We start from the raw sequence: 72,089 nt of genomic DNA on the forward strand, positions 1-72,089 counted from the left end.
GTGTGTGAGAACAGGGACATACAAAGGAATTAAGTATCTCTAATATTTTTGTGAAAAAGTGATTTAAAAAACGACAACCAGATATTCAGGTCTTTTATTCTCTGCCTAGCAGCCTCTGCACCAGACATAAATTTCCTGCATTTTAAATGTCAGTGGTGTATATTTAATTGTTGAGGTTCTTTAACCTCAACCTGTTATATGCCATTAACACTTTTGTGTTGACTGCATGTAACAACATTTTAAAGATGAAAAGCATTTTTTAAATTTTAATAGAGTTTTTATTAACTATATTGAGGGAGATGTTTTGTCATTACCATGTTTTTATTTACTAGATTTGTATTTGACTGAATGAATTCATTGAAATATTTATTAAGCGACTACTATAGGGAAGCTATAAAGACCAAAAGATCTACAGCTTTTGTTCTCGAAGAACTTAAAATCTAATGAGGAATGAGACATATACAAAAATTAGTATAATAGATAAAGAGATGCAGACAATATGCTAGGAGAAAATAAGCAAACCTTTATAAGATGATATCAATTCAACAAACATTTTTAAGGGCCTAGTTTGAGGCCCTGCAAACATATACCAGTAACAGTAAAATTAGCCTTTTGACCTGATTCAGGAGCTGTAGTTCTACCAGAGGAATATAGCTTATATATAAAGTAATGTTTTTGTATTTTGTGGTGTAATTTGCAATGTATACAAAGAAAAAATTATGTAGAAAGAGGAGAAAACATCCTCTGCCCCTTCAATAAGCTTGGTGATACTGTAAAGCCAAGTTGTTGTTTCACAGGGTGAGAAACATGAGTGCAGGAAATCGTACAACATAAGTCTGCTTTAGGTTCATAGGCAAGGGTCTAACTTTAGAAATAGGAAAGTGGAATGAAGAAAAGGGCATTGTCAGGAAGGCAAAGAATGAATAATGTTTGTGAATACTCTTTACATTTACCACCATTTTCACTATTATCATCTTAATTTGGGACCTTTGCATTCATATCTAGACCGTTGTAACAAGCTTCTAATTAGTTTTCCTACCTGTACCTTTTCTCAATTGTAATTGCTCCTACACACTACTGCCAAGTTTGTCTTCCTAATGTATAAATAGCCAGACATGCCTCTCCCCTATCGAAAAATCTTCAGTGATTTCTCATTGCCTTTCAAATAAAGTCCACATTTTTAGCCAAATCTTCACCAATTCATCTTCAACCTACTTTGCCCATGTTATTTCACAGTATTAATTTATCCGTCATTCCCTAATCAAACCCAACAGCTCACCATCCATTCCTTACCTTATTCTACCTTTCCCTGGCTCTAGGCCTTTCATGTTTCACTGCCTGTTGCTGGAATGAACTTTTCCCTTTTCACCCATCTCTAGTTATTGGAATCTTGTTTATTCTTTAAGGCCCAGTTTCAATGGTACTTTCTCCAAGATGTTCAAATACTGATATCCTGAGTTGAAACTAATGTATCATCTCTCACCTGGCACTTTGGACCTATGTGATTTACTTATCTTTTTTTTTGTTTTGCATCACAGTTACGTTTGTGTCACTTTCACTGTGAGTCAATCTCTGATCTTATCAATGAATTCTTGCCCTCTACTCGTGCAAGATGTAATCCACCTTCTTATCTTGGGCAGTTCTTCCTCATATTCTTCCACATATCCTTCCGTGGGGATCCACCCAACATGATAGAGGTTTTTTTCTTTATCTTTCTCCATTTCAGGTATAGCAAGAAAGCTGTTGAGCTATACTAGTTATCTCCTAGTTGTCTCTCTATCTCAGACCATGATCACATCACCTCCTTTCCTGGTTATACATTTCCTGAATGGCATACCTTATATCCCTTCTTGGGTTAGGTCACCAATGGAAATGTACAACAATCTATTGTCCTGTCCATGCAATCTCTCCATTGCTATTTAGATTCCATCTTTTTAAAAAAGTAAATCACCTGGAATACTCTTGTGCTATAAGAAATGACCTGCGGGATGGTTTCAGGATAACCCTGGGAAGATTTACTGATACAAAGTGAAGTGAACAGAACCAGGAGAACATTACATGCAGTAACGGCAATATCATATCAACTACGAAAGACTTAACTACTCTAATAAAGACAGCGATCCAAGATAATTCTAAAGGACCTCCAGAGAGAGAGCTGATGAACTGAGTGCAGACTGAAGCTTACTTTTTGTTTACTTTATATTTCTTTTGATTTTTTTCTTTTGCAACATGGCTTATATGCAAATATGTTTTGCAGGATTTCAGGTGTATAATTTAGAAATTGTTTACCTTCTCAACGGGTGGCACAGAGAGGCTGGAGGGAAAGAATTTGGAACCCCAAATTAAAATAAATAATTTTGGAGTGGAAAAAAAGGTGAATCACCAGGAGTAGATTCTTTAGGCATATGAGACTCTTTGTTACATCTTTTATTTGTATTCTGGGAATACAATAACCCTTTATTTATTCATGCTAGATTGAAAAATGGCCCCCTTGATGTCCCTCAGCAGAAAATTATCTTCTTTTCTACCCATCTTATTTTCCTCTCACCTTAATAGATACCTTTTTTCCTGATGCCATCTGTGGATGCATGTCATTCTTCCTTGGAGTGTAAAAAGTTGCTACCTCCCCAGAGGACTCTCACACTCTATATATTTGAGGTCTGAACCACTAATGTGCCATTTGGGGACTTTTGTATCTGCTAACTATATACAGGAAGTCAACTCAGTTGGGTAAAGATTTCTTGGCATTTACGTTACCTGTGGAAGATATTATCAAGTAATTTTCCAGCTCTTGGATCATTTGTATTTTACATCTGAGGAGCCAGAAGCACATAGCAATTAAGTGACTTGTCCACTACAGTCACATAAATTATTTAGTAATAAAGCTGAGTGAGATTAGAACCCAGATTCCCTCTCTCGTGCTTTGACAAATATTCTTTTCATGAGATCACATTGCCTTTGCTTAGTGAAAGAAATGGAGGCTAGGCCTCCGGAGCTCATGTAACTGTCATTAGAGTTTGTTGAACATAAGATCACAGGCTCTTAGATTTAGAGTTGGAAGGACCCACTTATTTTACTGATATGGAAACTGAGATCCAGAGTGGTCAGTGACATGTCCAAAGTCACATAGGAAGTAGAGAGCAGAACTGGGAATGCAGCCATGGTCTCTTGATTCCAAATGTAGTATTCTTGTCATATTAGTAAATGGAGTGGTTAAACATGTTCATATCTTCACTCTGGTGCTTGTCATTCAATGAATATTGAAAGAGGATGCATTTGTAGTCCTTGTCATTAACGTATATCTAGCTAAACATAATGTGCTTAAGAAAGTGAAATAGGTGGGCTTGTGTATTGTTATTTACTCATAATTGGCTTAAGTTATTTCTTCTAAAATATCTTTTTTGTTTTAGTTTTACAATTCATGTTTTATTAGCCACAGTGTCTACAATGAAAATTGCAAATACATATGCATGAAGCTCATTATTTATTCAATCTTTGCAAAGCAAGTTTTGTCCATATGTGGTTTTTTTTCATGGTACCTATGATTTCAAAGGGTGCCGCATGTGACCAACTTTCTCTATGGGAGAACTGGCTAGTCCCTAGTTGGCAGAAGTGACTACTATTTGATCACCAAATGACCCATTTTTGTACCAGGAAGTTCCTATGTATCCAGTAACCAGTTTAGTAAGCTATTTAGGCAAGAAATGAAAGATTCTCCTGATTATAATCATTTAGCAAGCTTCATGTAACCTCCATATACAAGATTAGCATGCTTTTCTAGTCACCATGCTCTGTGATTGATAAAGTGAAGGGGAGGTGTTATAATGCTGAGTAGCTGATTGATTCCACCTTAAAGTCTCTCTCTCTCACTCAATCCTTGTGAATATGTCCATGGGATAGAAGTCTAATAGGTGGAGGTATGCATCCCAGTCTATCTATAGCCATGCCACCACCTTCTGTGCTTGTTGATGGGACTGAGGAACCACATGCTCATATTTGTGAGTAATGAACTTCCTGACTTGTGATTCTTCAAGTACTTGTATTCCTTCTTGCAACCTCACTCAAAATCTCACATTTCCCACTGCAGTTCAGCATGGTCACCACAATTTGCTGCCTTAGAGAGTAGCATGGGACACTGAAAGGTAAATGGGTTGTGAAGATTTATATAGCTGGTTTAGGACAGAGATGGGACTCGAACTCAGGTCTTTCTTAATAGCTGCCTCTCTGAGTTTAAGATTTGTAATATTGAGTTATCTAATGGGATAGACCCCCCTTTCAATCACGCAATGGTCCCAATAGGTTCTGGTGGCTCCCAGGTTAATCACTACTAAGGGCTAAGATCTCTTCAAGCACTAAATCTGGGAAAGAACTCAAACGTCTTTTTGTGTACATTTTATCCCTTCCCAACTTTCCCTGGCCAAAGAGCATCACAGACATCTTTCTTGCTTGCTTGGAATACACAGCAGTTAAGTCAGTTCCATTAATATACCAATGTTCTCAGAAAGGTTTATGATATAGAAAATGTTGCAGGTCATGCCAACTAAATGTAAGAATACAATGTACTTGCCTTCAAGGAACTTATAGTCTTGGGGAGGAAAGATGAATATCTGTAAGAAAATAAGGAAAAATATTATCTTTGTGTTAAGAACTATTACATCATTGAAGTAGAAGATAGATAAAGACTTGTACTAGTCAGGAAAGCTTCACTGTTAATTCTGTGAGTCTTAATCAGTGAGTCTTCACCTCATTCACTTGTCCTTACCACTGTAAGGTACCAGTAACTAGCACTCTAGTTCCATATAGCCAAATAACATCAATTTGATATTTCAAAGGGATATTTACTTTGGAAATCTAGCAAGAAAAGAAGTAGAAACATTTTCCCATCAACACCTTAGAGGCATACTCTTTCCTATACCACCTTTGTCTCTGGGAAGAGTTGACTCAAACTTAACACAGTTTCCATGTGTCATTAATCCTACAAAGTTCAGATCAAATGCAGCTTTGATACCAGATGAATCTTCAACATGGATTTGATTCCCAAAGCCTGATTGACTCCCTCTTCTGACTTTTCAGAACTCACAAGGTTATAGCCTCAACTTCCTTCACCTAAAAACAAAAAGCAAACACCAGGACAGGCAAAGAACAGAGGACTATATTCCATGGACCACAACTCCTCCCACCATAGGCTCCATGTGACCCCGGTAAGTCACATGGGCCTATTAATGGATGGGAAAGATCTTCCCATTTAAATTACCATTACACAACCTCTTCTCCAGCACTTAGCACAGTGCTGAACACATAAACATTTAATAAATGTTTACTGACTAATTGCCTACCACATTACAGATGCTATATTTGATGGGTTAACCAAATCTTATCATTTTAGAATACAAATATTCTCAAACCAGACTGGCATAAGACCTATGCTATTTGAAAAGAAGCTTCTTTGAGAAGGTACCTAAAATCAATTACTCTGCTCTAAAAACTTAGAGGAATTGGTTTTAACCATGTTAAATTACTAAAGGGCCTAGTGATTAAATAAATTATAATAATCTCTTACTGGAAAAGAAATCTCTTGATGATATGACAAGGGCTTAGAACTACCATCTCCTATATTTTTTGCTAAAATATGGTAGAAACTATAGTACCTTTAGTTATACAGCTATCTTAAGCAAAAACACACTAGCTACCAATATGATGATTAACTTCATTATAATATCCTCAAGTTTCATTTTTCTTTTCTTTCTTTTTTCAAACTTCACTCCTCTGGGGGAACTATGAATTTTTAAAAAAGTGACAGGTAGTGACCCAGCTCTTAGCATAGTGCTTGACACATGATAAGCACTTAATAAATGTTCATTGACTGATGGTTGACATTTCTATTAAGTGAAACAGGTATTTTTTCCCCTTCAGTGTTTGCCGAGTAACTAAATGGTTGGTCAGTTGGCCATGATTTTAGATCTGCTATTATACCTCTATCCTACTAATATTCCTATTTTTATGCTTATTGATCTTTGTATCTCCGCCCTTCTCCCCACACTCAGTTTTTAGCAAAGTGATTTTTGAACATCAAGGATTTAGAGTTCTTCAAGCATAGTTCTTGAAATAGGATTCTAATCTAATTATATTTGGATGGAAAAAACCTCATATCCTTCTTAAATTGGAGATAGTAGAACCTAGATTAGAGTTTTATCCAACTCTTATACATAAGAATCTAATCTATAGTGGAACTAAGACAAAGGCAGATTACATTGTACATGTGTTTGCTGAATTAAAAATATTCCTCTTGTCCTGTATTCCCCCCACCCCACCCCTTAGAGTGAACTGGTGATGCTTACGTCTAGCATTATTGCAATTTCAAAAATATGTTATCCACATCTGTTCAGGTGTGACATTTGATTATTATTGGCAGCAATGATCACAGTAAGTAATAATAGTATTATTTTTCAGTACAAGAATTCATAAACAGTTAAAATTTATAGAAAAAAGAAACTTTTTAAAGTTTTTACCATAGAACTTTGAAAATAGTATTCCTAAGGCAGATTACTTCACATAGTAAATTTATTGTCATGTTTGTTAGTTATGTTCTTAAAGCTATAGCAAGGTATAACAAGTGTTGGAACTGATTTCAATTGAATAACATAAGAAATGGAATGAAAATCATTTAAAACTGGTTCACACCAGCTATCCTCCTTGTACTATTAACTGCTAAGATCAAGTCACAAAACATTATTTTAGAGAGAAAAGGTTTAGTGAACCCTAGAAATTGGGTTTGATTTATGTCAGAAAATCTGCCTTTTCACTGCTTGAGATTTCAATGGAAGAAAGCCACAGTCTTTTACCAAATGGTTTCTAAGGAAACCTCTTACAGCAGAGCATCTGAAAACAATTTGGTTGTTAATGAGAAATAGTTCTGACGATGGTGGGAAAGTGTTGCCTGAAAGGAAAGGCTTCAAGATTTGGCAGCCTCTCCGTAAAAGTGTTTAAATCACTGTTGTACAATTTAGTTTATGAAATTTTTACAGAGATAAACATTGGTAGCTGCCTTTTTGATTTGCAGGTGTGGTTGTAGGCTTCAGCTAACTTATATGTAAAAATTTAAGGCTACGGTAATGGAAAAATAAATATTTGTATTTAAAATGTAGATATGTGAATGGCTTAGTATTTTCAAGTCCAAATCTTTAAAATGTCTATTATGCTTTCCACTGTTTACATGGAATTCTTACATGCAAGCTTGCATTGTATACTATGAAATTCTTGTGGTAGCTTCATAAATATCCATAAATCTCAAATTACCTTCATCAGAATTCACACTGAAATATTCCATGAAATTTCCATTTTAAATCTAATAAGGTTGAATTTTTCTTCCCGAGGCAGAAAAGTTTACAAAATTCTTTTCCAAGCTGTGTTCCATATAAGAATGGTTGCAGTGTTAGAATTTGATATGCTTTGGTTTTGAATCCCCTATGCGTATCTATTGAAAGGAAAGTCCTAAATAAAATACTTATGTGAAAAAACAAACAAACTAGCAAGCAACTTCAAGCCCTTCTTAGACTAAAGTTGCTGAGACCAATTCTTGTAAATAAAATTCCATTCTATACAGAATTCTGACATTATTGAGGTAGGTGACACGTGATGGAGAAACATAAGTAAAAGTTCATGGCAGAAGATGCAAGAGACATTACTGATTTTGCATTAAATATTCTCTTTCCCTGGGGGCACAGTTTGGGATGGACAATTCAGTTTGAAATTTTAATTCTCAAATTGTCATGCATCACCTTTTACATTATTGCCACCCATCCCAACCACTATATTTGTTCTTCTGGAGACCTTTCCCCAGTCAGACCTGCCAGGAGTCCTCTTGAAGTTTTGGCACCAGCTGTTCTCCTTATTTGACCTCCCTTTCCTTTCTTCTTGGGTCTTTATCCTTCCTCCTAGTTGGGCAGCTGCTTCCATTTGGAACTCTGTTTTGGGCAGAAAAACACTCTGCCAATGAAAATAGGAAAATGAAGAGAACAGGAAAGGTTACCCTTGCATCGTATGTGCTGCAGCTGTGAGCACTGTGGATCTTTCTACCTCCTGGGTGGAGAAGAAGGCTAAAGAGCAACGTGGGGCTGACAGGACCAGAGATCCTTCCAGACCAAGAGACCAGTGACTGAGAGCCTCCTCTCCTCCCATCAAAAACCCAGCGAACAAAGAGAGTGTTTGTAGTATTCCAAAGGACCTGAATAGCTGACAGCGGCAATTTTATATTTGTTTACTCACTCAGTATCCTGTACTGATTCTGCTATAGACAGAGGAAATTTTTTTTTTCCTTCAGGTCAGGGGGAGAGGGACAGAGAGAGAGAGAGAAAGAGAGACAGAGAGAGACAGAGAGAGATAGAGACACAGAGGGAGATGGAGAGACAGAGAGAGAGGAAGAGGGAGAGAAATGGACAGAGAGACAAAAGAATGTGTGTGTATGTGTGTGTGTGTGTGTGTGTGTTTGTCCTTCCTTGCCTAAGAAGACCATGCCATCAGAGAAATAATGACATGACTTGCACTTGATTTTGTTTGGAGTGAGGGAGGGCTGGTGCAGGTCACCAGCCTCACTTCTCCTCCAGAGCCATATGAATCTAGAGACCTGATATTCCTCAGGATGACTGGAGATGAGCCAGGATGAGGCAATTGGAGTTAAGTGACTTGCCCAGGGTCACACAGCTAGTGAGTGTCAAATGTCTGAGGTGAGATTTGAACTTGGGTCCTCCTGACTCCTGCACTGTGCTCTATCCACTGCACCACTCAGCTACCCCATGTATATGTGTATGTGTGTGTGGGGACAGAATCAAAGAGAAATAGAGACAGACAGATAAGACAGAGAGAATATGATGGGCTTTCTCTTCCTGTTCCTTCTCTTCCCTCTTTAAAAAAAAAAACAAACTATAAGTCACCATGACACAGGTTGAACATGGCAGCTTGTTTACAAATATATCCATCAAGATAAATGCCACTGTAACACTTAGCAAGAAGGCATTTATGGCACTGGGATACTAGCCCAGAGAAGTATTAACATAAAAATCACAAAATTATTTTATCCTATTCAATGTAAATTAAACTCCTACAAAAACATTTTCTAATTTGATGCTCTTTAGAGGTTATGAGGAATATTGTAGTACATTTAGAGAAGAGAGACGCTATATTTATTAAACTTGTGTATATGGTATATGCAGTGAATCTGGTGGGTGAGGTCATTCAGTATGATTTGAGGAAGTTGCTAATTTTTTTTTTAGAAGTTTTAGTTTGTTTCACCTTTTAGTACTAAGTACAGATTCCTGAAAGAGCATGTTGAATTTGGAATTCGAGCAAATAAGTCCCAGCTTTCCTACTTCCCTGATTTGAGTTATCAGCACTCCCTTGATGGCCTAAGAAAAAGGAAAGGATGTCATTCTTTTACACTTTTGGTAGTCCTGTTTTCTTTGGTTCCTACATGACATAATAAAAATAAAAATAATTATCCTGTCTCAGCAAAATTAACATGCCTCTTCTTTTCTTCCTCTTTTTTTCACTGTCTCCATAGTACCACAAGCTGGCTCTCCAGTCAACTCAGCAACTTAATTAGATGGCTCCAGATTCCTGAATATAAATTACCTAAGACTGTTTGTCTTTACATGTGCTATCTCCTTAGCACCTTATACTAACAAATACTGTAATATAGAAACTAAGTGAATACATTACTATGCTTGCTTCTGTTACTTAAATGATGCTTTTCTCTATTACCAGGATCAGATTTTCAAGGACAGAAATTAAACCAGATTTGTCAACTATCATACTTGAAAAGGGGGTTTGGAGGAAGAGATCAGGGAACCAGATTTGACTCCCAGATATTATCTTATCTAAAAATCAGATATGGTTTCCATCTCCAGAAAACTTTTGACTAAGATACAATTTGAGAAATTAATGCAAAATAAAATTTGATGGGGGGAATTTTGAGTTTATTTCCCTGTATGGTATTATTCTGTGTCTTCTTCCTTTGTGCTTAGGAATTTATAGCCACAATTTCTATGGTCTAGCAAGTAGTATACTTTTTTTGGTGCTCATAATGTTTAAACTGATTTATTCTTTCTAGTTTTTCTTGCCCCGCTTTCCCCCCCCCACCCCATTTTGAATAAGATCTTTGCTCAGCCAACCACCATTTAAAAAACTCATCTTTTTAGCATTCATGTGGCATGTATTGAGCTGGAGAAGACAATCCTTTCAAGACTAGACTGGGTTTTCTCCTTGATTGACTTGGGTATATTTGCATGCAAGCATCAGTTTCTTTGTAAAATGTGGAGGTTTGTATTATCTATCTCACAGAATTGTTGTAAGGGAAATACTTTTTAATTGTTAAGTTTTGTGTAAATGTGAGCTCTCCCCTGCCCTTCCTTACTTATTGTTCCAATTAAAGTAGTAACTGTTGGAAGGTTTTCTCCTTTGTTATAACTATTCCTGATAGTACCTTAAAATCTTTTCCGACTTCATTTTTAGGAGTCGGGCTAGGATGACTGATCATAAGCCTGTGGAATTGTAAAGTTCAATCACAGTATTCATCTCTTCCAGGACAGACTTTTAACCCTTCTTCTTCCTATGTGATACCAAGACTTTGACCATCAGCTTGAAAATGAAACAGAATTCTTATTGTATTGGATACTTAGGAGTGTGAACCTTTAGATAATAAAGATATTTGCAGAGGATTTTAATTTTAATTCAGAGAGACATTTTAAAAGTGCTTACAGTAGTGTAGCACACAAGGTATCATGGTACAATAGAAATGGTCCATTCTACTGGCCAGCAAGTCCTGGATTCAACTCCCTTGTTTGATACTTACTGGCTGTATGACCATAGGCAAGTTACTTAACCTCATCTTCAAAATGGATATAATGATATCTGTTGTATCTATGGGACTTTGTGAGATGCAAATGGAATAATATACACACACACATCTCTGTCTCTCTACATATATATGTATATATGTATGTATGTATGTATACACACATATCTTTACAAACTTGTTGTTTTGTTTTGCAGGGTCCAGATATGGGGATTTCTGCCAACTCCCTTCCCCCCACTCCCCCCATAGCGATGATTCAGTCTGAACTCCACCTCAACCCGCAGTGATTCTGTCCAAACATAGGGAATAAAGGGGGAATAGAGGACATTGGTATGGACACCACAGTTGGAGGATAGTACAAGGCAGAGGGAGCTAGAGGGGAAAAGAGCATCTGGCAGAAGATAGGACTGAAACCAAACTAAGGACAGTCTTCTTTCCCAAGAGTTTACTTAGGCTAAAGATCCAAATCTCTATAACTACCATATCCTTCCAGGTGGCAGAGGATTAGTGAGAGGGTGGCAATGGAAGGGGGAAGGACCAAAGAGTGAGGATGAAAAGATGGGGAAAAAAAGATTAAGCAAAGACAGAAGCCAGTCTAACCACTCTGAAACAATCTTAGGTTAAGCGTGTTGCAAACAGTTGTTAATCGTTGAAAACAATTTCATGGATTTATAGGCGTATAAGGGCAGCTAGGTGGCATAGTGGACAGAGAGCTAGGTCGGAAGTCAGGGACATTCATCTTCCTGAGTTCAAATCTGACACTTATTAGCTGTGTGACCCTGGGCAAGTCACATACCTGTTTGCTTTATCTGGAAAATGAGCTGGAGAAGAAGGAAAAGGCAAATCACTCCAATATTTTTGCCAAGAAAACCCCAAATGGGGTCAGGATATGACCAAAATAACTGAACAACAAAGGTGATCAAGGATTACTTCAGTATAAACTTTAGGGAAAATTTTAAAAAATTGTTTTGTACCATTATTTGGGCAGATATGATTTGATATTAATTTTAATTTTAATGAATAATGAATAAAATAATGAATAAAACTAGGAGTACAGTTTATACAATGACATCAATATAGTAAAGACAAAGAACTTTGAAAGAATTAGGAACTTGGCTCAGTCTAATTACTAATGTTGATAGTGATAATGATGAAACATACTATCTATGTCCTAATAGAGAGGTGAAAAACTCAGTGTAGAATGAGACATCTATTTTTTGGACATGTTCAATATGGAAAGTTGTTTTCGTTAACTATAGGTTTTTAGCAGGGATTGTATTTTTCTTTCATTCTCTCTGTGTGTTCATCCTTAGTTGCCGAAGAAGACCATGCCATCAGAGAAATAATGACATGACTTGCATTTGACTTTGTTTTGAGTGAGGGAGGGCTGTGCAAGTCACCAGCCTCACTTCTCCTCCAGAGTCTTCTGAATCCAGTGACCAAATATTCATCAGGAAGTCTGGAGATGAACCAGAATGAGGCAATTGGGGTTAAGTGATTTGCCCAAGGTCACACAGCTAGTGAGTGTCAAGTGTCTGAGGTGAGATTTAAACTCAGGTCCTCCTAACTCCTGTACTGGTGCTCTATCCACTGCACCACCTAGCTTCATTCTCTCTACTGGGGGTGTGAAAGATGGTAGACTTCTGGTGATTTAAAAAAATAAAATTTTTTAAAATCCTGAATTTATCACATTGCTTACACATGCAAAACTTACAAAGGACTTAACATGCAGTTAGAAGGATAATCTACAGTGTGTGTGTGCGTCTGTCTGTGCGTGTGCTTATGTGGATGTGTAAGAAGGACAGGCACTGTAAATGTATGAGTTAGATCTAAAATTAATCAGAAGAAAGACAGTGACTGCCTTTATGAAATCATTCCTCCAAAGACCCCAAATTTCTTCTGGAAACAAAGGGCCAACTTTCTAACAACAGAATTTGACTAGTAGTGTTTTATGATTACTCAGACGAATTAAAAAATGACTATCATACAAAGTACAAGAGAGAGAGGTGCATGGTGATTGGGAGCAGGCTGTAACACAAAGAACCTCAGAGAACTGCTGGAGTTGAAGGATGCCATTATAGAATGCATTCCAGGTAAGAAATGTAATTTGTGCAAAGGTATGGGGACAGAAGATGCTTCATTGAGTTTAAGGTATTTTGTCTGGAACTTACAAAGGGAAGGGCAGTGAAATATCTGAAAAAGTAAGTGGGAGCTAGATAATATGGGTCTTGAAAAGCCATATTGAAGGATTTTTTAATTTTTGAATTTTATCCTTGAGGCATTTGGGATTTGCCAAAGGTTTTTAAGAAGGGGGATGCCATGGTCAGATCTATGATTTCAAAGATTCTTTTGGCAGTTGTGTGGAATTGAGGCTGAACAGGGGAGTGTCTGGAATCAGGAACACCAATAGTCAGACTATTGTAACAGTCCAGATGAAAGATAATGAGGGTGGTAAGCAGACATATACTAGTCATGTTTTGTAGCTAGAATTGATAAGACTTGATACATGGTTGCATATGAGTGGTGAGGGAATGCGTGTGTTCGTCCTTCGCTGCCAAAGAAGACCATGCCATCAGAGAAATGAGGACATGACTTGCACTTGACTTTGTTCTGAGTGAGGGAGGGCTGGGCAGGCCACCAGCCTCACTTCTCCTCCAGAGCCATCTGAATCCAGTGACCAGATATTCATCAGGATGACTGGAGGTGACTCAGGATGGGGCAGTTAAGGTTAAGTGACTTGCGTAAGGTCACATAGCTAGTGAATGTCAAGTGTCTGAGCTGAGATTTGAACTCAGGTCCTCCTGACTCCTGCATTGGTGCCACTGTACCACCTAGCTGCCAAGGCGTGAGGGAAAGGGAAGAGTTAGAATTAATAAGACTTGTTACATGGTTGCATATGAGTGGTGAGGGAAAGGGAAGAGTCAAGGATGATTTTGAAGTTGTAACAAACGTGAATGGATTTAATAAATGTAATTTTAATAAATGTAAGTTGTGTACATGGGTGAATTAACTTAATAAACGCTCACTGAATTGAACTGAGTTCAGTGACTTCATTAGAAATAGGAAAGTTTGAAGGAGGGCTAGGTTTTAAGTGAAATATTGAGTTCTTTTTGAATGTGTTGAGTTTGAAATGCCTATGGGACATGTAGGTAGAGCTGTCCAACACACAAGTAGCAATACAGGACTATAATATAGAAATACAGATCTTAGGAAAGAGATCAAGACTGGATATATAAATTTGGAATTCATCTTCATAGATATAATAATTAAATACATGGGAGCTGATGAAATCAACATGAGAGTAGTATGTAAAGAGAGGAGAAGAACTTAGATTAAGGGGTAGAATATAGCTGAATCAGCAAAGAAGACTGACGCTTGATCAAAGAAGTACGAAGACAACCAGGACAGAGAAGAGAGAAGAGAATACTCCAGAAGAGAGAAAACTGAGAGTGAAATCAAGTGAAATGGAGGCTGAGTAGTTTAGCAAGTTGGGAACAGCATTCAGCTTGTTTTTACTTGCTGAACTAAAATGATGACAATGGAATTGCTATTACTTGATAAACTGATCATTTAACATGTGTCATAAAATCTGGGACTGAATTTGTTAGTGGAAAAAAAGAAATAAATGTTCTATTTATGTAGCTAGATTAACTCTTTTAATGTACTGAAGGAAGAACAAGTAAGCTTTGATACATAATGGTCCTGAGTACAAAAATGAGAACCTAAAAATAAGAGATTTGGTTGTTTCTTTTGTATGAAAAAATCTTTCAGTTTTAAACTGTTGAAATCTGTGAATGGGGGAGGATGGTAGGATTTTAGTTATTTTTCCTGCTTTAGATATTTCTCAGTATCTGATACAGCGACCCCACTTGCTATGCCATCAAGATATGTAACAAATATTTGAATTAGTTCCTCACAATGGAATATATACTACAGAAATTGCATCAGGTATTCAAAAGTACACCTCAGAGAACACGTACTATAGAGGCAGAGACTTATAAATAAAAGGTTTAGAGTTTCAAGAGAACTTAGAAATAGCCTAGTCCAACTCTTTCATTTTAAAGATGAAAAACAAGTAACTGAAGCCTAAGGAAGCTAAAAAAACTTGAGTAAAGTCATATAGATAGTAAGGAAACACTGAACTGAGATTCAAACTCAGATCCTTTGAGTCCAAATCCATGGTCTTCCCTCTACATCATGATCCTGACATGACTCCTGGATTTGAGGTGGCAACTCTGTACAAAAGAATTTGTCATCAAGAATCATGTGCTATAATGCCAAAGGTCATGAGGTTTGGAAATGGAGGACCTGGTTGGGAATCCAGGTTTTGATACTCACTGCCTGTGTGGGACTTTGGCAAAATTACCTCACTTCTCTGGGCTTCAGTTTCCATCTGCAAACTGAGATATTTTTGTCTGATGACCATTTAGGTCTCTTCCCAGCTCTAAATCTATGATCCTTCCTTTAAGTGGAAGTGAATATGGAGTCCAATTTGTTTACAATCCATTTACAACTAAAAGCATTTTGGTAACAAAATATTTATTGAATATCACTTATCCTTTTGGTATGTTTAGTATTATAAAGGCTGCTGGAAGAATACCATATTTGGTTTAGGATTTCACAGCAAGAAGGAGATGGAACACATAGAATCATTTTAGCATTAATTGTAACTTTTCATGTTGAGAACTTAGAAAGGGAGAAGAGGTCAGAGGACATTGTATGGTAATAGCAGAGAATTCTGGAAACCCAGGAGGTGGGGAGAGAAACTATTTGATTTGTTTCTAACACTTTACCATAATTAGGATATTCCTCTATTCCACCCTTTTTCTTTCCTTCAGTAGTCATGGATGACAGACACCAGGTTTGATTTTCACAGCAGATTGGTACAATGTAAAGAGTGAGGGATATGGAGTCAGGGGACCTGGGTTAAAGTATCGAGTCATTTAAGCTTTCTAGGCTTCAGCTTTATCTGTAAAATGAGGAGTGTTCGGGCCAGATGGCCTCTAAGGTTCCCTGGAGCTCTGAATTTGTAATTTTATGATCTTCTCAATGACAATGGCAAATAAAAAGGTGTGTCTTCATTTTTTTTCTCTTAGCCCCCCTCTTCCTCTCATCTCATAGGGATTGTAGTTTGGCTTTTAAAGCACTTGTTAACCTGTTTCCCATCCTTCTGATTTTATTGCATTTTACACTGCTCTCCATGTACTTTGTGATCTAGTGGTATTGATTTCCTAGCTGTTCCCACGACACTGTCCACCTCCCAACTCCATGAATTTTCACTGGGTGTCCTGAAGGCCTGGATTTTGTCTTCTTTGACTCTGCCTTCCTGGTGTCCTTCAAATTGTCCTTTGCTGGTTTCCTTCAGATCTCAGCTTAAATCCCACCTTCTGCAAAAATCCTTTCCTTGTTCCCCCTATAGTTAGTACCTTCCCTTTGAAACTATCTTCTATTTGCTTTAGGGACAGCTAGGTGGTGCAGTGGATAGAGTACCAATATAGGAGTCAGGAGGACCTGAGTTCAAATCTCACCTCAGACACTTGACACTCACTAGCTGTGTGACCTTGGGCAAGTCATTTAACCCCAATCACCTCATCCCGGGTCATCTCCAGTCATCCTGATGAATATCTGGTCACTGGATTCAGATGGCTCTGGAGAAGAAGTGAGGCTGGTGACCTGCACAGCCCTCCCTCACTCAAAACAAAGTCAAATGCAAGTCATGTCATCATTTCTCTGATGGCATGGTCTTCTTCAGCATCGAAGGACAAACACACACGTCTTCTATTTGCTCTATATAGTTTCTTTCCATGTCATCACCCTCATTAAGATTGTGAACTCCTGGAGGGCAAGACCTGTTTTTGTCTCTCTTTTTGTACCCCTAGGATTTAGCATGATCATTGGCATATATAAGTGCTTACCAAATGCTTGTTAACTAGACTTAAGTTACTATTGTATCAGAAAAATAACAACAATGAAAAAATAGAGCATCTTTCTTTACTTTGTGGCCTAGTCCTGTGGCACCATAAGAGAACTACAGGAATTTCTCTAACCCAAATAATTATCAGTTTGGGGTACCCTGAATTTGGTGACAGCAGATTAGACAGTCCTGAAAACAAAGTTGAAAGTAGCTTAATATGCCTCATGGTTACAGAAGTATTATATGAGTAAAATCGGTTCATTTAACATCCTGTCAAGTGGAAATTTCTATTAATGGACAACTTTATACTTCCTTAATATGATAATAATTTGTGTTCACAATAATACTACTAAAGTGTTGTGGGATCGCCAAATGCCAGCAAAGATTAAATTGTAACTATAAGTTGAATTTCAAGTATATTTTGTTTTAATTATTTAAAATTGATAATTCATATTTCTTGATGAAGTGAAATTCTGGTTTAAATAGAACACTCCTATTCTCTGATTGTCTTAGATGATAAGAGTTTACTAAACATGTAGAAAGATCAACAAGTTTTCTCACTGTTCTTTTTGCATTAACAATGGAAGAAAGATCAGGGTATAAACTGCAACAAGGCTTCCAATTAGTTATTAGCTATTGGTCACAAGGGTCTTTATTAGGATAGCTTACAGAAGTGGTTTCCAGTCCTGAGAATCTATAAACTCATTGTTTAGGTACTTTCTTAATTTAATCATAGTTGGAAAGATGAAGTAGATTACAGATTAAAGATCACTTTATGATCTATTCATTCTCACAACATCCAAGTGAAAGAAAGGTCAATATTGCCTTTTTCTTATATGAAAAAACCCAAAGGTGAAGAAACTAGCCACACAGTGAGTCAGCATTGCTAATAAGAATTTAATTTCTGATATTCTTTCAAAAGTCGTACTGCTGTCTTGGTAATTGTTAACAAAGGAAGACTACTTACTGCTTCTTGCTAGGATGGGTGGAAATTCCTTAAAATTTCTGCTTAGTCTTTGGTTCTTCAATGAGACTTATTTAGAATGTAGTCATTCAATTCACTCCATCTTCTGCCCTGAGATGGCATGTGGATAAAAAAATCCATATATCTTCAAAGCAAAACTTCAGGGAGGCTAATTGAGGTTAGAAGGCCCTACCTTCTTCTGTAAATTGTTCTTTAGGCTTTACTAACTTCATTAAAAAGGAGTTCTATCATATCAAAATGATGTAGTAAGAAATAACATGAAAGGCACATTTTGACAGAGTAGGTAGATCATGGTTTGCTTTGTTCTCTAGTGTTCTATAAGCAGAGTATGAAGCCCTAAACTGATGCCTCACTCTGGTCTTGGAGATGCACCTGGGTTCTGGAGGACTGTGCTAGTAGAATTGACTATATGTTCTGGTAGATTCTCCTTAACTAGAAAAGTTCTGAGGACAAGCTCCACAATGGGCCCAAACCAAGCTGAGGGTGTTAGAAGGATGCTTACCTCAAGCATCTGAAGACTTCTCCTGGCAGAATGGGTGGAGAAGAACAATTTGTTCCCTTGGCCATGAAGGTGTCTGAAGCAAGCGCTGTGGAGTGCTTAGAGCTTGGTAAGACACCAAAGTTGTCAAGGTCATCTACAGCAACACCCGGTCATTGATAATCCTCCTGATTTTTGTTTTGTCACTGGACTTTGATGACTCTGGAAGAGAGAGTGAGGCTGATGATTTGCTCGACTCCACCTCATTTAAATTCAATTCATGCCCAAATCAAGACATCACTTATTTGTGATGTCATTGGTCTTTGAAAATGAAGGACGAACAACAAGCTGGCTAAGGACAGGAAGTCTTGCTAGATGATGAGATTATTGGCTCCAACAACCCATCTACTAAGTCATTAATGGGTCTAGGTCTGTGTTAGTAGAGTAAATGTTCTCATTGATAAAGTCCTAGGGTATGTGTTCCAATTTCAATTTTGATAAATATTTATCAAGCACTTACTATGTGCCAATGGGCAACTAGGTGGCACAGTGGATAGCGTGCCAAGCTTGGAGTCAGGCAGACCTGAGTTCAAATCTGGTCTTAGACACTTATTAGCTACGTGACCTTGGGTGAGTCATTTAATTCTGCTTGCCTCGGTTTCCTCAACTGCAAAGTGAGCTGGAGAAGGAAATGTCAAACTACTCCAGCATCTTTGTCAAGAAAGCCATAAAATGGGGTCATGAAGAGGTGGACATGACTGACAAAAAGATTGAACATGTTCCAGGCACTGTGCTAAGTGCTAGGGATACACAAAGGGCAAAATATAGTCCTTATCCTCAAGGAACTTACAAGAAGGAAAAAGAACATGGAGAGTTTTTGATCTTCTAGTAGACATGCTACCATTTACTCACATTGTATTGTGCATCCCTCTCTTTGAGTTGTTATTTGCAAAAATACAGTTAGATGCTAAAGTCTTTTTGTGTGTGTGCAGGTTAGAGGAGCAATTTCTGTCTTTTATCACTAGTTTCTTGAAGACATTACTTCTTATTAGGCAACCTTTACAATTTGATTTGAAGATCCATGATAATCTTAAGTATAGACAAAACATTATATCAGTACCTTGTTTTTTGTCAAGGTTGAGACCCTTGAATCAAATATATTTTAATTTTAAAAACCTTTTCTTCTTTTGCATAGGAATATAACCTGAGTCAGGAGACTTGCCTTTTAATTCTGTTTCTGTTTTAACAATATGTGACTTTGGGCAAGTCATTTCACTTCAGGGGCAGCTAGGTGGCACAGCAGATAGAGCTTAGAATCAGGAAGACTCATTTTCATGAATTCAAATCAGTCCTCAGACACTAGCTATGTGATCCTGAGCAAGTCACTAACCCTGCTTGCATCAGTTCCTTATCTATAAAATGAGCTAGAGAAGGGAATGTCAAATTTTCCCAGTCTTTGCCAAGAAAACTCTGAATAGGGTCATGAAAAGTCAGATACAACTAATAAGACTAAGCTCCAACCACAAAATTCACCTCTATTTGTCTCAGTTTCCTCATTTGTAATATGAGTCATTTGGCTAGTTGACTTTTTAGGCCTCTAATAGCACAATCTACCTCCACTGGGCAAAGATTATAGAACTGAAACGTTTGTTCACTGCTTTAACCAGTTCATCAACTGTGAAATCAACCACTTTTGCAGTGTTACTAATGCATTAAAAGAAACTAAGGGGGTGAGAAGGGAAAATGAAATAGGCATATTTTATAAAATAAAATGTATTCACTGATAATGTGCTAATGGCAGTTACCTTCCTCTTGATAGTCTAGTCATAATGAACCAGGCTATTGAGAGATTAAAAGACCACAAACACCAGAGTCAGGGCAAGAGGGTGTGGGGGAAGTGGTTGACACATCTTTTTTTTTTTTTACCCTAACCGTAGAAATCTTGCCTTAACAAAAAAGAAAGAGCACACCAGTGTATGTGTTCAAATAATATAAAAAAATAAAAAGCAGATTTACGGAAATGTCCCACCAGCATTTTCCCACTGCTCCATTTCTAAAATGTCTGTCTGGTAGTACTCAGCATCATTATATAGATTATCCTTTGTCCAAATCCTGTGATTTAGGCTTCATATAATAAATTAGATACCTTACTAATAATATATGCATCAAGACTGACCTTTCTAGATATATGGAAGTTGGATGCAAGGAAAGAGGAGAAATAAATTTAGAGGTAATTCTAGTTCATAGCTCTTTTGTTATTAAACAAACAAACAAAAAGTTAAAGGCTGTCACCACCAGTTCGTTAAAAGGGTTAAAAAAAAGAAAGTGAAACTTGCTGTCGCCCTAAATATTGTTACTGGAATCATTATGCATGAAAAAGGGACCATGGTCCATTCGCAAGACCTCTGAATGAACTTCATTCATTCTGTACTTGGAAATGTCTATTCAGCCTCAAAGTGCAACAAAAGTCACAACCTAATTTCTTTTGGCGTCATTACCAGCAGAGGAAAAGCTAAATGGTTGTTATGAAAAACCATAGTAACTTTAGCCTAATGATTACATAATTCTCCATTTTTATTATTTCAGTCATATCAACACAAAATGATTGAAGAACATTTTAGATGAACGTAACGCACTTCAGTGATTTAGCAGTGTTTTATATATCTGTGTGTATATGTATGGATGTAAAGTTTGAACACTTTCATAGAATTCTTTTGAAAATGACTCAAAGTAGTTTTTTCCCTCATTATATAGTTCTTAAAATGTACCAATTTATGTGAATAGAATTCTTAGGAAGTTATTTGTATTATAACCATGTAAATTATTGCATTTTTTATAATTTATGTAAATTTAAGACCATATGAACCTTGAAATACAGTATGAAATAGTAATCAGCCAATAGATATTGACAGAATCCATTTAGTCTGGTTTGTTCCTGAACCTCTTCTAAAATACTCCTGGTCACAGGAATATTAATTTAGAGCTGGAAGAACACTGAGAAGTCTTCTAGTCCAACTCCCTCATTTACACATGAGGACACCAAGGCCCAGGGAAGTTAAGTGATTTGCCTAATACCATAGAGGTAATAAATAGCAGGGAGCTTTAGGGGCTGAAGTGGCTTGAGCTCCGGGCCTGAAGGCAGGAAGATGCATCTTCCTGAGTTCAAATCTAGCCTCAGACAGTTACTAACTGTGTGACCTTGGGTAAGTTACTTACCCCGGTTTGCCCGGTTTGTAAAATGAGCTGGAGAAGAAAAGTGGCAAACCACTTCAGTATCTTTGTCAAGAAAACCCCAAATGGAGTCATAAAAGGTCAGACATGGCTGAAAACAACAACAAGAACCGTTTGACTCTAGGTCCTCTGACACTTTATATTCTTTACTAAAAAACTCTAGTGAGGAGATTTTACTAAGACTTTTTATTATGCTTAATACGTAATAATGCTGAGATCATGGAACTCAGAGTTAGAAATTTCAGTCCTGGCTCTGCCAGTTACCAGCAGTGTGACCCTGGACAAGTTATTTAACCTCTGAGGCCAAGAAAATCATCTGAAAAATGTGCGTTGTATTACTTTTACAGTCTACCTCTTAGAAATGTTGTGAGGTCCAAATGAGATTTTATACACACACACACACACACACACATTACTTTTATTTAAAATATACCGTATAAATGAGTTACAATTATTATTAATGGAGTTAAATATTATAATTGCTAAATTGTAACTGATGTGCTTCCCAACAAAAGGCTTTTGTACTTTGTTTGAAGTATAAAATTAATTTTTTACAAAATTGAGAAATAAGTATCACCTGTTTTTGACATATTGGCATAATGGTCTAATTCCTAGATGACTAAACTAATAGGGGGACCAGTGTTCTAATGACTTTCATCTGATTGACACTGTTGTAAAACTTCTATGTAAATGAGCAGCTAGAAAATTATTCTTGTTTTGATTTTTTCACATAAGGTACTTATGGTATCTCAGAATACGCACTCAAGAATTTAAGGAATTTCATGATCTGTGTCTTCTCAAAATGAAAGCTCACAGGCTTCATCTATGTGTCTCCATTTTTTTCCTGGGTAGCCAGATACAATTAGTTCAAAGCAATGGCATACAATGAAGTAGCGTAGTAAGAAGATTTACTATACAACGTTCCTCCAACAAAGGTGGGCCCAGAATATATATTTATAAATTTACTTATTAAGACACATACAAATTATACAGAATACTTTCCTCATGGTCACTCATGCTAATATATTAAAAAGGACCTAACTCAACTTATAGATTCACCAAAAAATATTTTATAGAACTTGACAAATAACAATAACATTCATCTAGAAAGAACAAAAGATTACAATTCTCAACAGAAATAACAAAAAAAAAAAAAGAAAGGAAACCTGGCAGTGCCATATCCTCAACTGCTACAAAACAGTAAGTATCACAGGTATTGGATTTGATTAAAAATCAGAAGAGTTGATCAACACAATATTTCATAAACCTAAAAGTATCAATTGCTGGGTTAAGGATTCACTATTTGGCCAAAAGTTTCCAGGAAAATTGAGAAACACTCTAGGGAGAAATTCAGCCTTTAACCAACATCTCACATCATATAACAGTAAGTTCCATAAAGAACTTAAAGGAATAGAGGAAGAACACCTTTCACAGCTGAGGATGAAGGAAAGTTTTTAAACAAGAGATCTAAATGACCAGAAAAGTTTAAATGGAAAATTCTGATTACATAACAATAAAAAAATTTGCACAAATAAATTAGAGTAATTAGAATTCAAAGTAAACAGTGATTGTTCCCAAAAATTTTTGTAGAAAATATGTCTTATCTTATAGAAGTATTGTATTTAGGATATGGAAGGAATTAGTACAAATATCTAAGAAGAGCAGCCATTCCCCAGTAGATAAATGGTCAAAGGATATGAACAGGCAGTTTTCAACAGAAAAAAATGTAAGTTATAAATAACCATATAACATGTTCCAAATTAGTAATAGTAAGACAAATGTCAATTAAAACAACTCTGAAGTTCCACCTCACAGCTATCAGAATGGCGAAGATGACAAAAATGGACAGTTATTGTAGTATTCTCTGTTACCTTCAGGATCAAATACAAAATCCTCTGTTTGGCTCTTAAAAACCTTGATAACCTGGCCCCTTCCTACCTTTCCTGCCTTCCTGTATTGTTTGATTTGGTGACCCTGGCCTCCTTTCTGTTCTTCACACAAGACACTCCATCTCCTGATTTCAGGCATTTTCACTGACTGACACCTATGCTGAGAACGTGCTTCCTTTTCATCTCTGTATCCTAGCTTGCCTGGGATTCCTTTAAGTCATCTTAATGGACGTTCTGTCTTTAATAGAAAAGTGTTTTGCTTAATCTTAGGTGCTTTCTTTCAGAGATTCTTTTTAGTTTACTATATATATATATATACATGTACAAATATACATATATACACACACATACATACACGTCTCTCTCTCTCTCTCTCTCTCTACACACACACACACACACACATATATACATATATATATATATATATATACTCTATTTGTACATAGCTTTATACATGCTGTCTCCTCCATTAGCCTATGAGCTCCTTGAAGGCAGAGAGTTTTTTTAACCTTTTTTGTATTCCTAATGCTTAATACAGTGCCTAGCACGCAGTAGGTGCTTGAAAAATGCTTGTTTACTCGATGAGCATACCAATGCACCGTTGATAGAGTCATGAATTTGTCCAGTCATTCTGTAAAGAAATTTGGAACTATACCTAAGAAGTCTTCAGATTGTGTATGTCCTTTGACTCAGTGATACCATTACCAGGCATTTACCACAAAAGCAGAAGGAAAGACCCTATAAAATCTTAATAGCAGTATTTACCATTCACAAGAAATGTAAACAAAAAGGTTGCCCATTCAAATTATAGTTTATTAATCTAATGGTATATTTTCATTTCTTAAAAAATTATGAAAGGAATGCATTCAGGAAAACAAGTAAAGAATTGTATGCACTGACGTAGAGTGAAGCGAGAAGAAACATGAGAGCAATTTGTACAATGTCTTGCAGTATTATAAAGAGAAATAACTTTGAAAGACATAAGAACTCTCATCCGTGCAGTGATTAATCAGGATTCCAGAAGACTGGGGGTGATGAAACATGCTTTCACCCCTTGCAGGAAAAATGGTAGACAATAGATACAGGATGAGACATATACTTTCTGACATGGGCAATGTGTGAATTTGTTTTGACTGTACTTATTTGTGGTCAGGTGTCAATAATAACGCAAAAAAAAAAGAAGAAAAAGCAATGGCAATGAATATTTAGCAAATACATAGAAGAGAGCAGAAAGAAATTCAGAAGGGGGCAGACATAAACAGGGCAGTATTAGTGAGTTAAATTTCAGGCTTAACCAGCTCTCTAACAGATTTCATCACTTTGGGAGTTCTTTCCAGCAATAAAAATCATATTTTATCCATGCCTGTTCATCCTCTCTGACTCTAACCCACAGTCTTCTAAAATTTCATTGCAGAAGATTTACCTAATAGCTAGGGTCTTTCTTGCTTTCTCCCCTTACCCTAGGGAGGGTACCGATTGCATACTCTGTCTGTTCACCCGTTATCCCTTGCTTTTACCATGTGACCAGGCCATCTTCACTGGCATTCAATTCCTTGGTAATATTAACCTTCATTCTTTATAGGAGTTTCTCTTTAGTTGTATATTGCAACCTGCTCATACCTGTCACTATCTTGCCATTGCCCTCTATGTGGTACTCATCTTTCATTCTTCAGAGGCAGTCATATTCCAAGTCTTGCTTCCATATATCAATAATGGTAAAATGTTAACATATAAAAGATACGTCTGTTTTTGGGGATGCTTGGGGTCAATAAAAGAACTTAGTAAATTCCTCAAAGCAATACTCTTCTTTATTATTTTTTATTCTTTTTTGCAAATCTTTTCCATTTTTCTACTTTTTGTAGACCTTCTTCTGTTCTTATTATTGAATGCCTTTGGAATGATTTTACCTAGGAGAATATATTGCCAAGATTTTTTAAAACTGCTTTTATCCTCCTATGATTCTCCTTTATTAGATAATACCACACATGATCATTGCATTTAATATAAATTTTTAAATAAGCTAATTATTAATAGAGATTGAGGGTCAGTCAACCTCAACTTAGTCAGATCTAACTCCTTTTATGGTAGGATATAGTAGAGTCCTTGATAAATACACTATTTTTTATATTGAAATGTTTATGTTTAGGATACTGGAGGATATGAAATCATACACAATCTTTTTTCTGTTCTTGGTATAAGGATGTATTCATGTCCAGTTTATCCAGCATAATAATATTTTTTTAAAAAATCAGTATATAATGTTTATGACTTTATATTTAAACTTCTATGCATATAGAAATGTTCATGTTTATTGATTTTGTCAAGTTCATAGTTAAAAAGTTTGAAAATGGCTGCTCTAAGATACCAAAGTTCAGTATTCTAATTAGTACCCCATGTTAAGGAAACTAGACAGTCCCCAGATTACTATTATCCTATAGACAGGCTCCACATTTGTAATTCTAGTCCCTAGTATGTATGATGCTTGGTGTACAGTAAAAGTATGATGAATGCTTTTTTCATTCATCTATTTAAAAAGAGAAACAGATTTGCTGATTAGTGTTTTTCCTGGTTTCCTAATTTGTTGTAAAATTACAAGATATTTAAATACATTATAATTTTGGTCTGAGTATTAATCAACATGCATTCATATACTGGTGCTCTTTGAGATGCTGAGACTACAAATTCAAAAGGGAAGCAGCCCCTACTCTTAAGCAACTTAGATTTAGCTATGGCAAAACAACATGGTCCTGTGATATGTATCAAATAGGGAATACTAAGTTATTGGAGAGGGGAGGGCTAGGGAGCTGGGGGGTGGGGGTGGTATGGAGGGAACACTAGGGGAAATCAGGAAAGGCCTTTTGAAAGAAGTGGTTCTTGAGTTGAGCCATAAAAGGGAGCTAGGGCTTCCAGGAAGCAGAGATGAGGGAGAAGGATGTTCCTTAATCAGGGAATGAACTGGTGCAAAAGCATGGAAATAGGGAGTAAAATATTCCCTAAAATTAGATCCCTTTAAAGATGTATGTGTGTATGTGCTAACATGTGCAAACATACCTATCTGTGTACACATATGAATGCAAAGTATATGTATATATTTGCAATTTATACACATATCTACCTATCATGTGTATATACATATACACTGGAAAATCATCCCAACTATAGGCTACACGCATCTTTTGTGCAAGTCAACATTTTTGATGAAAGAATGGCCTGTACTGAGACTGATATGGAAGTTTGAATCTACTTATGTCATCATGGAACAGTGTCCAAAGTATTATAGAAAATGACCTCATGGTGAGAGCATAAGCATAAAAACTCTTATGCAGTTTTATAAAGAAGGCATTAATTTGACCCACAGGATCCCCAAAACAACAGGAAAATTATATAAATATCTCTTGGAGAAAAAATTGGTAGTCAGCCTTTTTCTTTTCTTTTTTCCTTCTTAATTGCAGGCACCTCGCATATTGGTGGTTATTCCCATAATGCTGTGGTATATGCTCTAAAAGAATGTGATATTCATCACATTGACACAGCCAGATGGTGTGGTTATGAATCTCTTTTGGGAGAAGTCATCAAGGGGTGGGGAGTATGAGATTCTACAGAAGGCTTGGTTTAGAAAACCTAGGTATGATTTATAGATGTCCTTCAGCTATTAATATTTTGCTACATTCAGCTATCCTTTTGTATTTTTTAAACCGATGGAAATATATCTGTAATACTGTATAAAGTTGAGTTTGGGAGATGAATTATCAAGCAAGTGTTTCAGTACCTTTACAGAGTAAAACTCTTATTTCCTCTATGTATTGAATTGCTTTTTTGCCTCAGATCGGTCAGGTCCATCTCCTGTTGTGGTGGGATATAGTAGAGTCTTTTAGAAGTATAATATATTTTATATTGAAATGTCCAGGATATTTACGAGTTGTTTTTCTTTCTTGGATGCCTTCTTAGAATCTATATGCCAATTGTCTGACAGGATGCTGACAATGCCAATAATTTGTGTACCTTTCGATTTGTTGTTTATTGTTCAATTATTTTTCAGTTGTGTCTGTGATGCCATTTGGGGTTTTCTTGGCACCATTTTCTTCTCTAGCTCATTTTACAGATGAGAAACTGAGACAAACACGGTTAAATAAATTTCTCAGGGTCACATAGCTAGTAAGTATCTGAAACCAGATTTGAACTCATGAAGATGAGTCTTCCTGATTCCAAGCCCGGTGCTCTATCCACTGTGCCACCTAGCTGCACTCTAGCCACTGTGCCAATCACCTGCAGAAGATCCTTGTAGTGAGTCTGTAATATCAACCATCTTATATATACATGTTGAAACATGAGTAGGCCATAAAAGAATTAGGACCGTCTCATCTCTAAACTAGGTTATGATACTGCAGGAAAAATGGTCTTTCCATTAGCTATGTAGAATTCAGTATTGAATCATATAATGTTGTCTTGTACTTCTCAATGTTATAAACTTATTATTCCATTTGTTACTATTAGTGTTATTGTCTATTCTATTATTATCCTACTATCAACTATATAGTATTATTATGCTATTTAACCATTATTATTTTTGCTAGTGTTATATTATTTTTTTCTCTACTTAAAGGATGATTCTTTGTATTTTGCTTTGAAATGACATCATCCTAGCATTTATCGGACACTTTAAAGTTTGCTAAGCACTTTTAGAATATTATCTAATTTTACAATCATAACAACCTTGAGAGAAAGGTGTTTCTTGCTTTACAAATGAGGAAACTGAGAAGGATAGAAATTAAGTGATTTGTCCAGGGTCACACACCTGAGGCAGAATTTTAACTCAGGTCTTCCTGACTCTAGGTCCAGAACTTTATCCCCTGAATCACATAGCTGCCTCAATGGCATGTATTATATATGCTATTAATATGGACTTGGTGTACCTTTAAATGATTTATAGGGTGTTGAAAATTTTTGGCCAAGGGAGAAATGTAGCATGTTTTACTTGTTACTGTCTCAGATAGGATAGATATTCTAGCTTTATCTTTAATAGTCAAATGGAATATTGCTGAAGAATACAGCTGGTGCTGGCATTTGGAAGTCAACTGAAAAATGACTTACTATGAAGTGCTTCTCCTGATGGAATCAGAGAAAAAGAGTGTCTGTTTTATCTGGAAAATAGAAGTAATCTGTGGAGAAGACAGAAGTTGACTTTTTCCTCTTTAGAACTTTAAAGAAATAGTACAGAGACAATGCGATGATGAGACTGAGAAGCTGGCAAATGTATATTTTGGAAAGAATATTTTTCATGATTACTGAAGAGATAAGTAAAAAGGACTAATCTAGCTTATTTCCTGAGAGACTGAATCTAACTCTTATCTTGAGAAATTTGAAGGTCTTTAAGAAACTTTAGTAACTATCTGGAATTAACTTATGGATGAGGAATGATATTTCTAGACAAATGAAGAGATATCATATGTCATATTAAAGGTTGGAGATGACTGTGAATTTTATTGTCAAAGTATTATGGATGGTTATATTTGTCTTACTTTGTTATTTCATTTGTTAATAAATAATATAAAAGTAACTTAGGAAAAGAAATTTCTCTAATTCATTCAGAAACCAATATTGAATGAACTGGGGTGGGGTTTAGGGTAATCAATGAATAAGAAAGATTGCAAGCTTAATTAATGAGAACTATATCCTCATATCCCAGGATTCCTATAGCATTCGTGATGATTAAGTTAAATATGTAGCAATGAGTCAAGTGGCAAGCTGAAGGGTGACCTACAAGAGAATAATTAACCTGACCTCATAAATCTGACTATATAAGTAATCAGACCATGAAAGGACTATGCAGTGTTATTTCAACAATGGAAAGAAAGAAATTTCTGTTATTTTATTTTTGTCATGTCGTGGTCCTATAACTTCTAACTATAAGATCCCAATAAGAACCTTAACAATGAAACTGAGCTTTCTCCTCTTACTCCTTTTCCTATTGCACGCATTTTTTGGTTCTTTCATTTTGTCCTTAGGGTAGTAGGTGGGAGCTGACCTTTGGAGAAATTAAGCTGCTTAAACAGGGTTTCTGAGTAGACATAGTTAGGGAGATAAAAATCAAATCAATCTCTCTTCTGTTTTTTTTTTTTTTGAGAAACTTTTCTACTCAAGCTATTGTTTTGAATTTTCATCACTAGATGAATGTATCTATAAAATTTGTTCACATTATAGCCTTTTTTGGACATTCTTGTCATTTCTCTCTTCTCAGTTGGGAGTATTTTCCTTGGAAGGATGTGACGTAACAAATATAGAACTCAAGCTACTGGTACTTAATACTTTCCTTGATAATCACTTTTTTAGTTAATTTATTTATTTTTAGTTTTCAACATTCACTTCCATAAGTTTTAAATTTTCTTCCCCTTCCTTCCCTCCCCCATTCCCAAGACAGCATACAATCTGATATAGGTTCTACATATACATTTTTATTAAACATATTTTCACATTGGTCATGTTGTATAGAAGAATTAGAATGAATGACAAGAACCATGATAAAGAAAAAAATAAAACAAAAAAGAAAATAGTCTTCTTCTCTCTGTATTCAGACTCTTTCTCTGGATATGGATGGCATTTTCTATTTGATAATCACTTTTAAGGAGTTTAGTATACTTATAGATGTTATATAGATTTAATATGTTATAGATGTTTTTCTACAGCCTTAAATTCCTTTTTACATTTGGTTGTCTAAATTTTATCATTGTCTAATTTATGGATGTATTATGTTGCCAAGGTAATTTGAGTATGGTAAAGCTCTGGAATGAGTTAGAAGTGCTGGTTTCCATTACTGACTATATTACCAATCCACTTAGCAACACTGGGAAAGTCAGACAGCATGCTTTCCCATCTATAAAAATTATATATATGTATATATATGTTCAAATGAGAACTATGACAGAAGATATCAAGAGGTTATTGAATGGTACTCAGGGATGGGGAACCTGTGGCCTTTAGGCCACATGTAACCCTCCAGGTCCTCAATCAAAAGGTCCCGAAGACCTAAAAGGTCACATGTGACCTCAAGGCCTCAGGTTCCCCAGCCCTGGTACAAGTGAACAGAATTCTCATAATTCATAAAATCTGAAGTTAAATAAAACAAAGGATCCACCTCCTCCTCCTCATTCTGTAACTATTACAACAAGTTCAAAGCTAGTATTATTTTTATGTTTATTTGATGCTTTTTCCTGTAACTAGTATAAGGTGTTTTTCAGAGTGTAATTTCCAATACCTTTGTGAGGTAGATGGAATAGAGTATTATTATAGTATCAAGTTCTTAGTCAATGTCTCTGATTGCCAAATGATGCACTAATATGAGTAATAGGTCAAGGGTTTGTGATACTGTAGAGTGTGTGAGTCTTGTCATCAATGTAAATCTGAACCTGTCTATAACTATCTTAGAAAGTTTCCTGAAAGGCAGAGGTTCTGAAATTTGTATTCTGACCTAATTATTCACTAAAATGGCTCTCTCCAAAGTGAGCAGCGATCTTTTAATCATCAAATCTAATCAACTTTATTTCACTCTCCATCCTTCTTGACCTCTCTGAAGCATTCAGCACTCTCTCACCTCCATGTTTTAGCCTAAGTGGCCAAGTGAATCTTTGTCAAAGTCAAAATTCTATCTCCCAACTCCATGTATCAACACAGGCCTATAAAGAAAGCCCTTTCTTTTCCCTTAGAATGCTTGACTTCTGTAAAGGTTTAGCCCAGAGGTGGGGAGCCTGCTATCTGAAGGTCACATATGGCCTTATAGAGCCTTGAGTGCAATCTTTTGACTGAGTTCAAGTTTTACAGAACCAATCTTTTACTTAAGGGGATTTATTCTGTGAAGTTTGGATTCAGTCAAAGGACCACACTTGAGGACCTAGAGGGCCACCTATGGCCTTGAGGCTGCAGATTCCCCACTCCTGGTTAGCTCAAGTGTTATTATCTTTTACATCACACCTTTTCTTGTCTCTACTCAGTGCTCTCTACCTCTGCTCAAATAATCCTGTATTTTTCTGTCTACATGTTGCAACCTCAGTAGAGTGTAAATTCTTTGAAGGCAGGGATTATTTTATTTTATTTTTTTTTTACATTCTCAGAACCTCGCACAGAGATGCATGTTCCCTAAATTGAACTGACTTGAATTGTGAACAAAGGCGTGAGAGAGGGCCAGAACAGGGTATGTTTAGGTTAAGTGAGTATTAGAGGGAATAATGGAAAATAAAATTGGAAACAGCAGTTATGGCCAATTAGCAAAGGGCCTTGAATATTAAGCTAAGAATTATTCAGTTTACTTAGTAAGTAATATATTGCATGGTGCAGTGGGAAAAGCAATAGATTTGGACCTGAGTTTGAAGTTGTCTTCAACTTTGGACAAGTTACTTTCCCTCTTTGGACTTAGTTTCTTAATCTACAAAATGGAGGGTCAAGCCTCTTTCTGCTGCCGTCTTGCTACCCTGCAAATGTGTACTTGTTGTCAGCTTTTTCTCCAGCTCCAATTTATCTATGTCAAGATAAAAGATAATGATGAGTCAAGAGAAACTTACCAAGCTGCAGGTACAAGTGTGCATTGGTAGAAAAGGAACTTCCCCAAAAAGAAGGTGTTTCTTAGGAAAGACTCCATAGTAGATGATAAGAAACTTCACTTTTTCTTAGAGAAACTGGAGTAGGGCCAGCTATGTGGAATTGTAGATAGAGCACCAGCCCTGGAGTAAGGAGGACCTGAGTTCTAATCTAGCCTCAGACCCTTACTAGCTGTGTGACCCTGAGAAAATCATTTAACCCTCATTACTTCAAAGAAAGAAAGAAAGAAAATGGAGTAAAAATAATACCTCTGATATTTAATTTATATTTGCCAACCTGGGAACACAGATTCATTTTTTAAAATACTATTTTATTTTTCCCCAATTACATGTTAAAACAAATTTTTAAACATTAAAAAAAGTTCTGAGTTCCAAATTCTATCTCTCCCTCCAAATTCTATCTTTCTCCCTCCCTGAGATGGTAAGCAAGCCAATGTAGTTTATACGTGTATAATCACATAAAACGTTTCCATATGAACTGTTTTGTATTAAAGACAAATGAAAAGACAAAGAAAGAAAGACAAAAATAGCATGCTTCCCTCTGGATTCTCACAGTATCAGTTCCTTCTCTGGAGGCAGATAGCAGGCTTCATCATGAGACCTTTGATACTGTCTTGGATCACTGTCTTGCTGAGAACAGCTAAATCATTCACATTGCTATTACTGTGCACAATGTTCTCCTGGTTCTGATCACTTCACTTTGTATCAGTTCATGTAAGTCTTCGTAGGTTTTTTTCTGAAATCCTCCTGCTTGTCGTTTCTTATAGCACAATAATATTCCTTCACAATCATATTCCTTCACAATCATATAATACAGTTTGTTTATCCATTCCTCAACTGATGGGCATCCTCTAGAGCTCCAGTTTGTAGCCACTACAAAAAAGAGCTGCTATAAATATTTTTGTATAACGAGGTCCTTTTCCCTTTTGTTTGATATCTTTGGGATATAGATCTAGCTGTGGTACTGTTAGATCAAAAGGGTATGTACCATTTTATGGCTCTTTGGGCATAGTTATAAATTACTCTCCAGAATGGCTAGATCAGTTCACAACTCCACCAAAAGTGCATTATTGTCCCAGTTTTCTCATATCCCTTTCAACATTTATCATTTTCGTTTTTTGTGATATCAGTTGATCTGATAACTCTGATCCATTTTAACAGTTCTAATGCTCAGGCACTGTTGGATGAAAATTTTTTCATTATTATAAATCATAATGAGATAAATCAGCCTACTCTCTCTGGCATCTTAAATTGGATGGGAGCTGACAGTCTGACTAGCTTTAAAAGACCGGCAGAACTCTGCCCAAGTAGCCTGTTTATGGAAAAGCACCACTTGCCATGGGAAGGATGACTAGGATGAAGCTCCATGTTTCATGGAGAATTTTTACGAGACCTCATAAAGATACCAACTAAATTATCAACTTTTCAAAGTTAAGAATTGAAAAGTTATATGGAGATACTATTTTCTATTGTGTGACTACTTTTTTCTTTTGTTCATGTATCTCAAGAGCTATAAATCTAATATTTTTAAGCTCTTTGACTGTTGAGGCTTTTTTATTTGTTGCTAATACACAATTCATTCTCTGTAGTTTGACAATACTGAATAAGCCTGTAGATTAATACAATTTTTATGAGTAAAAATGTAAATAAATAAAATCAAGGGACTGCCTTAATCTTCACTCCTTTCCAACTCTAAATCCTATAATGCTATGAATCAAAGAAGGCATGCATAAGATAGATTGTATTATAGGCTTTTTGCAAATGGATTTTTTTCCTTCCTAGTTTCCTCAAAACTTTGCATACTTAAGTGATTATTGAACTGAATTGAATTGCATTGTAGGACAAGAACAATTAGTCTGTGGTAAGTGTAATAAGAAACCATAGGAGAAATGTGAAAGATACTACCAAGATAAAATAATAAAATTTAACAACCAGTTATAAAGAAAAAAGGAAAGGGTATAGTTATCAGGGTGACAGATATTATGGTAGTCATTCAGTTGAACAGATATTTGTCAAACACCTACTGCATATAGCCATAGTGATAAGTATCAGTGCTTGGCACACAGTAGGTGACTATTATTTGGTTGGTATGAAGGCAAAACTAAACAGTTCCTAGTCTCATGGACCTTATATTCTATTAAAAGAAGATGGGAGATGTAGGTAGAGTGGTGGGGCAGAGGGACAATAAGTATAATGAAGGGAGCAGTAGAGACAAAGGAGGGATCTAGACTAAGTATTTTAGGAATAAGTGAGAATAGAGGCTATATGACTGAGTTCAGCTATGAAGGAGGATAAGGATTCTGAAAGGTGAAAAAAAGCAGATAGTATAATCCAAACGCTGAAACAATCTGTGGGGATAAAGTCAAAAAAATCAGGAAAATCAGGAAACAGTTAATAGTCCAGATTAGGCTATGTGAAGTGGAATAGTGTAAAATAAAGCTGGAAAAGAGACTCCTGATTATTTTAGAGTTGAGACAGTGGCTATCTATTCCAACCCATACCTGAAAGACTTCCTCCTATAATAGTGGTGTCAAACTGGGCTCCATGGAACTGGCAAAACTCCTGAGTAAGTCCTGAACCAGATTAAAATGGAATTGGTAAGTGGTTAACAAAACAAAAATGTAATATGACATAGATAATGCTATTTTGTGGTTTTCTAAGACAAGAAGCTGCCTACAGGGATTTGTTTCCATTTGAATTTGACACCACTGCTGTACAACATAGCTTTCAAGGTCATCTGATCTTTGCTTGGTGAACTCTAATGAGGGGAACCCACTACTTCCCAAAGCAGCTCATTCCACTTTGGGGTACCTCTGTTAGTTAGGAAGTGTAAGCCCTAAATTTGCCACTTTAGAACTTCTACCCATTGTTTTTATCTATGCTTTTTGAGGACAGTTAGGAGGCACAGTGGAGAGAGAACTGGGCCTGGAGGAAGAAGACCTGAATTCAAATCCATCCTCAGACACTTAGCAGCTGTGTGACCCTTAGCCCTGTTTGCCTCAGCTTCCTCATCTGTAAAATAAGCTGGAGAGGAAATGGCAAACCACTTTAGTGTCTTTGCCAAGAAAACCTCAGATGGGGTCACAAAGAGTTAGATACAACTAAAACAACTAAACAATAAAAATGCCCTCTGAGGCCAGAGTAAAAACAATCCTTCTTTCACATATATTCTTTTAAATACTTGAAAACAGCTATCATGTTTCCTCTAAATTTCCTGTTATAAACGAAATACACCAGCTCATTCAATCCTCACGTAATCTGGCCTCCATTCTTTTTCAGCAGCATTCTAATTGCGCTCCTCTGGGACATGCTTAATGTTATTAATGTCCTTTCCAAAATGGGGTCCCTAGAATTCATTTTTATAGTTTATTGTTGTTTTTTCAATTAACAAACATCTTAATCTCTCTTCCAGTCAGCAAATAAAAACAAAATAAAACCAAAAAATAAAGTGTTCAATACATAACTGCACCAAATTCACACACTAGCTATGTCTGAAAATGTTTCTTCCTGCCTTTTAGGTTCATCATCCCTCTGCTAGGAGATGAATGTGCAATTCACAGAGCAGAATATTAGATCTGGAATAAAATAGAATAAAATCATGGAATTGTCATCTCCTTTGTCCTGGGCAGCATGCCTTTCATAATGGTCTCTAATTTTGCATTAGCTATCTTGGCTTCCATTTTATATTGTTGAAAACTCCAAATCTCATTCAGAGAAAGGCTATCAACCACATTTCCTCTATTTTGAAGTTGCTTTTTTGAAACCAAGTACAAAATGTTATGTATATCCTTGTAAATTCCATCTTATTAAATTTGGCCTAGTGTTCTAAACTGTAAAGATTGGTTTGAATCCTGACTCGATCATTCAGTATGTTGGCTAAAACTTTATGCCATCTGTAAATGCATAAATAAGCATGCCATTTATGCCTTTACCCAAGTTAATGATAAAGCTATGAAATAGCACAGATCCAAGTAGACTGCTAGAATTTTCTATTGTAGATATCATTCCAAATTAACATTGAACTATTAATGATTATCCTTATTTCATTCAGCGGGTTCGGGATCCCTCTAACTATAATATTTTGTAGATCATATCTCTCCGATCTATTTATAAAATAGCTTTAGGTAAATTCTCTAAAGCATTTCCTTGTTGAGGATATGAGTGCAGTAACCCCATCAAAAGAAGAAATAAAGTTAGTCTGGCATGACTTGTTCTTAATGAAGCTATCCTGGCTCTTCTGATCACTTTTTTCCTTTTCTGTATATTTATTAATGATCCCTACAATAATGCATTCTAGAAATTTGTCAGAAAACAAAGTCAAGCTCATAAGCCTGTAGTCTTCACATTCTTTGTCTTTTTCAAAATCAGGACAAGAGCTATGGTACTTCTCCATTTTACATGAACTTTAAGAGAACATTGACAGTGACTTAGTAATCATACCTGCCCATGTAGTTCATCTAAGACAGGCAACTTGAATTCTTTAAAAGCAGTTAGGTTCTCTCTTACTATGTCCTTACTTAACCTGGGTATCAACTCTCTATTGGTCATGTTTATTCTGGCCTTTACAGCTCAGAGATTATTCTCATTGGCAGAGAAAACAGGAGCAAGATAAGAAGCAGTTTTGCTTTCCATATTAATTAACATCATCCCACCTATCTGTAGCAACCAATCTTATTTCTCTTTTGGCAATTCACTTTTCCCCAATGTAGCTAAAAAAATATATTTTATTTGTTCTTTGCTCTTACCATGTCAATAGCCTGTGCTTTAGTCCCATGAGACAATTTATGGCAAAGGGGAGCTAAAGATGATGATACAGTGTGAACTTCGAAGGAAGACAGAGTGCTGAGTAATTAGGACAAAGGGAGGGTCATGAAATAAAAGAAAGCAAGAATTTTGCTTCCTTTTCCTCCTTTCCTGGGCATCAAAGGGCAGGAGAGAAGGAATAAGCAAATAAGCAGCACTTAAGAGGGCAGTGATCAATGAGGTAACTTCAAAAAAAAGCCAGTTTCTTGGTTAGTCAGAAGTTGGAGATTATTTTTAGGAATAGTCTGCATAAAGCTTATAATCAGACTTTTACTTCTGACACCCATACTATGAATTTATTCATACTTTACCTAGAATGCCCTTCTCTACACTGCCATGATTTCTATATATTCCTATCTAGAAAATCCCAACTCATTCATAAAGCCTTTCTTTACTCTCATAGACCATAATTATCTTATTCTTTTCTGAATATCTATAGATGAAAGGAAGAAGCCCAGAATAAAGCGTTGGGAGACACCCACAATTAAGGGAGCTACTTGTATGACCATTCAGCAAAGGTTAAGAAGGAACAGTCGCATAGTAAGAGGATAATAATAGTAAGAGAACCAGGAGAAAGCAATGTCATGAAAACCTGGAGAGGAGATGATTTCCAGGGGACGTGGACTAACAGTGTCAAAGAATTAAAAAAAAAAAATTAAGAAGGATGAGGATTGAGAAAAGACAATTGGATTTGGCATTGGTGACTTTGGAGAGAGCAGTTTCAATTAAATGATGAAGTCAATGGGTTTGTAAATGATCAGAGGAAACCTATATTAATGTTTTTCTCAACATTTTTAGCTTAGAAGAGAAGAGATAAAGCTATGAAAGATGGTAGAGTCAAGTGAGTGTTTTAAGGATGCGGTGCATGGGATACTTGTTAGTCGCAGGCAAGGAGTATGTAGATAGGGAGAGACTAATGAGTAGAAAAAGTGGTGATGACAGAGTGACAATCTAGAGAAGACAAGATAGGACCGAGGATACACACATATATACAGACACACAAGGCCAAAATATAGCTTCCTATTGCTGCAAAAGTAAGTTACTGGGAAGCATTTTTTTTTTTATTTTGTAATGTTTAACAATCACTGCCATACAATTGTGATTTTATCCCCCCTCCTACCCCCCACTCCCCCCCTCCCTCCCCACGACTGCATACAATTCTGTATAGATTCTACATATACTTTCCTATTGAGTATATTTTCACTATAGTCATGCTATGTAGTCAGACTAAGATAAATGAAAGAAATCGTATAACAAATCAGAACATGATACACAAACACATACACATACACAAACATGATCTGCTACAATATGTGAGTGACTTCCATATTTCTCTCTCTGAGTGTGGCAAGCATTTTGCCTTGAGATCCTCCATTGGGTTTTTTTTTTTTTTTGGTAAGAAGTTCTTGTGTTATTACAAAAATCTAAGTCTACTAGAAAAAACTCTCACACACTGTGGTTGTTGCTGTGCATAAAGTTCTCCTGGTTCTGCTCCTTTCACTCAGCATCAGGTCATATAAGTCCTTCCAGGCCTCTCTGAAGTCTTCTTGTTCATCATTTCTTATGGCACAATAGTACTCCATTACATTCATATACCATAATTTATTCAGCCATTCCCCAATTGATGGACATCCCCTTGACTTCCAGTTTTTGGCAACTACATAGAGTGCTGCTATAAATATTTTTGTACATGTGGGACCCTTTCCCATTTTTATGATCTCTTGGGGATATAGTCCTAGTAGCGATATTGCTGGGTCAAAGGGTATGCACATTTTTGTAGCCCTTTGGGCATAGTTCCAAATTGCTCTCCAGAATGGTTGGATGCGCTCGCAGCTCCACCAACAATGAATTAGTGTTCCAACTTTCCCACATCCTCTCCAGCATTTATCATTTTCTTGTTCTGTCATGTTTGCCAATCTTATAGGTGTGATGTGGTACCTCAGAGTTGTTTTGATTTGCATCTCTCTAACCAATAGTGATTTAGAGCATTTTTTCATATGATTATAGATAGCCTTAACCTCTTACTGGGAAGCATTTTTGAAAAATATAGTTCAGGATCAATAAATGTAAGAGATCAAAGGTTTGTAGGCTTCTCAGAAGCCTCCCATCTATATATCAAGAATAAGGCACTGTATGTAATGACACTTGATGTTACTATACACACACACACACACACACACACACACACACACACACACACACACACTGGTTATATCTTAAAGGAAAGGAAATAGCTGATTATTCATGTGGTAGTCATTTCAGGATCAACTGTCTTCCATATACATGATTGACTGGTTAGAGCAAAGGTCAAAGTCAATACCAAAGTGGGAGAAAACATATGTAGTCCATTTTAACTCTGAGGCATAATTACCTTAACTCCCGTTCCCGTTGTTGAGTCCTTAGAATCCAGTCAGCTAGTTTCATCTGTCCTTTAGAGTTTTAGGGGTAACCCTGTGGGGTAATTCAATAATGCAGCTGGCTCAACCTTTGCCAGTGTAGTTGCTTCCAAGATTATTGGTTGAGAATCATTTAGTCAGATAACCTTAAATATTTTTTAGAAAGATGCATATCCCAAGTTGGTATAAAACATCTCAACACAAGTTTGTGACACAGTCTCCCCCTGTACATACTGAATCCCACAGAAAATGGACTCAAGCTTAGAGATCATATGTGATAAGGGAATAATTGACCACAAATCCTTGTTGCTATAAGTCCTTTTCTTCCATTCATGGAATGCTCAGAAAGTTTCCCTTTAGTCATGGTGAAATGTGTTTATTGGGCTCCAGTCTGTTGTTGAATGCTGATGATACAGATACTGCTAACAGCTGTGGGGGTGGCAAAGATGGGAAATCAAGCATCCTTTAGATCCATTTAAAGCTGAAAGTCCTCCTCTGGTCAAAAAGTTAGGTAGGAGGAAACACACTTGATCAAGACTGATACCAAGTCCTCTTCTCCCTTTTAAATAGTTCCTTCTCCGTGCTTACACCAATTTCTCAGATTTAGTCCCTTTTCAGCTTGCTTGATAATTTACAGATGATTCCTGGAGTGTGACCCAATTTTCTCAGGTTCATTCTTTCACAATTCTTCTGAAAAGTTAAAAGTCTTTTAACACTTGGTCCAAAACCTATGCAAGATTGCTTAATTGAGATATGTTCTCACCTAGTTAAGATATCAAGGCCAAAATAGAATGCGGTGGTTTTGAGCCTACCCTTACACATAAAGATGAGAAGAAAGCATAATGTGTGAGTACAACAGTTTTAACTTTACCAACAAACTGTCGATTTGAAAACTAAGACATAGGAAACTGAGATGTGAATCTAAATGTGGTGGTTTTATTACTATTAATGATGAAAACTGCTTGCTATATATCACATCAACAAATCATTCAATGTCTATTGCCTTGAAAAATTTGTTCCATTTTTCATCTGTTTACTGACCTACTGCTAGCTTCATTTTGAATATTGTTGGGATAATGTTGCTTAATTGGGTCTCCTGCCAAGTCTCCCATAGATTTGGTTTTTGTCTCTACTGATTTTCACTGTCTTATGAGACAGTGGTGTTCATGATCTTTTGTCATCTTCTTCTCTAATGTTTTGTAGATGAATTTGGATTCTAAAGTGCTATTGATCCCTCTCTGCTTGATAAGGAGCTTGTTTTCTGACTAAAGGGATTTCTGGTCACGTTCAGTTGGTTTTTTTTTTTTTTTAATTTTTTTGGTAGCAACTACCTTACTTTGGTTCAACTTTGTAAGAGATGGTGATGAAGAATATCTTGACTTTTTTCCATTTCCTAATTTTCCACATTGGCAGCTGGTTTAAGTGGCAAGGTTGCATTTATTAAAATTGTTCAGTGTCTTCTTGTCGTTAACTTTTCTAATCTCATGTTGGTTTTATCCTTCTAGTCACAAAAAAGTTGATTATTTATTTCCTCTAATTAACATGTGAAAGTACAGATACCCTCATTAAGCAAGCTAATCGAAGTCTTCAACAAACACTGTGGATAAATAATGAACTTGGTAAAAAAAAAAAACGGGATGAGGATATTTAGATGGATCACATTTAAATGATTTCATTATGCTTTTAGTGATCCTAAGCTGTTAACTACCATAGTAGCTCATGTTTTTAATACCAATATTTACAGTTACATGGCCTTGACTCATGGAATTCAATGAAATCTCATAAATCAGAATTGTAACTGATCAAAAGGATAATACAGACTTGAATGATGTGTTTTCAGAAGGCTATAACATTACTAAAAATGGTCCACAATGAGAAGCATAAAAAATAATCAAAAACATGTTGAGTGTAGCACTGGCACCTATAAAATAGTAAAAGAAGCAGAAGAGGGTGTTAGATGAATATTTTATAGAGGATTTGAATTAAAAAGTAGAAAAATTGTATAGACTGAGAAACTGTGGATGGTTTGAGTATGATGTAGAGCAGAATATATGTTTGGAGAGAAAATTAAGAATGCATGCCTTTTTTGTTTGTTTTTGTAATGGAGGGATATAAAAAGTAGGTAGGAGATGGTAGATGGAAAGGTACTGAAGATGAGAGGGAATGATCAATGAAGCAAGATCCTGGAGAATGTAGGAGTGAGTAGGATCAAAGGCACGAGTGGAGGAGTTTTGACAATGAAGACTACTTCATCTTCTAAGATATAAGGGAATGAGAGAATATATAAGACAAGAGAAATGTTGAAGTATAGAAGAGTGAAGTTGAAGGAGAGCACCATAAATGATCTCATTCTTTTCAGTAAAGTAGGAGTCTTGATGACTCCTGAGGGAAAGCGAAGGAATGGGTTTAGAATAACCGCAGTGGGGAGTACGATAGTCAGTCAAAGGTGAAAAACAGGATTCTGTGAGAAGTGAGTTGATGTTTCCTATCACGAATTTGTCATGTACCCAAGAAATATATTTTTGTGACGTCCTCTGGTAGTATTCTGCAGGAGGCAAGATGGCAGATGGTGAGATTTGCCAGTTTCATAATGGATATTTATCAAAATGCATTTTTTTTCACACTTGAAGGTTCTCACGCTGCTTTTAGCCACTCTGAAAGGTTATTTCAAGAGTCTTGGTTGTCAAATCTAAAATTAGACATGTGAAATTGGTTTCAGTTCGTGGATATGCACCTGCATTTTATGCCATTTGCACTCCATTTTACTGTTCCATTCTGTTGGGTAGGGTATATTTAAATGAATTAAGAACACTGTAGACAATGGGGAAAGTGCTGTAAGGTTGTATTTATCCAGTTTGTTTAGATTGGTGACTTATCATTTTTAAATGAGTAACTTGGAAGTTCTATAATTCCTCTATAATTCTGATTAATTTGGTTTTGGATGTATTTACAAGGTCTCAGATCATCTTTTTATGCAAATTTTGTTCTTTATAACAAGAAACTGGCCATTGTTTTCCAGAATTTTTATGTCATGAGGGTAGTTAGGTGTTAATAAAGGACATGATGGAAAAGATGCTTTAAAACAATCCTAGATATTCTGTAAGGATGGACTAAACAATTCACATATTGCTAACATTAACCAGTGACAACTACTTAAAAAAAAAGAAAATGTGATTGATTTTTAAAAACTTAATAAAAGACACATGTTGGCAAATGTTATTAAATTACACCAGTATCCATTTATTTATTTTTCCCTTTCAAGTCAGTGCATTACATATCCCTGAGAAGAAGGAAATATAGATGTTATTTGTGGGCAGTGGTTAAAAAAAAGATACTCTAGCAATTGGATTTTAAAAATTGAATCCCTTTTTATTTCTAGCTAAGATTCTTTTCCTATGTCCTTTCTATAGAAAAAGGAAAAAAAGAAAGGGGTATAAAAAGTTTTATACCAGTTCTGCTAATAATATAGATTTGACTGTAGAAGAAAATTCTACTCTTATTCTTAACATTATTATGAAAACCAAAATATTTTGAAAGTATATCTTATGAGTTTTAGAAGAGGATTTTTTCTCTTTTTAAGAAAAGTTCTGGGGGGGCAGAGCCAAGATGGTGGAGTAGAAAGACACACATATGCAGGCTCTCCCCACACAGCCCATAAAATACCTGTAGAGAGGGACTCTCAACAAATTTTGGAGCAGCAGAAGTGGAGATTTCCAGGCTAGAGTGATCTGAAAGGCCCACGGGAAACATCTGTTGCACCACACGTGGAGCAGAGCCCAGTCCATCCTTGGCCATGCTGCCTGGTTTGGCTCTGAGAGGAGGATACCTCGGGGGTGGAATCTCCAGTGGCAGCAGCAGCAGCGAATCCCCAGTCTCAGTAGCAGAGGTCCACAGATTCCTCAACCCACAGGTGCCAAAGGTCAGTGACAGGGTTTTTTCAGCTGGCCAGGAAGGGAGAAGGGCCTTCCCATAGCTCTGGCCTCAGGCAGCGGCTGCAGAGGCCACATTGGCAGGTGGCAGCAGTTCCCATGGCAGCCCCTACAGCAGCCTGCATCTGTTGTTGGATGGTAAAAACCCTGGGGGCACTGAGGAGTTGATTATTACCTCAGACCTGTGTGGAGGCCCTGAGGGAGCTGATCTTTATCTCACACTAAATGGAGGCCCTGACCATGCAGCTTATCTGAAAATCAGCACTCCCCTCCCCCCCACCCCCCCTGCCCCACTGCTGGCTTGGCAGAACTGGAGGCCAGGTGACTGTGGAGAGGAAACTGCTAAGATTCTGGGCACAAAAATCTCTTTCTCTTAGATCAGTGTACACGCTTGATTGTGCCACCTTGGAGGAACTGAGATCTTACAGATTCCCAGAGTATACCCTACTCTTGACAAAGGACCCAAAAGTCAAGTAACTGGTTGGGAAAATGCCCAAAACAGGGGGAAAAAATAAGACTATAGAAGGTTACTTTCTTGGTGAACAGATATCTTCTCCCATCCTTTCAGATGAGGAAGAACAATGCTTACCATCAGGGAAAGACATAAAAGTCAAGGCTTCTGTATCCCAAACATCCAAAATAAATATTCAATGGTCTTAGGCCATGGAAGAGCTCAAAAAGGATTTTGAAAATCAAGTTAGAGAGGTGGAGGAAAAACTGGGAAGAGAAATGAGAAAGATGCAAGAAAAGCATGAAAAGTGGGTCAACAGCTTGCTAAAGGAGACTCAAAAAATGCTGAAGAAAATAACACCTTTAAAAATAGGCTAATTTAATTGGCAAAAGAGGTTCAAAAAGCCAATGAGGAGAAGAATGCTTTAAAAAGAAAAGTTCTGCTAGCTGTAATGTTTTTAGAGATTAGTTGATATTAATGAAATAACTAAACTTTTATACCATTTAAAAGCTCAATTTTTGCTTTTAAGAAGCTAATCAATCAATCAATAAACTTTTATCAAGTGCTTATTGTTTGCCAAGCACTGTGTTGAGCTCTCAACAAAGGGTTTTGAATTAAGATGAGCTTTTTTCAGGCTAAGGCCTCTGGCCACAGCAGCCATTTAGACATAATGGACTGCCCACTGACATATAATTCATGGTCAACAAAATTCAATTTAAGCAACATTTCTAAGGTACTTACCATATGGCATTATGCCAGGAACTATGCCAAGTGACAAAAATAGATATGGCCCAGGTCATATTCTCAGATAATTTACAATTTAATGAGAGGAAGGACAAGTAAATGAAAAACCACGATAAACAGTGAAAACAATGAAACCATAGTTTTTCAAACAATGAAAAATAATAGCCAGTATTTATACAATGCTTTAAGTTTTGCAGAACATTTTATATATGTTATCTAATTTGATACAAAGAAGAGTGAGGTAAGTGAAAAGATGAAATTCAGGCACAAGTCTATGAGAAATTAGGGAAGAGAGTAAAAAACACTCTGCTTGAAGGAAGTAACACTGGAGTAAGGTAACCTTGAAGGAAAAGGGTTATCAACAACTGAAGATGTTAAGAGTAAGGGAAGTCCATTTAAGGCATGAGCAAAAGCAGAGCCAAGAGACCTAGATTAGACCAATTTGGCTGGCATGTAGAATACATGAAAAGGAATGTGAAATAAGGTTAGTTAGACTTGAGTTAGATTTTATAGGGCCCTAAATACCAAGAGGAGTTTTTTATTTTATTGATTCTTGTATAAGGAAGCTACTGAAGATTGCTGTAGTAGCTGTGGTTGTTGTTTATAAAAGAGTTATATGAACATAGTGGTATATTGAGAAGATTGTCAGACATTAGTGTGGAGTAAAGTACAGATAATAAAATCATTATTAGTTATTAATTAATTAGGAAAATAATTACAAGACTATAGTTAATTGACTTCTTTTTTTTAAAAAGAAAAAGATAAGTCAGTTGATAGTGATCCTAGACTGGTCATATCATTCTGTGGCAGGAAGGTGTGGAGTGGGTTAGAAATATGAACACATGAGTGATGATTTTGAGTACAGTGTGGTGATAACATTCCAGGATTCCATGGGTGCCTATTGTTCTATATCCATTTAACTCTTACTTTATCCCTTGGTTAGAAGAAATGCTGAGACAGTAGCCTTATTTGTGTTCTTTAATCCACTTCTCTCTGTCTGTGCTGATGGTGACAAAGAGCTCAGGAGGTCAGGTACCAGTAGGAATTTGGCTGATATTTAAGCTGATTGATGAAACACAACTGATGGTTGCTTGTCTGATTTTTTTCTTTCAAGGTCAATTTTAATTTTTAAAAGCAGACTTGCAAAAGAAGTCATTGCCCTTGACACATACTCCTTAAAAATGAGTGTATCCCCAAACTCAATTCTCCTTTCTCCTCTTTCTATACTCTTTATTGAGATCTTATCCACTTAGAACCATAATATCTCAGAAATGAAAAATGACATCAGAAACCAATTCTGTCAAGTATCAGAACAGTAATTACCACCACATCACCAAGAACTCATCCAGTCTTTTGTAGAAGGTAGATGGGACAATCCAGTAAGCACCATAACCATGCAAATTATGTTTCTGAACAGACCTAATTGTTAAGACATTTTCCCTTAGATCAAGCCAAAACTGTTTCTCTCAATTTTCTAGCCATCATTTTATACTTGTATTACCAGCATCTAGCACAGTGCCTAACACATAATAGGTGCTTCCTAAATGCATGTTAGTGAATGAATTGTCCTTGATTATTACGGCTTCTGAGCCAAAAGAGAATGAGTATTAATCCTTCTTTCACCCAACTGACCTTTCTTAAAATACTTGTATATATCGATTATATGTTTTCTACTTTAAAGTCTAAATGTTCCCAGTTATTTTAGTCTATCTTTTAAAAAATATTTATTTTTAACATTCCTTTTTTAAATTCTCAGTTTCAAATTCTCTCCCTCTTTCCAACCTCTTCCCCACCCACTGGGAAGGCAAGCAATCTGATATCAATTATACATGTTAAGTCATGAAACCATATATCCATATTAGCTGTATTGTACAAAACCAAAAAGCCAAAAAGAAAGGAAAAAAAGTGAAAGTATGGGTCCATCTGTACTCAGAGTTCATCAGAGTTCATCTCTGGAAGTAGACAGTATTTTTCATCATGGGTCCTTTGGAATTTTCTTAGAACATTGGCTTGTTCAGAGTAGCACCATTACAATGTTCCTGTTATTGTATATAATATTTCCTTACTCTGCTCATTTCACTTTACATCAATTCATATAAGTCTTCCTAGGTTTTCCTGAAACTATAATGCTTATCATTTCTTGCTGTATAATCATATCCCATTACAACCCTATATCACAACTTGTTTACCCATTCCTCCATTGATGACCATTCCCTCAATTATAATCCCTTGCCATCACAAAAAGATATGCTATAAGTACTTTTTGTATATATAAGTCCTTTTCTCTTATGGGGAGGTCTCTTTGGGATACAGACTTAGTAGTGTTTTTGCTGGTTCCAAGAGTAAGCATAGTTTGCTAGTCCTTTGGGTATAGTTCCAAATTGTTCTTCAGAATGGTTGATCACCTCAAACTCTAACAATAGTACATTAGTCTGCTTATTTTTCTATATCCCCTTTAGCTTTTATCATTTTTATTTTCTGTCATGTTAGCCAATCTGATGGGTATGAGGTGGTACCTCAGGTTTATTTGAATTTGTATTTCTGTAATTAATAAGTGATTTAGAGCATCTTTTAATATAACTGTTGATAGCCTTGCTTTCTTTGTCTTTCAGTCTGTCTTAAAAGTGCTTTTGCTTCAGTCATCTCATGATCTTGGTGGACCTGGAAATCACAGAATTGTAAGGGACATCAAAGAATATCTGGTTCATTGCATATATAAGATCTTATAGTTAGAGCTGAAAGGTACTTTAGAATTTATCTATTCTGACCTCCTCATTTTAAAAACTGAGACCTAGAGAGGTTAATTGAATTGCACAAGGTCACATAATAAATGGCAAAAATGTGATTTTAATCTAAGTTCTTGGTTTCCAAATCTAGCATTCTATCCCATGCCTTTTAGGATATTCTTCAGCTTTTCAATGTCCTTCCTAAAAATGTGGTACCTATAGCCAAAGACAACATTCCAAATGTGGTTTGAGCAGGACAGAGTATAGTTGGAGTACCTCTTTTAATTTCTGGATACTAGGCCTCTGTAAATGCAGCCTAAGGTTACGTTAATTTTTTGAGATGACAACCAACAATATTGACTTTATGGAGCTGGACGCAATTCATCAAAATCTTCGTATTTTTTTTTCTGCAAAAACCATTGTCTAGCTCCATCTTGTATTTGTGACTTTTTTTAACCTAAGTGCAATATTTTACATTTATTTCTATTAAATTTTATTTTTTTCCTTTACAAAACCCCTGCTCTGTGATGCCTCACCATGGCTTTTGGGTGGTCCTGAGTTCTCGGTCTCTATCCCAATGAAGCACAAGCTATTGCAACTCAGGGTAAATAACAAGGTTTCAAGTATTGTCTTCATGATAGACTATATCTGCTTTCTGAGGGTGAATCAAATCAGTCAGTCAATAAATCTTTATATGCCTACTATGTGTTAGGAACTGTGCTACCTGCTGGTGATGAAAAAAAAGGCAAAAGACTGAGATAGTACTTATCCTTGATGAACTCCCAATCTAATGGGGAGATAATACACAAGAAGAAACTGAAAAGCAGGCAGAGGAGAGAGGTGTCTGTTATGGGATCATGATGAAGACCTGCAGGAGGGAAATGATGAGATAGTGCCCTAGGTCCCATCCTTAAATGGAGGATCTGGGAGGAGCTCTCTGATGTCTGCTGGAGCTTCTCCAATTAGAGGGAGGGAATTAGAGGCTCCTAGACCAGGAGATATTGATAAGGTGTGAATTTCAGAGCTGATGCCATCTTGGAGGAAGATGACAGAAGATCAGAGACAATAACAAAGTTAAAGAGATCATCTGAGTGCGAAATGATGAGATGGATGTACTGGACTCCTTCTTTAAGTAGAGGATTTGTGAAGAGTTCTCCAGTGTCTATCTTTCATCCTCTCCAATTGAAAGGAAGGAAGGGGTCCCAGGACCAGGAGATATAGGGGAGATGTAAATTTCAGAGCTGATGCCACCTTATTAAAATGTAGGTTACTAGAGACAATAGGGGAATCCAAGAGATCAGCTGAGTGGGAAATGAAGTCTCATGAGTAAAACAGGGACATTACCAGCAGAGTGGCACTTGTGATTCATTAGTTTTCATGAGAGCAAGCCCTAAAGAAAAAAGGTAGAATGGCACTGAGTCCTGTGAGGTCTTTATCTGTTTCTGAAGTTACAGTGTCAGGATGATGAGAGCAGAGAATGCTAAAAATAACAGATTTATAACACCATCTACAAACTTTCACTTAACTGTTGGTGTTTTAGTGTGAGCTCCTTGTCCATTGATAAATGAATGTCTGAGATACTTCTAGAGAAGCCAAAGGAGGTTAAAATGATACTCTTACTGTAACTGAAACCAAGTTATCAGGAAGTTGCATCTATTGACTAGATTTTCCATAGACTTGTGGAAGTTTAATCAATGTAAAGCAGTTGCCAGGACAAGGACAAAAAGTTCCAGAAACTGCCTCATCCAGCAAAGACTTAAGTTTCTTGTCAGGTGAAGAGATATTACAGCCAGGGGCAAAGCTGGTCTAGAATATTCATATGCAAAGTCAAGTTGAAAAGCATGATGGCAAATTATGAACAATTCTGCCTAGAGAGGGAAAAACAGGGAGAAGCAATGGAAGGAGGTGAGAATGGGAAACAGTGTACAGAAAGATCAGCAGGAATGAATAAGTGAATGGATGCATGAAATGAATTTTTTATAAGCTTGTTATGTCTCAGGCCCTAAGCTAAACTCTAGGGATATAGAGACAAAAACGAGGCAATCCTTGATCTCAAGGAGCTTATATCCTAAGGGGAGTGACGATGTATATAGGAGTGGGAGCCAAGGAAGGTATTGTCTGGGGAGTCCCAGGCATGGTGAGTTGATCCATAAGGCAGTCAGTTAAGATGCTTTTTCCAGGGACAATGGTAATATAGTGGTATTGATATATTTATTTAGTCTATAGCAAGAGATAGAAACAGGGTTGGATTATGCATGTAGAGCATATAGCAATATGGTCAGGGTAGATTGCTAGGTACAATGTGAAACATATTCTTTCCTGGTGATCTGGAATTTGCTCTGTATAGTAATCTGGTTGAGTCAAGAGCACCAGCTTCAAAGCAGGGAGTCCAAGAATGAGTTCCTCTTTCAGGAACTGTGGACATTTTTCCTGGTGGTATAATGTGGATCACTGGTCCAAGAAGGGAAAAGCAAGAGCGTCAGCAACAAAGGAGATGGCAAGTTGACTAGACTGAATGGCTAGATGCCAGTGTGGAATGTGATCTAAGGCTCAAATTAAGCCAGATTATCCCAAGAGCATTTGAGAATAAAAATATGTGTACAACAAACAGATGAAAGATGAAGAAAGATCTGGCAACATTTCAGTAACCAGCTGTTTTCTCCATCACTCACACTGGAATAACCAGATTTTTACTCTGGTATCATAGTGTGTTAAATAAGGGAGTAGAAATGCCACTAAAGAAAATAAAGATGGGAGTAGGAGCTTGACCAGACCAAGTATACAATGAAGAGATTCATGCTGGAGATGAAATAGTTTTCAGATTATTGTGAGATATCTGGGACCAACTGGTGCCAGAGCTGAAACAAGGAATCTAGGCATATGTGATAAATTCGATTAGAGGAGGGAGACTATCCCTAGAAAATCTATCTATCTATCTATCTATCTATCTATCTATCTATCTATCTATCTATCTATCTATCTATCTATCTATCTATCTATGTCTCTGTCTGTCTGTCTGTCTGTCTATCTATCTATCATCTATCTATCTATCTATCTACACACACACATGTATGTTGTGTGTGATCATTGGACACCTACTTGTATTCATGAGATCTATTTCCACTTTACCAGCTGCTATGAGTGTCTCATAGATATCTCTATCTCATATGTTCCCTCCTAAACCCACTCTTCTTCAAACTTCCTTATTTCTATTGAGAACACCACCTGCCTTCCAGTCAGCCAGGTTTGCCACCTCAGAGTCGTTAGTGACTCTTTAGTCATATCTACTAGTTCCAGCTTTTTATCATTTCTTAAGTGATTTATTACAATAGCCTCTCAATTGGTCTTCTGGCTTTTAGTCTCCCTCCTTTCCAGTGATCCTCCACACAATTACCAAGATAGTCTTCCTAAAGCACAGGTCTGCTCAAGAAATTTAGATCTTTACCTTTATTATTCTTAATATTCTTCTTAAAGACTGGGCCATGCTTTTCTGTTGCTCTTTTGATATCAGTTCTTGCTTTCATTTTCTATAACTGTGATACCCTGGTAAAAGTTACTTGGTCTTCTCTTCCATCCTATCTTGTCTAGCAAATTGACTCCTCTATCTTCCCCACTCTCACCGATTGCCAATCTCTGGTCTACTGGTTGCTTCTGTACTGCTTATCTCTATGCCTATGTCTTCCCCATCATCAAAAAACCCTCACACGCATGATCCATCCACCAAACTCCTTGAAAAGGTCTTCCACAAGTAGTGCCTCCATTTCCTTTCTTTGCATTTTCTCCTTAACTTTCTGTCTGGCTTTTGACTTCATTATTTAACTGAAATTGTTATCTAAAGTAACCAATGACTTCTTTATTGTCACATCTAATGGCCTTTTCCAGTACTTGTTGTTCTTGACTTTTCTGGAGACACTATGGGTCACCCTCTTCTGAGTTTTTGTGACACTAGTCTTTTTGGTTCTCTTTCTTTGTTTATTTTCCTGAATTTCCACCTGGGCCATTCCTACTAACCATGGGTATCCCCCAAAATTCTGTCCTGGGACCATTTCTTATATCCCACTGTACTACTTCACTTGGTGATCTCATCTGTAACCATGGATTCATTTATCATCTCTATAAAGATGATTTTCAAATCTACTTATTTAGCCCTAACTTCTCTTCTGATTTGAAGTCTTGCTTCTCCAAACTGCTTATTGGACAGCTTGAATTGAATGTCCTGCAGACATGTTAATAAAAGATGCAGACATCTTTTTCACATGTGCAAAAATTAATTTCTAGTGTTGTTACATTTTGTCCCTCAAATCATAATATGGCTGCTGTGGGTTTCTACTAGATTTGTAGTTCTGGGCACAATGGTTAGCAGGACCTGATACATAGGTGATTAACAAGTATTTGTTTATTGATTGGAGCAGTGGCTTATGAATAAGATTCCCTCTCCTAATCCTAACCTTCCATAGACTCTTTTCATAGATGGATTATGAGTCACTATTTAGCTCTAATTACATTAATTCTCTTCCACCAAACTCACTTTTCTTTTGAATTTTCCTATTTTCCTCAAAATGCCACTATTCTTCCTGTTTCCCAGGTTCTCATCCCCCTCATCTTTGACTCTTCACTCAACTGCAATTGGTACCAAAGTTACCAATGATCTCTTCATTATTAAATCTTATGGCCTGTGCAGCATCTGACACTGATCACCTTCTCCAAGATACTTACTTGTTCTCTCTGTATTTCTAAAGACAATATGGAGTCACCTTTAAAATAAAAATTTTATATCTACACACTCAAAAAACTGGGAAATATTATTTTGTAACCCATTTGAAAATCTTAGAAACAAAACATTTCTGTGTGTCTTCAGTCTCATTTGTTAAAAATATTAAAATGCATCATCTAATTAGTTTGCAAAGATAATTGATTGACATCAAGGATATATGTAAATTGATTAGTTGAATTTCAACAAAAACCTTTGTATAATTCATGGATTGTCTTGAAAAAATGAGTGTTATGATTTCATAAGCACAGTCAATAATGTACTTCTTCCATCTAGATCTATATATCTTTGTGGGTTATGTTTTTCAGCTCTGACAACCATTAAGACCAAATATCAAAATAAACTGAACTTAGAACCAAAACTTTGAAGATCTATATCACAAAGTATTAAAATATTTTTCTGGCATTGATATCGTTTGTCCAAAAATGTTTAAAATTCTATATAATCAAAATTGCCCATTTTCTCTTCTGAGATTCTCTGACTTGTGTTTGCTCATGAGCTTTTCCCCTTTCCATATATCTGAAAAGTATGTTTTTCCTTGCTCTTTTAATTCTATTTTATGATGTTACCCTTTATATCTAAGCCATTTATCCATTTGGAATTTATCTTGAGGCATATTGTGAGATATTGTCTTCCATCTAGTAGGTGAGATATCGGTCTGTATCAGCCTGCTTTTTCAGTTTTCTCACTAGTTTTTGTCAAGTAGTCCTTACCTTAGTAGTTAGGGTTTGGGGGTTTATCAAACATAAAGCTACTGCGTTTTCTTCTGTATGTCATGTGATTGTTAGATAGCATGTTTATGAAATTTTAAATGACATGAAACTGGAAGAGATAACTAGTATGGGAAATAATAGAATCATGCTAGAATAGTAAATAAAGACATTAAGAGGAAGGAATAAATTTTACTGGGTAAAACCTATTAGGGATGTAAAAAATAATAATGATGAGCATTTATATAGAGCTTTACGGTTTGCTAAATAATTTCCATACATTAACCCACTGGATAACTACACATTTCTGCACTTAGGTTAAAAAAACTTAACTTCATAAGTGTGGAGATGAAGAGATATGATTAGCTAGCAGTTCTTGTGAAAAAGACCTAGGGACTTTGGTTCATTCCGAGCTCAAAATGGGTTTTGTGTGTGATGTGCTGCCCAATAAGTTACTGAATCTTATGTTGTATTAGTAGACAGTAGTGTCCACAACAGGGATGATGATAATACTTGCTATAGTGAGATGGTGACGTATTGTATTCAGTTCTAAGTATCCAATTTTAAGAGGGTCACCTACAGAGGAAGTTAACCAAGATGTCTAGGGAAAACTCAAATTCATGTTCTATAAGGACTGGTAAAAGGAACTGGGAATGGATAACCCAGAGAAAAGAAGACCTGTTGGAGTTGGCAGGGTTAGCATGATTTCTGTCTTCTCGAATTTGAAGGGCTATCACATGGAAGAATGATCAGAGGTTTATACTGCTTGAATCTTAAAGGCAGAATTCAACCAGTGGTTAGGAGGCACAGAAGAACAAATTTTAGATCAATATAAAGATGTGTTTAAAATGTCAAACTTTCTAAAAATGGGATAGATGTGAGCAGAAAAAAAGAGAACAATTTATATATAACAACATTGCTAAAATAACTTTGAGAAACTTAAGAATTCTGATCAATGTAGTGACTAATCATGATTCTGAAGGACTGGTGATGAAACTTGGTACCTATCTCCTGACAGCAAGGTAACAGACTCAAAGGGAACAGTGAGATATTCTTTAGACATGACTGATGTGGAAATTTGTTTTGCTTGATTATGTGCAAAGAGCTTTGTTTGTTTCTCCCCACCCCCACCTGCCCCAGTGATGGAATTGGGAGAGTGGAAGGGAAAGGAAATGAATTCGTTAACTGGAAAAAATGAATTAAAAATAAAAATGGAATAGAAGTTCAGAAGGGCAGAATTGGGACTACCATGTTATGTTGAAATATACTGAAACAAACTATGCATGATAGCTTCATGGTTTCATATGCCGTTCTCTTTCTGCTTTGCTTTGTATGTTTGTTGATACCTGTCAAGTTAAAAACTTCAAAAAAATATTATTTTTGAAAAGATGGAATGGCATGCCACTAGAGGCAACTGGTGTTTTCAATATGGGGGAATATTCAAATAGTAGTTCAATGACCACTCATCAGTCATCTTATGTATTGGATAATGGTTGTACTAAGTGACATCAGAGGTCCCTCCTAACTCTAGAATTCTGTAAGATAAAATGTGAATATATTGTTGTTTTTCATTTGTTCAGCTGTATCTGCTTCCTCATGATCCCATGGACCATTGCATACCAGGACCTTCTACCCTCTGCTACTCATATTCATTGTTTCTGTGACATTATTCATCTCATCCTCTGCGATCCTCTTCTCCTTTTGCCTTCAATATTTTCCAACATCAGGGTCTTTTCCAATGAATTCTGCCTTCTCATTATGTGGCCAAAGTATTTAAGCTTCAACTTCAATGTGTCTTTCCAATGAGTAGACTGAATTAATTACTTTATGTGTTGACTGATTTGATCTCCTTGCTATCTCTCAAAATTCTCAAAAATCTTTTCCAGCACCACAATTCAAAAGCTTCATTTTTGTGGCTCTCAGCTTTCATTATAGTCCAACTCTCACACTGAAAAAGAAAACATAGCTTTGACCATATGGACCTTTCTTGGCAAGGTGATGTCTTTTTAGTATGCTATTCAGAATTTTTAAGTATTCTGTCCAGATTTGCTGTACCTTTCCTTCCAAGAAGCAAGCATTTTTGAATTTCATGGCTGTAGTCACAGTGCACAGTGATCTTTGAATCTAAGAAAATGAAATTTGACAATGTTTCCATTTCTTCTCCCTCTATTTGCCAGGAAATGATGGGACAAATTGCCATGATCTTAGGGTTTTTTAAAAATATTAAGCTTCAAGCCAACTTTTACACTCTCTTCTTTATTAATTCTATCATTAAAAAGCTTCTCAATTCTTCTTTGCTTTTTGCCACTGGAATGGTATGGTCTGTAGATCTGAGATTGTTGATATTTCTCCCTGCAACCTTAATTCTAGCTTTTGATTCATCTAACCTGGCATTTTGCATGATGTGCTCTGCATATAAGTTAAATAAATAAGGTAATATACAGTTTTGTTGTACTCTTTTCCCAGTCTTAAACCCTACATGTTTCATTTTCATGTGGACAGTTCTAATCTTATATGGAAGCTTCTTGAAAATTTAAATGAACATTACACATAAGAAAACTTTCATGTTTTATTTCATGGTCAAACATGTTGGACACTAACCTCCACACTGAAATTCTTTTATGCTTCCACAATGAAGAATCATATTTTCAGGCCTTTGTAAGTCATTTTAAAATTCCATACCTGTGCCACTTTTTAAGACAAAAACAGGAACCGGAAACAAATGATTGGGCAAGCTGTTTGTGGTTGAGTGACGCAAAACTGCATTTCCAGAAAGCTGTTTTTTATTCTCATGCAGCAGGCTGCTCTTTTGGATCAAAAAATGTTAATGGTTCAAAAAGAAAGGGTGCTTTAGAATAAACCACAACTAAACCTGTTGGGAGAGCCAGGGCTCCACTGAAAGGTAAATTTTAAAATGCTAAAGTTTAAAGGTATTAACCTGTATAGACCTTTTGTGGTAAGTACTGCATAATGGGACAGCAATTTACACCATCTTCTGAAAAACAGCTCCCCTCTGATTGGCATATATATCACCAGTGAAACTCAAGAGAATATAACAAATCTGAATATTTGCAAATTATTTTTTGAGAACTAATCTCTAGCTCAGGGGTAGGGAATCTGCAGCCTTGAGGCTACATGTGGCCTTCTAGATCCTTAAAAGGCTGTACTTAAGTATCTAGAAGGCCTCATGTGGCTTCAAAGCTGCAGGTTCCCCACCCTTGCTCTAGTCAGTGCTCTAAATTGCAGAGAAGGAGCTGACCTGCATTAGTGGAGAAAGTTTCCTCATCTGACAGCTTTCAATATCAATGAGATCACAGGCACTGTACTTATCCTTTGGAATATAGATTGAGGAGAAATGAAGGCTGGGTGGAAAAAGAAATAATGTTATTACTACCAATAATATTCCAAAATAGAATAATAGAATAAGGGTTTGCAGTATTAGATCTTCTGGATAAAAAGAAGAATGATTTAAATGGAACTGGAACAAAGAGTAGGCAGTGGGGAGTGAGAAAGAATAAGATGATTAAGTGACTGAGACACTGATTTGTTATAATAATGTTAATAAATGACAGAGCCTTTTAAAATCTGCAAAGCGTTTCACTTATGTGATTTCATTTATCACCACAACTCTGAAATAGGTGCTTACTTTTTACACATAAGAAAACTGAGGTTCTAAGCAGGCAAATGCCTTGCCCATGGGGGTGACACTAGTAGTACTAAGCTTAGAAAATGAGGGTTGAACCCTGGTTCTCTCACTCCAAATCCAGAGCTTTTACCCCTGCCTTCCTTTGTTGTTGTTTAGTTCTTTCAGTTGTGTTTGACTCTTTGTGACCCCATGTAGGCTTTTCTTGGCAAAGACACTGGAGTGGTTTGCATTTCCTTCTCCAGATCATTTCAGAGATGAGAAAACTGAGGCAAACAGGATTAAGTGACTTGCCCAGGGTCACACAGCTGGTAAGTGCTTGAATCTGGATTGAATTTAGGTCTTCCTGAAGGCCCAGTGCTCTATCTACAATGCTACCTACTTGCCCCTAACTGCATCCCTCTGCTGATTACCAGCTGATTGAAGGATTAAAAGGTGAAACACTAAATAACCTTTGTGTATCATGTGGTTGTACTTTCCGTTGCCTTTGACATTGCTGATACCCCTGTGTCAGTTCTGTGGGTCATGGGATAATAGATCTGGGGCTGGAGGGAATTTCAGAGGTCAATTAATCCTACCGATTTATTTTAGGGAAGAGGCCTAGGGAAGCTAAGTGATTTGTCCAAACTTAGACAAGAAGCAGGCATCAGAGACATATTTGAACTGGAGTTTTTTGAGTTCTGGAGCAATGACTACTCTTTCCACTGAGTCAAGAAGCACATGCTACCAAAGCAACTCTGCACCTTTGAACATTACCTGGAGAACCAAGAGATTAATTGATCTGACCAGAGTGGCGCAACTAACAGATGTCTGGTAGGATTTGAATGCAGCTCTTTTAGTCTCCGAAGCTGGATCTCTAGCCACTCTATGCTATACTGCTCTCATAATTTTTAATTACTGTATCATATTAATAACAATATTATATTATTGGATTATGTATATTATATTACTATATATTTTTTATAATTTATGTGAAATTATCTTTCACAGATTTTGCTTGTTCATTTGAGATGTGATCTCACTGCAAGTCAAGTCAAAAATCATTTAGTAAGTGCCTGTTACGAGCTAGGCACTTTGCTAAATGCTGGATATTGAACAGAACGATAGCATGATTGCATATTACCAGTGCAATTAATTTAAAAATTTAATTGCTAGTCATATTGACTGCCAAAAGTAATAAAAATTGCATTTACCAAATGTAATATTACTGTACATTGCATTTACTCTGTGAGGTTATTGCATAGTACATTTTCTTAAGTGATTAAGCACAGATTACTTTTTCAGTTGAAAGACTGATGAATTTTTATCATGTTTCTGCACGTTCTAATCCACAGAATTCTGTAATGATCAATAACAAGTCTTTACAACACTTATGTAAATATCCAGAAACTTGCAGTAAATGAAGATTAGCTCTCATGAAGGAATGAAAGGGTAAACATGTAATCTTTTTGCATACAGAGTGGTTTAATTACATTTCTTCCTTTTTTGAATGAAGCATCTTTGTTGATATATTAAGTGTATTTTATTCCTTTTAGATCCCTATTTGATTCATTGACCTGGAGTGCAGATTACTGGTAAAGCTGAAGCAGAAACCTGGGGGGCTTTGGGATTGTATATGAGAAAGGTCAAGTCTGCTTTAATGGTTAGAATCTAACATTGTTCGTTTGGATACGCTATATCTAAAAAGTTCAGGAAGTATATTTAATTACAAGAAAGCAAAGATTATTTTCAGGTCATCATTATTGATAAGAATCCTTTCCTTTTATTTCTATATTCTTTTCCTGAGAAGAGAATATTCTTTGAATCTTTGGCTGGTGTTGCTAATGAGGAATTTATCATCCAATTTTCACCACCTTAGCCTCTGAGTTTCATATATTAGTGTTTTGGTAACCATGTCTGTTTAATATGAGTAGTCCATTCTTGTCTCTACCTAACAAGATTAATCTAGATAGATAGATAATTTACTATAATGTCAGACACTATGCTGAGTACTGAAGTTAGAGAAACAAGAAAACAAGAGAGTTTCTGCTCTCACAGAGCTTCTGTTCTAATAAAGAAAGACAACGCAAAAAAAGAAGGAAACCACCAATGGGTAGGTAGAACAGAACATAGAGTCAACTGGAAAAGACGTGAGTAGCATATCTGAGGATTCTGATGGCATGATAATCCCAAGTAGAGATTCACCAGTCTTTGAGCAAACCTCAGGACAGAGTCATCCTTAGGTAAGCAAGGAAGTGGTAGGGAGGTGGAACATATAAGAGAGTGAGCTGGAGGTAGAAATAATTTAAAGTTTATAAATACACCTAACCCCTTGTAAAAAGATAGCTGACAAAAATGTACATAAGGTATTGTTAAGATTGACCTTCTCAGGGTTGCAGAGCCAAGATGATGGAGTAGAAGCAGAGGCTTGCTAGAGGATTCTCTCCAAGCCCAGCCAAATACCTGTAAAAAATGACTTTAAACAAATTCTGGAGCTGCAGAACCCACAGAATGATGGAGTAAAGCAAATCTCCAGCCCAAGACCTCCTGAAAGGTCACCAGGAAGTGTCTATCATGCCAGGCTGGAAGCAGAGCTCAGTACAGTGTGAGCCACACCAGCACAGGTGAGATCTGAGCAGGTCTTGGGGAGACTGAATCTTGGGCACCTATGGCAGTTTTCAGACTTCACAACCTCAAAATACTAAGGACAAATTGGAAAGTCACTGGAAAAAACCTATCAGACCTGTGAGAGAGAGTAGAGTGGTCTGGCCCCAGCCCCAGGGTGGAAGAGGGGGTGGAGGCGTGGAGGAGTCCAGGGCAGCTGCAGCAGAAGCAGAGGCAGCAGCTGTTTCTGGAGCTTTAGGTCCACAGATTGTGGGGAGAATCGAGCAGCTGACAGTATACCCCACCCCCACTGGAAGCAGAGAACTACCTTGACAAAGAGTTCAAAAGTCAAGTAAATGGCTGGGAAAATGAGCAAAAAACAGAAAAAGAATCAGACTATAGAATCTTAGTTTGGTAAGAAGGAAGACCAAAATATACAAACAGAAGAAGACAAGAAAGTCAAAGCTCCTACATCCAAAGCCTCCAAGAAAAATATGAATTGGTCTTAGACCATGGAAGAACTCAAAAGAATGTTTTGAAAATCAAGTAAGAGAAGTAGAGAAAAATTTGAGAAGAGAAATGAGAGTGATGATGCAAGAAAATCATGAAAAATGAGTCAACTGCTTGCTAAAGGGGACCCCAAAAATACTGAAGAAAATAACATCTTAAAAAATAGACTAACCCAGATAACAAAAGAGATCCAAAAAGCCAATGACTAGAAGAATGTACTAAAAAGCAGAGTTGGCCAGATGGAAAAGGAGATCCAAAAGCTCACTGAAGATAATAATTCCTTAAAGATTAGAATGGAGCAGATGGAAGCTAATGACTTTATGAAAAGTCAAGAAATTATAAGACAAAAACCAAAAGAATGAAAACATAGCAGACGATATTAACTACCTCAATGGAAAAACAACTGACCTGGGTAATAGATCCAGGAGAGACAATTTAAAAATTATTGGACTACCTGAAAACCTTGATCAAAAAAAGAACCTAGACATCATCTTCCAAGAAATTGTCAAGGAAAACTGCCCTGATATTCTAGAACTAGAGAGTAAAATAGATATTGAAAGAATCCACTGATTGCCTCTTGAAAGAGATACCAAAAGAAAAATTCCTAGGAATATTGTAGCCAATTCCAGAGCTCCCAGGTCAAGGAGAAAATATTGCTAGCAGCCAGAAAGAAACAATTTGAGTATTGTGGAAACACAATCAGGACAACACAAGATCTAGCAGCTTCTATATTAAGGAATCATAGGTCCTGGAATATGATATTGCAAAGGTCAAAGGAGTTAGAAATGAAACAAGGAATTACCTACCCAGCAAAACTGAGTATAATAATTCAGGGGGAAAATGATCATTCAATGAAATAGAGGCCTTTCAAGCATTCTTGATGGAAAGATCAGAGTTGAATAGATTGCCTCCAGCTGTTTCCAATCCTTGACCAGTCACCCCAGTCCCATTAAGGTCCTCCTTGGCCTCAAGACTACCCTAAACCCCTCCTCCCATCACCCTAGACTATCAGACAACCCCCAGATCCCTTCTACAGTCTTTTCTGTATTTAAGTTCCATCTTGCCTCCATGAAGGTGTTCAGATTCAATCCAGTTCTGTCTCTGTCTAGCTGAGACTGTATCTGGCCCACTTGTTAATACAAGCATTATAAATGCTTAGGCTCCTTGAGAGTCAACCCAATGTGGCAAATCTTTAATAAACTTTGTTTTCTTTGGCTTTCAAAAAGGCTTATGTTGAATTCATTCGAGCATGACCTGGCGTGTTGGTATTTGGGGATCCCCAGCACCCTGAACCTCAACAAAAGAATAAAAAAAATTAGAAGAGAATGAGATCAAAGACCTTTCATAGCTCAAGCTATGAGAATTCTTAACCAAATAAAACCTAGAGGTAATCACAAAATAGAAAATAGATAATTTAAATTACAGGAAATTTAAAAACTTTTTGTAGAAACAAAATCAATATAACAAGATAAGGTTAGTTGTCAATTGGAAAAAAAAACCCTTTACATTAAATATTTCTGATAAAGATCTGGTAATTAAGATATGTAGGGGAAAAACACAAAATATATAGGACCAGAATTTGTTTCCCATTGCATAAATAGTCAAAGCATATGAAAAAACAATCCTAAAAAGTTGAATTTGTAAAGTATTAACCATACAAAAGTTTATTTCAAATAGCTAATAAGAGAAATACAATTCAAAACAATTCTAAGGTTTCACTTCATTTTCAGAAAATTGATAAAGATCTCAAAAAATGGGATGCTGAAGGGGTTTTGAAAAAATAGGAACACTGTTGATAGAACTATCAATTGGTACAACTGTTCTAAATAGTTTATGCTTTAAAAAAAAGTAATCAAAATTACCCTACCCTTTGGCTATGTATTCACTTAGGAGACTCTCTGGTTCCTCCCACCCCGAGATCCCTAGTCATGTATCCTAGGGAAATAAAAACCTCAAAGGTGTCAAACACACCAAAATATTAAAATCAGCACTTTTCTGCTAGGAAACCTAAAACCAAAGTAGATGACTACTGATTGAAAGATACATCAGCAAGTTAATATAATGAAATATTACTGCACTATAAGAAACAATGAATAGTAAGAATTCAGGGAAGCATGGAAATTTTTTTATAAATTTGTGTAAACTGTGGTTAGCATAACCAAGAAACCAATATCCAAAATGACTAGCACAATCTAAACGAAAAGAATAATAAAATGAAAATATTGAAAATGAAAGAAAATGAATAAAGACTAAGTTTGGTCCCTAAAAGAAAATGCTCTTCCATGTGGGTGAAATCAGGTTAAGTGAAGACCCCTCAGACAGGAATTCCCCAAACCTCCACCTTTCCTGCCAAAGCTAAAATAACTAAGTATCCCCTCTAGGCAAATAAAATGCTCCAGGATGGAGGAGAGCCACCATCATGTGACCTGGTGTACCTTTCCCCTTCACCACCCCTTATGACAGCCACATCAGCATTCTTCCCTTAAGTTCCATATTTGGTAACAAAAACCCTCATTGGTGAGCAACGATCCTTTCCATGTTCTTTGTCTCTGGGGTAAATTCCTTAGTTTAGACTGTACGCCTGGATTCCCAGCCAATGGGAAGAGAGGCTAGAGGGCTTCTGCGTTAGGGACTATATAATACTCTACTCCCTCAGCTCAGGTGCACTCCCTTGCTGACACCACCCATGGTCTTGCGGGAAGTGCCCCTTCTCTTGTGATTGTAATAAATTCCTTTTTTGCCTTCTACCTTGAGAAGCCTATGAGTTTAATTAGAGTAAGGGTCGCTGTGTCCCACACACATGCCTTTATTGAAAAGTTGGGGTAGGGGAGGACCATGGGCATGGAATATTGCCTATAATGGATATGACTGATGTATTAGTTTTGTGGAATTCTTTTTTTCCTTTTTTTACATTTTTATATTTTTACATTTATTACAAAAATGATTTGCTGGGTAGGTGAGGAGAAAAGATTACATTACAAAGATAAATATGATCTAAAATATAAATAAAAATAAGGTAAATATTTAAAGACAATTGATGGATACAAACAAGTTATGGAATATCACCAATAAGTTATTTGTATGTTGAATGTGGCATATAAGATATCATCTAAGAAACCTATGGTCAGAAAAGAATGTGACGTCTCCTTAAAGCAAGAGTAAGGGCGGATAGAAAGCCAACGGGTTACATTGATATATACTATAAATGATTTGCAGAGGGGAGGTAAATAAGAATTGAACAAATTGAGAAATCATTAATGGGTTCTTGTCTAAAATATTGTAAATAATACCCACTCTGGTGAGATAACAAATCTTACTAACTATTGTAATAAATGTTTGCAGTAAAACATTCATCTGTGCTAGATTGCTGTGTTCGTAATTTTTGCTTTCTTTGCCATCATATTTTGATCTCATTGTTAGGCCACAGAGATTTTGTTGTAATTGTCCTTTGTGCTTAAAGGTACTACTATCCTTACCATTTCCATATGACAGGCATTTCCTCTTTCCCAAGGCTAACCATTTCACCTTTACCAAAGTCTCATTTTCACAGACAGATGCTACTTCTTCCCCTCAAGGTTCTAGGGATAGCCTTAGAGAATCAGTGAGGGCATCTCTTCTCTAATAGAATTCATTGGTGTCTCTATTCTGATGTTTTTTCCCTCTTTCTCTTATCTCCTCTGTTAACTGCCAACAATTAACACAATGGTTCCATCCAACCAATTAACAGCAATTAGCTTTTACAAAAGAATACTTACTATGAATATATAGCAAGAACAGAAGTACAAACATTTTCCCCCTAACACTTGGGGACAAGTTCTCTCCCCAGGGAGAGTAGGCTCAGATTTAGCACAGTTTCTACATAGCACTCACCCCATCAAATTTACTTCCAAATGGAGCATGGCCAATGGATTGTTAAATCTACATCTCTATTGCTGATGTGCTAGGTCAAACAGAACACACAAGACTTTACTCTTCACCACCTGATTTTCAGCAAGTTCCACAAGGATTCCATCTCCTGGACTTCTGACGTCTTGTTCTCTTAAATTTTTGAAGCTCACAAGTTCATTGACATCTCCAGTTTCCATCAGAAAGCAGGAAAGAGTAAATAAAACAGAGACTGAAACAATAGGAAGTCCAAGTACTTGACTCCATGCTAGATCTGGGTGTGAGAGGGCCCCTCTGAGGCCTTTCCTCTAACTTTCCTCCAATAAGGCCCATCATAATTCACCCTTCTTTTCCAATGCCAGCTATACTGGGAAAGAAAATACTTTGACTGATTCATGTCTTTTGAATGCATTCTCAGTTTCAATTCAGCAACCAATTTAAAAACTCCTCTTCTTCACATGGTAATGAGACCAGAAATAGTCAAAATTACCTCCCTGAGTACTATGAATTGGGAAGCAGAGCTTTTGAGTTACCTACAACCATGCTTTTCCTGAAATAGTCTCTCCTGGCCTCTCCCCTAAGGGGAATGCCTTATCCAGGCCTACTGTGTATGCTGACCAACCCCCTATTATGTTTAAATGCCAAGTCTGAATCATTTAGTATCAAGAGAAATAAGAAAATGACTTCTTTTCTTAATATATGTATACATTTATAAAATTGATTTTTTTTTCAGTTTTCAACATTCACTTCCACAAGAATTTGAATTCCAAATTTTCTCTCCGTACCCCCAATCCCAAGACAGTGTGTATACCATCCACTCCTTCCCCAAGTCTGTCTTCCCTTCTCTCACTCTCCCTTCTTTCATCTCCTTCCCTTATATTTTCCTGTAGGGCATAATATATTTCCATACCTCTTACCTGTACATCTTATTTCCCAATTACATGCAAAAACAATTTTTGCCATTCATTTTTAAAGTTTTGAGTTCCGTATTCTCTCTCTTCCATCCTCCCCATTCAAGAAATTCCATCTATTGAGAAAGCAAGCAATTCAATATAGGTCATATATGTGTAGTCATGCAGAACACTTCCATAACAGTTATGTTGCAAAACATTAGCCTCATTTCCCTCTGTCTTGCCCTCCATTCATTCCATTCTTATCCCTTTTCCCAATTTGTTGTCCCTTCTATTATCTTCCCTCTTCTATCCCCTGTATTCCACCCCTCCATGCCCCGGCACTGGCCCTGCCCTGGCTTCCTTCAGGGTGAAATAGATTTCCATACCCAATTGAGTGTGTATTATTCCCTTCTTAAGCCAAATCTCAAGAGAGTCAGGTTCACTTATTCCCTTTCATCTCCCCCCTCTTCCCCTCCATTGTAAAAGCTCTTTCTTCCCTCTTTTATGTGACATGATTTGTTCCATTCTACCTTTCTCTTTCTCCTAGTACATTCCACTTAACAGCAAATTTTATTTTTTAGGTATTCTCCCTTTATATTCAATTCAACCTGTGCCCTCTCTCTATGTTCCCTCTAACTATTCTAATACTGAGAAAGGTCTAATGAGTTATAAATACCATCTTTCCATGTAGGAATGTAAACAGTTCAACTTTAATGAGTTCCTTATGGCTTCTCTTTCCTGTTTACCTTTTTATTTTTCTCTTGATTTTTGTACTTGAAAGTCAAATTTTTTTATTCCGCTCTGGTGTTTTCAACTGCTGGTACAGTGGTTGCTGTTGCCCTGTGGCTGGACCATGTTCCCCTCTCACTCAGGTGAGAGAGCTTTCTCACTGACCTTTGAAGCTATCTTTGGCATTTGTGAGTTGAGAAATCTGGAAACCACAGCTGCTGCCCGTGATTTAGCACCCTGAAACCTGCTCCAGTTCTGTCTGTGCTAGTTTGGCCCATGCTGGGTTGTGCTCTCTCTACTCTGAGTCTGGGGCAATAGACTCTTCCTGTCAGCTTTTCAGGTTGTCTTGAGCTGGAAATCTCTTTCACTCTGTCATTTTGTGGCTTCTGCTTCTCTTGAATTTATTTAGAGTCTTTTTTTAATAGATACTTTAAGAGCTTTGGGGGGAGATCTTGAGCAGGTTCGTGGTTCTACTCTTCTCCTGACTTTTTTTTAAAAGAAATTTTATCAACCAGAAACTAAAGTGTTGGATTTGATGATCTTTGGAAATTTTATAGACATTGTTTCCTTAACTATACATAGACTATCACTCTTACCTTTTCACTTCACAGAAATCATCTAATAGATATGTGCTAAGATTTGTAGTCATTTTGAGCTCAGTGGAATCATGGAATATTTGAGTTGAAAGGAAGCTTAGAAAGCTTCCTGTTCAACCTACATTGATGTAGGAATCCCTTTTCCAGCACCCTAGAAACACCAGAATCTTAGAAATGGAAGAGACTGTATTTATCTTCTAACTTCCCAAGTGTTCTTTTCCATTACACTGAACTGTCCTCCAGAGATACTATGAAAGATGGTAAAGACAGCATTTTATTAATAAAAAGTATTATTATATTTTCCACAGATTAAGATGATGGAACATAGCTCTATTTTCACTTTTTCACAATAATAGTGCATATAAGATATGTGTGTGTGTGTGTGTGTGTGTGTGTGTGTGTGTGTGTGTGTGTATGGTAAGGTATCCTGGAGTAAATTTTAAGTTTTGGAAATTTTATGGAAACTATAAATAACATGAGCCTTATGTCATCCATTGTGTAGTTACAGTTTCCTGTCCAAGAAAAAAAAAGGAATTTCAACTTTGTGCTTCACATATGGAATAAATATAGACTCCATTTAGCAAGTACAAAGATTTATTTTTTTTTTAGGTAACTGTATAGTCGATTAGAATATTTTTGTGGTTGTCTTTTCATACCTCTGACATTGTGGAAAGAATATTTAAGTCAATAAGATTGTAAAAGCAGCATAAAAGTTATCAACCAATGGATATTATGTAGCAGCCTTACAATGATGGCATAGCTCAGTTATTTGTGTTCCTGAAATGATGCTTTGTTGTTAAGTATTAATACCTAGGGAGCATAATCATAGTAAAAAAAATGATTTGCAAATTCTTCATTGTCTAGCATCTAGTGCAGTGAGTACACAGTAGCCATTTAATATATGTTTTGTGATTGATTGCCCAAGTCAATACCATAAGAACATGACAAACAAAAGTAAGAGCCATAGATTATTTTTTGAAATCTTACTTCTCTTAATTTCAACTTGGCCAACCTACCTTTACTGTACAAAGCAAATTTCAGCTCCTTCTTCTCCTATTCCTTGGTCGTTGGTGACAGATACATTTCAAATGGATTATAGCCACCTTAAAAGTGAAGATTTCTTTCATGTTTCTTACATTCCCTTATAGAATTATATAAGCAGAAGATACTCATTTAGTAATTGCTGACCAATGGAAGAAGATTCAGAATCATAGCTTAATTTATTAAGAATACATTTGGACTTACTTCAAATTTTTATACTTTAATACATCAAAAATCTGTGATGTCTATAGTGTGTGTGGTGGTTGTTCTTGTCCTTCATTCTTGAAAATGACATCACTATCTATGTTGGGGTCAAGGTACAGTGTGTCTGACTATGGCTGATCAGATGGATATGGGCTCAGAATGCTTTAGCACAGGTCACGTACAAATAGTTCACATAAACATTTGGAGTGGAGAAATCTCTAAATTTGTGGATCTCATATTTCTTCTGAGTTATTGCAATTCTGCTTTGCTCATAGAGTACAGCACCTTCTTCAATGTGGGCACATCATACTGGGTGGGCCTTTGCCAGTGTCTCCCATGACACACAATTGATTCCAAAGTTCTTTAAGAGTGTTCTCCTTTTGACTTCCTTATAAGCACTGGCCTTGTATGAGTTCTCCATAAAATAGTGTTCTAGGCAAACATACATTTGTCATTTGAACAATGTGGCCAGTCCATCAGACTTACACTCTTTGCAATTGACTTTAAATTTTTAGCAGTTTAGCACAAGAAAAGGCTTGTGTCCGGTACCTTATCTTGCCCAATGATCTTCCCCAGAAAATTCAATTGGAAGTGATTCAGTTTCCTGGCATGCCTCTAATAGACTGTCCAGGTTTCACAGGCATACAGCAATGAAGTTGGCATAGTGGCTCTGTAGACCTTCAGTTTGGTAATCAGTCTAATACCTCTTCTCTCCTACACTTTCCTTCAGAGCCTCCCACATACTGAGCTAGCTCAGGCAATATATGTATCAACCTCATCATCTATGTGTACATACCTGGAAAGTATACTACCAAGGTAAGTAAACTTGTCCACAGTATTCAAAATGTCTCTATTTGCTGTAACCAAGGGTCTCACATGTGAATGGTATGGTGAGTAGTATCTCCCCAACAAATAAAGATCATAAACGTTTAGCAACCTCATAGGCTTTGAGAGTTGCCTTTGAAAAACAAACAAACAAGCAAACAAAGTAATTAATAAAGAGTTGAAGTATTCTGTAACCAACTAGATAATCAACCTCTCCAAATGTGACTAGCTTGGTACGTAGTTCATAGTTACCTAATATATTCCATCAATGAGTTCCTTCTCAAAGTCTTTGCAGTTAGGGACAGCTAGGCAGGACATTGGAGAGAGTACTGGGCCAGAAATCACTTACCAGCTTTGTGACCCTGAGCAAATCCCTTAACCCTGTTTGTCCCAATTTCCTCAAGATGAACAGCAATGACTTGGGATGCAGTGGCTGGCCTTGGTGTCTTTGATGTCTGACCAAACTCTAACCACTTTACAATGCCTCCTTGAGCTGTTTTTGTGGCCATTGGAACAAATTGTTCTCATCTGCCTGTTTCCCTGGGGGAAGTCTTCACATGTTTGGGGTAAACATCCCCTTTACTCTCCAATGGGTTTGAGGCCTGTTGGTTACCCTTGACTTAGTTTAGCCCATCTGCCAAGATGGTTTACTGGGGTGTGGTCACTGTAGATGCTACAGACTTTTGGAGTCACAGGTGAGAGTTGAATGCCAAGTAGATACCAAAGGTGGATGGGCAGCCCTAAAGAGGGCTCAGCAATCTCTCACACCAGAGGTGTTAGTCCTCCTTGAATGCTTCATATACCCCTGATATCAAATACAATTGACTTGGAAAAGAGATCAAGGAAAAAAAATTTAAGAATCATTGAGCTCCCTGAAAAACATGACAATCCTGGACATTATTTCAATAATTCATCTGTGAAAACTGTCCACATTTATTAGAACCAGTGGACAAAATAAAATGAAAACAATTCATTAATCACTTCCTGAGACTGTCCCCCATTGTTGTCATGGGGCTTTAGAATAACCAAAGGACTACTCAGAGTTTATCACATCTTCTTAAACACCAAGCAATGGGTTACCATGTGACTAAAAGCAGCCTAGAAGTTTCTTATTCCCAAAGAGCCAAGGAATAAATCAACATGTCAAAGTCCCTCAAAGGTTCAAGAGAAGCTCTGGGCTCATTCTCTCCAGGATAGCTTCTATAATCTCATTCAATTTTGCTAAATATGGATGATGAGCCACTAAAGGAGACTGAGCAGTGATTAGATAGAACTGGGAAAAAGTAGTATCCTAAAAAGCTAGAGAGGAGAGAGTATCCAAGAGAAAAGGATAGTGAACAGTGTCAAGTGTTGGTTGAGAAAGCATATGGACTTAGAAAAAACCATCAAGTTTTTCAATTATTTGATTTTTGGCAATCAGAGAGAACAGTTCTATTAAATGATGATGGGGTCAGAAGTCAGATTCCAAATGGCTGAGAAGTGAGCAAGAGGAGCGGAAGTAAAAGCATTTGTTCTTCATCCCTTGTTTCAGAGGACCATTGGCATCATGGATGATGACTTGTGAATGAGTTGGATTTAAGTGAGGCAGTTGCACATAGTCATCAGCCTCATTCTCTCTTTTAGAGACATTAAGGTTCAGTGACAAGACAAAAGTAAGGATTATTGGCAATGGCCTAGGATGCATTGGATGACTTTGGCATCTTTCATGTCTGATTGAACTCTAAATCTTCTACGGGGCCTGCTTCTACCACCTTCATGGCACTCATTCCACCAGGAAAAGTCTTCACAGTTTAATTCACCACGAGTTTTGAGACCTGTTGATTACATTCAATTTGATCTAGCCCATCTCTCAAGATGGTTTTACTGTCACAGTTTAACTCACCACAAGCTTAGAGGCCTCTTAACTACACTCAACTTGGTCTAGCCCATCTGCCAAGATGGTTTTACCAGGGTGTGGTCTCTGCAAATGGAGTAACTGGTTGTGTGAAAGGTGGGCACAAAAGTTGAATGAACAGCCCTCTAAAGGCTTCAGCAAATCCTCACATCAGAGGTGTTGGTCCTCCCTGAACACCTCATTCACTCCAGAGGCAATTAAAGTACAAATAGTATTTTTCCCCTTAGGAGTTTAGCTAAGAAAGACAAGAGATAACTTGAGGGCATGGTAGATTTTAATGAAGTGTTGTTTTTTTTTTTAAAGAACAGGGAGACTTGGACATGTTTGAAAGTAGTAGTGAAGGAAATAGTACATGGAGAGATACTGAATTTTAAAGAGTAAAAGGGGATAATTGAAGAACTGTCTCCTGGAGATCAGGGTCACATATAAAGGGATTGGCCTTGACAAGGAGAAGGACTATTTCATTATCAGAGACTGGAGGAAAGGAAAAGAGAATTATGATTTCCTTTTAGTATTCAGCAATAACTTTTTTTTTGAGAAAGTAGTATTACACATAAAAAGAACAAAACGTTTCTAATAAAATTGTTTCAGAGAAATAAAGTCAGTGGTTGTTTGAACATCATTTCTTCTAAAAAGTCTTGCATCCTGTCTGAAGATAAATTACTAATTAACTGAAAATTAGAGCTTCAGACCAACTGAGTTTTTAAATGAAATTAAAGAAATCTTTAGAATCTATCAGATAGGTGACAGCCTTCATAACTATTGAAGTCTCCTCCTAGATTCTGTGGTAAGCCACCCAGTGGTAAACAGAAGTTGCGGTTTAACTTCGTAATCACATACAAAATGAGGAGTCTTCAGTGTGGATAATTTCTATCTTAGAGTTGTCTATTATAGGTATCCCTTGTTATATACTAACATAATCCATAGTTTCTATTACGTATATTAACTTCTTTGTAATGGAACTTTTAATCTCTAAATTCTAATTTGGGTGAGAAAAAGGAATATCTAAACCAAAAAATATTTGCTATCTCTAATACTCTGTCCCACCTCTCACATATATTGACTGTGTGACCCAAGGTAAGTAACTTATACATTCAGTGCTTTCTAGGCAACTTACCTGAGACTATACATTACAGAGAAGGTATTGACTTTTATTGGTTGATGGAACTTCCCTACCTTAGGGTTCCCTCTACCAATGAAATCACTGCTGCAGTCATAGTCTCAGTACTCTGTTACATAATTAATGACTATTAACAAGCTCTTCTATAGACTCATAGTTCTGGGAGAGTTATTGGAGCATTTATTTCCTTCTAGTCCCCAGTTTCTCAATGAGGTGTCAAGAGTGAAAATTTTTCTAGCGGTAGTAACAGCAATGCATTTTTTTCAAGGCATCCTACCTCTGATGCAGCTGATCTCCCTCTAACATCTGTCTCCTTTTCTGTCACCTGGTACTCAAGGAACTTACATTCCAGAAGGAGGTGACACATGTGCATGGTGAAAGCAGTTTGGGTTGTTTGTTATTGTGCTTTGTTGTTTCGTTGATTAGTTATATCTGACTCTTTGTGACTCTATGTGGGGTTTTCTTGGCAAAGACACTGAAATGGTTTGCCATTCCCTTCTCCAGCTCATTTTACAGATGAGAAAACTGAGGCAAACAGGGTTTAGTGACTTGCCCAGGGTCACACAGATAGTAAGTGTCAGATCCCCTTAACTCCAGGGAGTGCTCTCTATCCACTGCACCATCTAGTTGTCCAATATTATATTTTACATTTGTCTATTTATTTATTTGGTTAGTTAATTACATTCTAGATCATCACAGGGATTGTAAGTGGAACCAAAAGGCAATACATCACTTTTTTTTGAATATACTAGTGGTTCCTTCACATGAATCTATGTAGAACAAGGATTCTTAATGATTGATGTCATGGATCCTTTTGGCAGTCTGGTGAAACCTATGGAATTCTTCTCAGAATAATGTTGTTCAATGAGTAAAATAGATAGGGTTATAAAAATAGTTATATTGAAATATAGTTATCAAAGTATTTTTAAAAACAATTACATAGATTTCAAATGAAGAACCCCTGGTTCAGAATTAAATGACAACAGTTTGAATGAATGATGGAACCAGGAGGAGGCAAAAAAAGATGCAACTATGCCAGACATTGGATGCCAAGGAAAGGGCCCCTTGCAATTCTTTCTCTAGTTGCCAACACTCAATTCTTCTATCTTCTATGGAGACTCTTATTGTCATTAATTTATTTTTAACTCTCTCTTGCTCATCCATTTAGCAAACATTTGCTGTTGTTGTTGAGTCATCTTTCAGCTGTTTCTGAGTCTCTGTGACCCCCATTTGGGATTTTCTTGGTAAAGATACTGCAGCGGTTCGCTATTTCCTTCTCCAGATCATTTTTGCAGATGAGGAAATTGAGGCAAAAAGAATTAAATGTCTTACCCAGGGTCACATAACTAGTAAGTGTCTGAGGCCAGATTTGAACTCAGAGTCTTCCTGATTCCAGGACTGGTATGCTATCTATTGGGCTACTTAGCTGCACAATATTTATCAGCCACATCACTGAGCACAGCACTATTCTAGGAAATGGAAAAAGATTCAGACAGCCCATCTGTATGTGAATATAATATTTGCTTTAACATTCCAAAATCAATATCACTGCCATGGTGTCCCTTTCCTCCCTTAAATCCTTTCAAATCTTGATATAGTTAACCAGTTTGATTTTATACTACCCTCCATCCTTACATATCACTTAAAGGCATTCTTGTGAGAAAGAGAATTCATCAGTAATGACCTTTAGGCACTGTAAGAT

The 72,089-nt window shown here is 36.6% G+C and overlaps 1 long non-coding RNA gene across 3 annotated transcripts; it reads right to left on the minus strand.

Annotated features, from left to right (window-relative positions):
- Positions 1-2,145: 2,145 nt before the first annotated feature.
- LOC140527310 (uncharacterized) lies at positions 2,146-39,934 on the minus strand. Of its 3 annotated transcripts, XR_011974761.1 has the most exons (4): positions 39,109-39,934; positions 18,251-18,448; positions 7,847-7,986; positions 2,146-4,607 (listed from the first exon to the last, which is right to left on the minus strand). It is a non-coding gene; the product is annotated as an uncharacterized lncRNA (long non-coding RNA). The 3 variants fall into 3 exon arrangements; XR_011974760.1 differs by having other exon boundaries at positions 2,146-7,964; XR_011974759.1 differs by having other exon boundaries at positions 2,146-7,986.
- Positions 39,935-72,089: the final 32,155 nt, after the last annotated feature.

Source organism: Notamacropus eugenii, chromosome 2, assembly GCF_028372415.1.
Source record: "Notamacropus eugenii isolate mMacEug1 chromosome 2, mMacEug1.pri_v2, whole genome shotgun sequence".
Taxonomy (NCBI): Eukaryota; Metazoa; Chordata; class Mammalia; order Diprotodontia; family Macropodidae; genus Notamacropus; species Notamacropus eugenii.